General features: G+C 42.8%; 5 protein-coding genes, 1 non-coding gene and 1 pseudogene across 7 annotated transcripts in view; 3 read left to right on the top strand and 4 right to left on the bottom strand.

Annotated features, from left to right (window-relative positions):
* The window catches only part of LOC143485144 (E3 ubiquitin-protein ligase TRIM35-like), a 7,097-nt gene extending 594 nt beyond the window's left edge, over positions 1-6,503 (bottom strand). Inside the window, exons 1-8 of one of the 2 annotated variants that reach the window (XM_076984390.1) lie at positions 6,444-6,503; positions 5,819-6,295; positions 4,235-4,330; positions 3,919-4,149; positions 3,403-3,425; positions 2,958-3,076; positions 2,255-2,375; positions 1-1,414 (exon numbers count right to left, since the gene is read on the bottom strand). The exon at positions 1-1,414 is cut by the window's left edge and continues 594 nt beyond it. In XM_076984390.1, the coding sequence (XP_076840505.1) occupies positions 1,258-1,414; positions 2,255-2,375; positions 2,958-3,076; positions 3,403-3,425; positions 3,919-4,149; positions 4,235-4,330; positions 5,819-6,220 (1,149 nt within the window). In that variant the 5' untranslated portion in view covers positions 6,221-6,295; positions 6,444-6,503 and the 3' untranslated portion in view covers positions 1-1,257. Of the gene's footprint in view, positions 2,376-2,957; positions 3,077-3,402; positions 3,426-3,918; positions 4,150-4,234; positions 4,331-5,818; positions 6,296-6,443 lie in introns of both variants that reach the window. The other variant, XM_076984389.1, reaches the window with a different exon arrangement.
* A 6,076-nt stretch (positions 6,504-12,579) lies between these two features.
* Positions 12,580-30,688, bottom strand: itchb (itchy E3 ubiquitin protein ligase b). Its single transcript, XM_076983724.1, has 24 exons — positions 30,556-30,688; positions 27,557-27,647; positions 27,255-27,396; positions 26,866-26,990; positions 24,143-24,277; positions 23,631-23,676; positions 23,321-23,502; positions 22,657-22,843; positions 21,593-21,688; positions 21,331-21,505; positions 21,080-21,140; positions 20,855-20,939; positions 20,425-20,553; positions 19,677-19,749; positions 19,157-19,228; positions 18,816-18,904; positions 18,442-18,601; positions 17,701-17,834; positions 16,351-16,491; positions 15,957-16,077; positions 15,543-15,647; positions 15,120-15,216; positions 14,791-14,863; positions 12,580-13,402 (listed from the first exon to the last, which is right to left on the bottom strand). The coding sequence occupies exons 2-24, from the start codon at positions 27,624-27,626 to the stop codon at positions 13,303-13,305; spliced, it is 2,598 nt and encodes an 865-aa protein (XP_076839839.1). The 5' UTR covers positions 27,627-27,647; positions 30,556-30,688; the 3' UTR covers positions 12,580-13,302.
* A 6,594-nt stretch (positions 30,689-37,282) lies between these two features.
* LOC143485321 (U1 spliceosomal RNA) lies at positions 37,283-37,441 on the top strand. The gene has a single exon (XR_013122841.1). It is a non-coding gene; the product is annotated as a U1 spliceosomal RNA (small nuclear RNA).
* Positions 37,442-39,484: 2,043 nt separating this feature from the next.
* LOC143484705 (epidermal differentiation-specific protein pseudogene) lies at positions 39,485-40,417 on the top strand (annotated as a pseudogene).
* A 6,505-nt stretch (positions 40,418-46,922) lies between these two features.
* LOC143484916 (epidermal differentiation-specific protein-like) lies at positions 46,923-48,227 on the top strand. The gene is made up of 2 exons (XM_076983973.1): positions 46,923-47,978; positions 48,118-48,227. The coding sequence occupies exon 1, from the start codon at positions 46,969-46,971 to the stop codon at positions 47,971-47,973; it is 1,005 nt and encodes a 334-aa protein (XP_076840088.1). The 5' UTR covers positions 46,923-46,968; the 3' UTR covers positions 47,974-47,978; positions 48,118-48,227.
* Positions 48,228-54,895: 6,668 nt separating this feature from the next.
* Positions 54,896-57,411, bottom strand: LOC143485208 (uncharacterized). Its single transcript, XM_076984551.1, has 5 exons — positions 57,304-57,411; positions 56,414-56,521; positions 56,182-56,325; positions 55,662-55,766; positions 54,896-55,294 (listed from the first exon to the last, which is right to left on the bottom strand). The coding sequence occupies exons 1-5, from the start codon at positions 57,350-57,352 to the stop codon at positions 55,080-55,082; spliced, it is 621 nt and encodes a 206-aa protein (XP_076840666.1). The 5' UTR covers positions 57,353-57,411; the 3' UTR covers positions 54,896-55,079.
* Positions 57,412-69,530: 12,119 nt separating this feature from the next.
* On the bottom strand, positions 69,531-70,559 carry LOC143485128 (uncharacterized). The gene is made up of 2 exons (XM_076984367.1): positions 70,295-70,559; positions 69,531-70,148 (listed from the first exon to the last, which is right to left on the bottom strand). Exons 1-2 carry the CDS (start codon positions 70,374-70,376, stop codon positions 69,556-69,558), a joined length of 675 nt encoding a protein of 224 aa, XP_076840482.1. The 5' UTR covers positions 70,377-70,559; the 3' UTR covers positions 69,531-69,555.
* Between the last annotated feature and the right edge of the window lie 981 nt (positions 70,560-71,540).

Here is a 71,540-nt window from a genome sequence, read left to right as displayed (position 1 = left end):
CGTATGTCTGCCAAATCCCCTTTTCCCTTTCGTGCCTCTGTGTGTATCATCCCTGTTTGCGTGATCGTAAATGTTCCAGTGTGTCTGTCTAATGTGTTTTCCCCGGTCTTCCCAGGGAGGGTGTTCTAGGCTGTTCGTGGCGGACTCTCCACCGAGGGCGGTCACCTCCCAGACGCAGGACTGAGCGCTTCGGATCCGCCCATCGATGTGGGTTCGGGGCACTTGGTCCTGTTGGCACCCCAGGACGGGTAGTGCCCTTGGTGGGGGAGTCTGTCACGTTTCGGTCCCCAACCCCTCCCTTTTGGGCGTGTGTTTACGTTGTCTGCATCTACTCGTCTGCTTCTGTGTATCTCCGTGGGTGCGGTTACGTCTTGTGCTGATTCGTCTCACCTGTGGCTCGTCTCGTCATCACGTGGGGTTTATGTGGTTTGTCTATTTAATGTGCGTTCGCGCAGTGTCTTGTGCTCGTTGTTGTTTGAGTCATACACGTTTGTGTTCGTCTATGTGTTTATACGTGAGCATACTGCGCATATTTGATTTGTGCTTTAAATAAAGTGACGTTGTCAAGAACCAATGGACTTGTGCCTCGTCTGTCTCCCTGTGGCCAGCGTCACATATATATGGTCTCTGGTGTATACAGACACACATGTATACATGGTCTATGCTTCAAGTACATTTCGTTCAGTTAGCTAAACTACGAACTAGCTAGCACAATTTGCTAACCTGAGAGGATTTAAAGTTAACATCTGGCTAGCTAGTCAAATATCTAACTGAGCTACTTACCGAAAGAACTGCAAACAACTTGACCCTAATGATCTGTTACACCAATTTCCTGCAGAACAAGACATTGAGGAGTGATATAAAGACACTTTTGACATTTTACAAAATAAACAAAGTTAAGGTTTTGTTGTCAATCAACGCAGCTATTAACTGTCAATCACCTTATCGCCACACCCCTTTAAGTAACTTCTATAAAATCTGCAACACTTCTGCTGAACACTATTTACACAATGGTAAGAGATATTGTTCAAGATCCATGTTTCTCATATCTAACACATTCACATACAGACCTCATCAATCTCTCTGATGATCCATACTTAAAAAATGTCAAACAATCATGCAGTGCCACAGTGTGTTGAGCCTGTAGCCAGAGTGACACCCACTTTCTCACCCAGTGACTGACTCTCTCTCTCTCTCTCTCACACACACACACACACACACACGTGTCTGTTTTCTTTCCTTCCTCCTCTTCCCTTTTCAGGTCCTGGGGTGTTCAGCTCCAGTGCTGTGACGACTGGCCTGTGCAGCTCCTCTACCTTCATCTGGAGTGGAACTGCTCTGTGTCTGAGTGTTTACTACCAGAGTGTTTGGTTTGTTCTTTGTGTATTTGGAGCTCCCTGCTGTGTCGTTTTGTCTTTGAGATGGAAAATAAAGACATGTTTTATGTATAAAAAAAACAAACTACTTGAGGTTTACCATATGCATCCTGCATCCTCTAATCCAACTAATGTGATCTATTGTCCATTCCTCCTTCATGACTGGATCTGTTGATTTGTGACTACCAATAAAAGAAGTGGGTGTCTGTTCACTCTTCTGTGTGTTTTAACGGACGTACCATGGTGATAGCATGCCTCCCTAGATCCAGTGGTAACAGCTACAATTATGTATATATTGTTAAATCCCAACAAATATTAACATCAAAAAACAATTACACCCACATCTCCATCCTAGGACGATATGAAAGAAAATCACTTAACATAATACTTCAGCGTTTTACTGTCTAATGTATAGATGCCATAAAATAAATTATTTGAAAAAAACCTCATGTTTGAGATTAATTCAAGGCAACAATGTTACTGATATCTTTGTTGGCAAGATTTTCACTGGAGAGCTGATATTATAGAATATTGGGAAAATAGTATCAGTAAAAGTGTGTGTGATAGTGTGCAGGTGTGAACTGGTTAGAAGATCAGTGAATGTCACTTTCCCCCTGTCCCAGTCCAGCTGAACTCTGACCCTCTGCAGTTTCTCTGTAGGTGTGAGGTAGTGAAGTGCCCGTCCTGGGCAGCGTGTCCAGTATTCATCTGTCTCTCCACTGTAGCTCAGACTCCACACTGAACCCCAGAAAGACTCTCCCTTTCTCAGTGTAGATTCTCTAATTACACCCAGTGCCCAGTCATCACTGTCTCCAACATCAACATCCCAGAAGTGTGTCCCTGAGTAAAAACCCTCAGAGGCCAGGACACATGCATACTCATCAAATCTCTCTGGATTATCAGGAAGCAGTGAGTCCTGTGGTCTGTAGTCTACAGTAGTGAGATCATCAGACAGGTGGAGGTCTGGATGTGCCGTGTTGGGGTCCAGAGAAACAGGGTCTGAGGAGAGAGAACAGAATGAATCATCATGTCCTTCATGTGTTTATGTGATGAGGTCACATGTACAGTCTGCAGTATGTTGATAAGAGGGAAGTGATGGTGATGTGTGTTCACCCCACACCCCTGCATGCTTGTTGTTTTGACACTTGGAATTGTCAGTTTTATTAATTGATATATGTTCAGTTATCTTGGATTCAAAATTTGAATAATGCAAGTGACACTTAACTAGGGCAGTGCTACTGTTACACTGAGTGTCACACAGCATGTGTGTATTGTTAGCGTCTGTGTACTTAAATGTGTATGTGTCCTTGTGAATGGGTAGAAACATTACAGTGTCCCCCACTAAACGGTGCTACTCCTGGAGTGACTAACACCAATGGATTGTCCCCAGACTGAAGGACAGGGCCACAGGGCCACAGCGTCCAGTCCACACCTACGACAACTCACTGTTTATACTAATGCAGCCTTTAATACTGGAATAGTTCATTTACTAAACCCAGAATTTTTGTTTCTCTCTCTATAGAGTTCTAATTGTGAGCAGTACAGAAACTGTCTAATTAATCAAAGAAAACCAAAACTCACTGTACTGGATAATCTTCTGCATTCTCTCCCAGACTCTAAACATCAGGTTAGAAACATGTTTTGCAACATTGATCAGAGCTCCTGACACCTTCTCATGTTCCTTTGGGGTGTGGGGAACTCTGTAAATGTTTAAAGATTTTATACTATTATAATATAGAATATATTATGATATATCCTATTTAAATTATTTAAAATTTATAGTAACTATAAAAACTATAAGTAATTATTTATGAAAAATCTTTCATCAAATACATCAATGTACTGTATCTATCAAAATGTTTGCACATCAATATCAATATATTTTTATTCCTAAATACCATCTTCATATATAATGTTTCTGAAATTACAGACACCAAATACTGAAGATCTAAATGTATCAGAATTATTTCACAAACACAATGTGTGGCACAATATGGTGATTGAAACAGAAATAATAATCACTCACTGTTTCAATGTGGACGACAAGTTCTGAGAAGGAACCAGAGGGACAATTGTATACAGAAAGAGAAAAAAACATTTCATAGCATCAGTAAATATTGCAAAACTCAATAACTTGCAAAAATCAATAAATTTGTTATTTTGTTTGAGGTTAAATATACTTCTTTCTTATATGATAAGCAAATCAATGTGTCTAAACCCTTACACACGCACTCACACACATTTTTTCAACTTTATTCATCCCCGAGGGGCAACTGAGGAAATGTTAGAACATTTTACTTATGCATTTGTGTGTGTGTGTGTGTGTGTGTGTGAGTGAGTAAGACCAAGAGAGAGATGGCCAGCGAGTCATTAATTTACGTTACATCATTTACGTTACACTTACGTTCGCCACCCCCCCCCCCCCCCCCCCCATCAACAATTTGCACTCGCCACGGCCTCCAGGTTCAAATCTCACTCCAAGCGATCTTGAAAAGTTAGCAACCCTGGTTTAAGTGAGAGAGACAGACTGAGTGATTCTTACTAGTAAGAACGGGATGTCATCAGCTTCCATCTCCTTCTCTGTGTTTCTGATTTGATCTGAAAGAGATGCTATTTCTCCACTCATCTCCTCAATCTTCCTCCTCATCATGTGACTCTTCTGCTCCTCTTCCTCCTTCAGTGCAGCTATTCTTGCTGATTCTTCATCGATTAGAAACTGGTGAATCATCTCAAACTCCTCCTTTATCTGCCTCTCTGTGTGCTGGGCCTGATACTGGAATGGGAAATGAGGAAATATAAACTGTCCAAATGTGTGTTTCATTGTAAGTAGACATTTATAACTCAGAGTGATGCTTCACCTTAATGTGGGCTGCTGTTTTCTCACAGGCTTGTTTATTTTCCTCTAAGACAATCAGATGCTGCTGTAGAGACTCCAATAAGGTATTGAATTCATTCTGTAAAATAGTAGTAGGTTGGTTTATTAGAGGGCTGTATGAGTCTTACAGGATTTCATACATGTTTAGATGTACTGGTGATTACAGAGATTTTAACAACTCAACAGAATGGCATGATTCTTTTTAATTTTTTACTATAAAATGTACTAGAGATGTTTGCTATATCGTAGCAGGTTGTATGTCAATATCTTATTTATATTTAGTTTTACTGTGAATGAAGGTCTGATTTAGCACTAGGACTCCCTGCACACTTTTTTTTACCTGACCTCCACCAGGGGGCAGTTGTTCTGGGGACATTTGCATCCGATTAGGCCACCCTTTGTATGTAAATGCAGCCACTTATAGGTAGACGGGGAGTGGGTGATGGTGTGAACTATGTGGATTTATTGACTCAGATGGGAGAACAAAAAACCCTGTCCTCCCATTGGGGAGACTGAGGGAGATTGTATGTGGGTGTATAAGTGTGTAGGTGTATGTGTGGGTACATATATGAGTGTGTTGCACATATGGGATGAAGGTGTGTGGGTGTATGTGTGTGAGGGTGAATATATGGGAGGAATGTGTGTGAACACTGACCAGTGGCTGACCATGAACACTGACCCTCTTTTCTCTCCTCCTCTTTTCTCTGTATGGTCCACCTAACCCCAATTATTTTTTTCCACTATTGTACTGTATTGTACAGAATTGTTTTCTGATCATTACATAAAAATAAAGTTGTCCTCCAAAGATGGGGGGTGGGGGGTAGGCCAAAAACAAGAGAGTAGTGACTCTGAAATGTCTTCTGGTAAGATTTACTAAATGTCCCATTTTTGTGTGCCGGTTATGGCTGTAGTGTTTTTGGAAGACACACTGTAAAAAGTACCATCTTGATAAGTTAAAATTGCTCAAGAATATTATTCTATTTCAGGTAGCTGAGGGTTTTTTGCATAAATTTATGTAAAAATATCTTTACCTATTGGCGGTTTTTCAAAAGACAAAAACTACTGAAAATAAGGTGAAAATAAGGTAAAAAAAAAAAAAAAATTAGTGCCATTTTGAATAATCAGTATGCCACTTATATGCCACTATAATTCAAATATTATGTTTGTGTCAATTTTACATTATTTCAACCGTTCACTAATCAAATCTCAAACATATGGTCCTGAGATGAGCAGACTTCTTGCAAGAGAGCTTGCAGTCTCATGAGGGAGCCAAAGGTGTGTATTGAAAGGTGTGTGTCAACAGCAACCAGCCACAGCTGACACACGCCTCTTTTACATAACACTGGAGATAAGAAGGGCTTATCACACCTACCAACTCCTGTAGTTTGACATGAGTTGGGAGTGAGAGGTATTTCTGTCTAAAGCAGGGGGCTTGGTAGTTCTAGTGTAGTTGCCTGAAATCTCAATCTGACAGATTCAATCTAGATTGTCTAACATATATTTCAAGATAATCTGAAAATGGGAAAAACATTACAATAAAATCAAAACAGTAGTGTACATTTCATACCTTAAAGTCACACACTGCTTCATCTACTGGACAGCAGTCGTGATTTTTGTGTTTCTTTGAAGTCTGACACCACACACACACAGGCTGTTGGTCCTCCAGACAGAAGAGTTTGAGTTTCTCGTTGTGCAGACTGCAGACCTTAGACCCTGCTGAAGCTCTCGGACTCCTGCTCTCTAGAAAAGCTTCACACAGGTTCTTTAGTGCAAGATTACAGGGAGGATCATCTATTGAACATCTTCTCCTACAGACTGGACAGTCTCGAGATCCCTTAGTTTTCCAGAACTGCTGCAGACAGGTTTTACACACACTGTGGCTACACAACAGTACAACAGGATCCCTGAAGACATCACAGCACACAGGACATGAAAACTCTTCTTCTGACAGAGGGTTTGTAGCAGCCATTTCCTCCAACAGCTGCTGTACTGTTTCTCTGTAATGGCTCCTTCTGTCCAAACCTCACATCTACATTTAGATCTTCTGTAATAAACATAGTAGCACAGGAGTTAATCAGTCACTGTAGTACTTAATCCAGCTGAAATAATTTAGACTGTAGACTGCTTTCAGACATTAGGTAGAAAGAAGTAAATCTCAGAGTTTAAAGGTTCTCATAACATTTAGAACTCACCTGAACGCAGAAATAACAAAGTCTAGTGTGGTATTTCCATATTTACTTCCTCAAACTGGCAAGTGTGTGCAGGTAGGAGGAACTTTGTAAAGGAATAAATGAGTTGAGAAACTACGATTGCTCCACTAGATGGCGCTAGTTTACAATCAACTACCTGAATCAGAGAAACGGCCTCTAATTCAACCTCAGATTTTATATTTATTCATTAAATATATGAGTGCAGCAAAACATTTTCAAGTTTTAATTAATGAGATAATGATTTTTTATTTTCATTGTTTCATGGAATAGTTTGTAAAACAAATGGATTCATTCTACAGAGCTCCACTACTATACCACACAGATTTGAATGTTTTCTCCTTGTGTATCTTCCTTCAGTTTAGTGGCCTAAAGTGACTGTGGTGTTCTTGAAAGGATGTGTAAGCAGGAGCATCTGTGAGGGAAATCCGGAGTTGGTTTAACATGTCAGTGTAACGCTGGTCTTGGTTTTTTAGGTGGACCTTGTGCTAATTAGGATAGAGACCAATTACTGGGCCAGCTGGGATATGGCCGGGCATTTAAATGGACGCCCTGGGAGCCTTGGGCAAGTTCGGCTCATGGTGGCTTTTGTCAACTTGTGATGGGCACAGCAGCATTTTTAGATGAACTGAATCATTAGAATCAGTTCACTAAAAAGATCTGTTCAAAAGATTCGTTCACCAAATCGTTCAGTGCTTGACAGGAAGAGCCTGCGACTCCGACCCACCCAACTGATACACGGCTGAACGGTTCATGTTTCAGTTTAGTTTACGGACCCCGGACCAGGAGACGAGAGTGTTATAAAAATTTATAAATAAAAAATATGCAACTTAATGTTCTGAAACCTAAATGTTCTGAAACATAGCTCTGAAACCGAGAAACCGCCTCTGGGACCAAGCCACGCCCACCCCACCAGCTTTCCAGCGTTTTCAAACATGGCGGAACGCGGGGATTCTTTATCACAGCAGCAGGTAAACTGAGTTTTACTTTTAAAGTTTATACAAATGTTATAATTAATTGCTAAATGGTCTGTAGATATTGCATAAACTTTAATGGCAAAATTCAGTTTACCTGCTGCTACCATATTTGAAAAAGCTGGGAAGCTGGTGGGGTGGGCGTGGCTTGGTCCCAGAGGCGGTTTCAGAGCTATGTGTCAGTCCGGAATCAGTGACCAATGGAGATTGCAGAGGAACGCCTTCATCTAAGACCCTCCCACATGTGAAATGTGTTCCAAAACTCAGAAGCATAAAACGAAACAGAAGCAAAGAGATTCCAGAAGCAAAAGACCTTACTGGGAAAAAAACAAAAAAAAAAAAAACAAAAGCAATGGAACCAAAAACTGTCAAAATGCTAATGAAAATAAGTTTCAAGTAACCAATTATATTTTAAAAATATACTTTTGATATATTTTTTTCTGTTCTGCATTCATAACATATACTTTCTGCTCTTGATGCTAAGAATTTTGCTTTCAGATTTACTTTTGCTACTGTGGAACTTTTGATACAAAAATAACTCCATATGATACAATCAACCTGATGATTGATGATGCAGGGGGCACCAACCAAATTCTCGCCTAGGGCACCACATTGGTCAGGGCTGGCTCTGTTGCTACTCTACCGCTTTTTCTCTTAAGATTTGTTTAATAATTCTTTTCCTTTTTACAAATATAGCGTTCAGCAAGTCCATCTAACAAACTGTCGACAAACTAGTTTGGTATTTTCAAAATTTCATGAACAAGTTAATTCACTTCATTAAATGCATTAAAAAAGTGAAACTTGTATATTATACTCATTCATTACACACAGACGATTACATTACACACAATCTAGTGTTTTTCTTTTCATTTGATGATTATAACTGATAACTAATGAAACCTTCAACTTCAACAATTTTTAAAATACATATCTCTGACATTTTACCCATGTCATTTGTTAGGACATGTGACGTCACACTACCAGCATTAAAGACCGCTATACTTTAAAAGCACCATTTGATATTTTTCCATTATATACAGTGGGGAAAATAAGTATTTAGTCAGTCACCAATTGTGCAAGTTCTCCCACTTAAAAAGATGAGAGAGGCCTGTAATTGACATCATAGGTAGACCTCAACTATGAGACAAAATGTGAAAAAAAAATTGAGAAAATCATTTTGTCTGACTTTTAAAGAATTTATTTGCAAATAATGGTGGAAAATAAGTATTTGGTCACCTACAAACAAGCAAGATTTCTGGCTGTCAAAGACCTGTAACTTCTTTTTTAAGAGGCTCCTCTTTCCCCCACTCATTACCTGTATTAATGGCACCTATTTGAAGTCGTTAACAGACACGTTAAAAGACACCTGCCCACAACCTCAAACAGTCACATTCCAAACTCCACTATGGTGAAGATGAAAGAGCTGTCGGAGGACACCAGAAACCGAATTGTAGGCTGGGAAGACTGAATCTGCAATAGGCAAGCAGCTTGGTGTGAAGAAATCTACTGTGGGAGCAATAATCAGAAAATGGAAGACCTACAAGACCACTACTAATCTCCCTCGATCTGGGGCTCCACGCAAGATCTCAGCCCGTGGGGTCATAATGATCACAAGAACGGTGAGGAAAAATCCCAGAACCGCAAGGGGGGATCTAGTGAATGACCTGCAGAAAGCTGGGACCAACGTTACAAAGGCTACCATCAGCAATACACTACGATGCCAGGGACTCAGATCTTGCAGTGCCAGACGTGTCCCCCTGCTTAAGCCAGGCATGTCTGAAGTTTGCTAGAGAGCATTTGGATGTTCCAGAAGAGTATTGGGAGAAGGTCATATGGTCAGATGAAACCAAAGTAGAACTATTTGGTAAAAACACAACTCGTCGTGTTTGGAGGACAGTGAATGCTGAGTTGCATCCAAAGAACACCATACCAACTGTCAAGCATGGGGGTGGCAACATCATGCTTTGGGGCTGTTTCTCTGCAAAGGGACCAGGACGACTGGTCCGTGTACATGAAAGAATGAATGGGGCCATGTATTGTGAGATTTTGGGTGCAAACCTCCTTCCATCAGCAAGGGCAATGAAGATGAAACGTGAGATCTGCATGGAGGAATGGGCCAACATACCAGCAACAGTGTGTGCCAACCTTGTGAAGACTTACAGAAAACGTTTGACCTCTGTCATTGCCAACAGAGGATATACAACAAAGTATTGAGATGAACTTTTGTTATTGACCAAATACTTATTTTCCACCATTATTTGCAAATAAATTCTTTAAAAGTCAGACAAAATTATTTTCTCAATTTTTTTTTCACATTTTGTCTCTCATAGTTGAGGTCTACCTATGATGTCAATTACCGGCCTCTCATCTTTTTAAGTGGGAGAACTTGCACAATTGGTGACTGACTAAATATTTATTTTCCCCACTGTAGGCTATTTTCGTGCCATTTACCTGGTTTGGTCATGGCTTTAGAATCAGCATCAAGATGGCATTGAGTTTTGTTCCCTGAGCCATTTAGTGATCACCTTTGCTTTATGGCAAGGTGCTCCATCATGCTGGAAAAGGCATTGTTGATCACCAAACTGCTCTTGGATGGTTGGGAGAAGTTGCTCTCGGAGGACATTCTGGTACCATTCTTTATTCATGGCTGTGTTTTTAGGCAAGACTGTGAGAGCCGATTCCCTTGGCCGAGAAGCAACCCCACACATGAATGGTTTCAGGATGCTTTACAGTTGGCATGAGACAAGACTGGTGGTAGCGCTCACCTCGTATTCTCCGAACAAGCTGTTTTCCAGATGTCCCAAACAATCGAAAAGAGGATTCATCAGAGAAAATGACTTTACCCCAGTCCTCAGCAGTCCACTCCCAGTACCTTTTGCAGAATATCAGTCTGTCCCTGATGTTTGTTCTGGAGAGAAGTGGCTGCCCTTCCTTGCTGCCCTCCTTGAGACCAGGCCTTGCTCCAAGAGTCTCCGCCTCACAGTGCATGCAGATGCACTCACACCTGCCTGCTGCCATTCCTGAGCAAGCTCTGCACTGCCGGTAGCCCGATCCTGCAGCTGAAACACTTTTAAGAGACGGTCCTGGCGCTTGCTGGTCTTTCTTGGGCACCCTGGAGCTTTTTTGGCAACAATGGAACCTCTCTCCTTGAAGTTCTTGATGATGCGATAGATTGTTGACTGAGGTGCAATCTTTCTAGCTGCGATAAACTTCCGTTAGGCCATTTTTTGTGCAGTACAATGACGACTACATGTGTTTCTTTGGAGATAACTAAGGCTAACAGAAGAGAAACAATGATGCCAAGCACCTGCCTCATTTTAAAGTGTCCAGTGGTGCCATTCTTACTTAATCATGACAGATTGATCTCCAGCCCTGTCCTCATCAACACCCACACCTGTGTTAATGGAGGAATCACTGAAACAATGTTAGCTGATCCTTTTAAGGAAGGGCTGCAATGAAGTTGAAATGTGTTTTGGGGGATAAAGTTCATTTTCTAGGCAAATATTGACTTTGCAATTAATTGCTGTTAAGCTGATCACTCTTTATAACATTCTGGAGTGAATGCAAATTGCCATTATAAAAACTGAAGCAGTAGACTTTGTAAAAATTAATATTTGTATCTTTCTCAAAACTTTTGGCCTACTGTACTACTCGTTATAGCATACTGCATTGGCCTACTGTATAGGAGGGAAGTACAGCATTTCGGACGGAGCCGTAGTGTAGTGACTTACAAACGTTGCAATTTCAACAGCATCCCATTTTCTGTCCCACCATTTTCCTACACTATATACTTGGAGAAGTTGACCCCAACACCACTTCCCTGGAGAATAGCTTGGACAGTCCAGTTGCAGAAAGTCAATTATTTCAAGCACTTGGTATTAGCAGTTAGGACAGTTTGTCTTCCTTAAACGAAGTCTGCGTTTGCCTTCATCTTAGGGCGGAGTTTGAATGAAACAATTTTACCCATATACTTATTTATTAAACCTTTTAAAAACACAATTTACTATACATATCAATCAACCAAAATGGTGCTGAATCTCTGGATTGGCTTTCGAAATGAGCCGTCTCCCTTCTTAATACTAAAAGCCTCATTATCTTTTCACAGAGAATCAATATATTCACATAATGTACAAGATTAAGTTCATATACAGAGGGAGGCAGTTTTCCAGTAGATTTAATCTATGAGAGAACATTATTTTAATTAATGAAAAATACCATACCAATAACATGATTTTACTTGCACCAGATCTTCCCAGGAAATTAAACTCCATTATACATGAAAACTGTTATTTTCAATAATGCACAGAGGTTAAGAGGTTTAGTCACTTGTGATAATTCAAGATATAGTGTAAGAACTAAGAGAACCAGAATTACCTAACTGGGGAATAAAACATCATCCTACAGTTATATCCAACGGAGATACTGCTACCGATAAACCAGCATAAAAGTGTATCCCCCAAATATTTTCCAAATGCACTGATACCCCAAATGCACTGTGATATTCTGACTTCTACTGGGAAAGTTCACACATTGTAAGTTAAGGGACTAAGGCTGTGTATCAAATACTTTGGCCATTTACTAAATCAGCTGTTTCAGTGCGCTGATTTCAACCATATCCTCTCTACATATTAAGTCTCTGTGTTCAGATTAATCTCCTTTTTTCACAAGCCTTGTGAATATTGTACATTTTTTGTAGTGTAGATTCACCCCTCAGTGGTTGAGACTATGTATAACCCCAAATAAGTTGAGAGGCACTGAAAGGCAACATCTTGAATACAAAGGCTCAAAAAATATATAAAAGATGCTTAAAAAGAAGTCCCTATAAAACTAGGGTGATAGAAACAAACAGTTCTCATTTACTTGTACCTGCAATAAATACTGGGTCATGGACATATCAGGCAGGGTGCTCCCGATTGCACTGTAGATGGCAAACAGGAAACGTCACATCTGCTGTTTACATATAAAGGTAAAACCCCAGTCTTGTTTTGCTGAAACAGTAAATTGCGTATAATGCTGGTTTCACTGGGTATGTCACTTAAATGGGATGAGTTTTATTTTTTCCAGGATAAAGAAATGGCAATGTGCTTTTCGATGATGGATATATTGTTAAACCAGTGGCCCAAGGAAAAATCTGGACCCCACCTTCACTTTTCAGTCCCTGATCTCCACCACTTCAGGCCCACTGATGTTTGTTGTTTGTTTTTTTTTTTAAGGCAAACTTTGAAGTTCAGCTTTGTTAAGGAAAAGCCGTCCAAACCCAGCGACTTTCCCCAATCAACTACAATCCAGATCAGTAGTTCTAAACAGTGCATTTTGCAGAACCTTGGTGTATCATTGTTAAAATATTGTGCCCAGTGTAATAATGTCTACGATTAGAGTGAGGATTACTGAATAATTTCAGTTCTTAAAAATGAATGTCAGTTGATTAGAATATATTAATTTGATATTTGACAGTTCTAGCTTAAAAGGACTTTGTGTTGGTTATCTGCAATGGTTTTTTTTCTTTTCCAGAGACTATAAAAAAACCAACTTTGAAGGAGCATGAATTGAAAACCACTGATCTAGAATAGCGGCCTAAAAAAAAAAACAAAGTGACAAATGATTCCAGGTGTACACAAATACAGAGGATTGTTCAACAGGATTGACAGATAAGTGCAAAATCCATACTTCTGCTCAACACACACACACACACACACACACACACACACACACACACACACACACACACACACACACACACACACACACACACACACACACACACACACACACACACACACACACAAATCATTATATCCAGTGTGTGTGCATATACAGTATGCATCTCCCATAAGGCGCTCCCTGCTGTGTGTCTGTTCTGCAGTCGAGCCTCACTCCTGGCCGAAACCTTCTGTCTCCTCGATGGCAAACAGAAGCTTCTCCTTCAGCTGCTCATAGCTCTTATATGGAGGCAGGTCCAGCCGATTAAAGCTGCACGAGGGAGAGATAGTATTAGCTACAGGCTCATTAAGGGGCTTCTTGTCTCATTGCCCCCTGTAGAAGGTCTTGCTGGATTCTGTGAATGTGCTACTATACTCTGTCCGAGTTTCCTTCGTGCTTTTCACGTTATCTTTTTTATTATCACTTATGATACTTGCACTTGTTTTCCACTGTGCAACTTGATTTACCTGTGGGCTATTAAAATTTTCTATTTGCATTTTGTTAACTGCTCTAAACTAAGGTGCTAAACTAATGAACACTGAGTAATCCTGGAACAGCTCGATGTCTGTACCCTGTATGATTTCCCAACATGCTTCAGCCAGGTAACGAGTGTCTGTAGAAGACTAATCTGTTAGGTGAACTGAGAGTGGGACAAAAGTAAAACGAATGTCACCACAGACTGGCTCAGATCAGTTCCAGAGTTGGGGAATCTCCATACTGTGTAGGGCAGACCTGGGCAAACTACGACCCGCGGGCCACATCCGGTCCGTTGTGCGTCCGGCCCGCGAGAGGCCAATCATAAATGAAAAAAAATATCTACGTTGTGCGTGCAATACAACTGTGACGCTTTTATTTTGAAAGCGCTACGTTTGTGTTAATTCCGTGTGGACGTACGTGCGTGTGTGTAAGTTGTGCGAGAAACACTGTAGGTGATCAGCGACAAGTTAAGGCTGAATTTATACTTTCGCGAGTGCCGGAACATTTACGTGACAAATTTTAATTGTGCTTTGTGTTCCAGGTTTGAAAAGTGCTGGAATTTAGGCTAAAGTACTTGAAAATGCTTGAAATTGTAACTATTTCAATTCACAACAAATAGCTGACTGAACAGGGGGTTATTCCAGAAAGTGGATTCAGTGACAAAAGCGGGTAAGTAAACGAAACCTCAGGGTTTTCCGTTCCAGAAACCGAGCTTAGAGAGAACTGAGTCAGCTGGGAAATATTGAAATGGACCTTGAAAGTGCCGTAGAAGTGCTTTAAAGCTAGGTTTAAGCCTGGTTTATAGTTGACACGGCGCGAGGGTACGCGCAGCGAAAATGACGTCATCGCGGTGGCTCCGCCCGTGTTGATTCGCAAGGTCGTGCACCTCTCAAATTTTGTAACTTCGGCGCGATGAACAAAGTCATGTTTGCAGGGTTCAAACACCTTTACAAAGTGGAAGGTCCATTTCAATGGGGGGGGGGGGGGGGGGAGCCACCGCGATGACGTCGTTTTCGTTTGTGTGGCCCTCTGACACAATTCAGGTTTCTCATGTGGCCCCTTGTAAAAATGTATTGCTCCGGGCATCTCGAGCCCATGAAGGGGGGGGGGGTGGGGGTGGGGGGGGGGGGGGGGGGGGGGGGGGGGGGGTACGTGTCGGCGGTGCGGCTGAAGACGCTCACCACGTGTGGCTCCTGGGAAGCCAGTTCTCCTTCCCTGTTTTCTCAATGCAGAACTTCTGTGGCCCATTGCTCCCTGGTGGGGGAAAGGAGTTAGGAGTTCAGACCCAGGTAGGCCAAACACTGCATACACTCTATGCTTCAGGAAGCACACTATACACACATGGGTTTTGATGGGTGTGTTTAAAAGCAAAGCAATTCAAGTAAAATTGTGTGTAAATGTGTGCTGTGACGTGAAAGGTGAAGCGTCCCCTGCGAATGTGGCTACATATTTAAAGCCAAACACACTTCCGGTATGTGCTGAATAAGACCTCCCCTGCCTGACAACTTACCCATGAGGTCAGCGAACCCTCCGACTGGCAGACGGCACGTCCCAGTGACGAACTGCAGCAGACGCATGCGTTTCTCGTTGTCCATCTCCCTAACGAGCTACAACATGGGAGGCAAGGAAGGGCACTGAAGCACTGGTGTGATTAGCTGGTATTAGCAGAGATTCATTATGATTACATGTTAGGAGTGTTAATTATTGTGAAACACAGTGCACGGAACTACATAAATACCTGCCACAGTAGAGGTAGATATGAACAGTCTATAATTTTAAGGGTAGGTTTATTTTAACAGTTAGAGATAGAATATCTAAAGTAAAATCCAGAAAATTACATTGTATACAATTTATTTGCTCTGGAGTATGTGGTGCATCTAGGCTAGGGCAGGAGTGCAGGCCTTGGTAGAGTGTTGCTCCAGCGGTCACGTACCTGCCAGAACCAGATGATCTGCTTGCTGCTGCGAGCGTAGTGTCTGTAGATGGCGTGCCTCTGCCAATCAACCAGATCAATCTCCTGCATTCCACACAGCAGAACCTGCAAGATACCAACATCACATCCCCTGTTCACATACACGTGTGTGTTGGCAATGAGGTCTAAGGCTGCCAAGCCACCATATATGCTTGTATTCATAAAACAGCTGTATCTATCTTTGTAACCATAAGCAACATAACATTTAATGACCAGCTCAGAACAAAAGCTCATACACTTGTGTTCATTTTATTTCTTTTAACACAGAGCTTTGCGTGTTGACCCACTGTGGACTGAGCGCGTGCAGAAAGGTCTCATTCCCTACCCTACCTATTCCAAGCCCTAGCTGCTTCTTCCCGTGAATCACACGCATACCTCGAGTTCTTTGGCGTCGAAATACTGTAGGTATTGCTGGGGCAAGACCTCGTTGAAGCCCTCGAAGAAGGCCTGTGTCTGCTCCTCCACCCCCCGCGAGAACCTCCACTCAGCTACAAGCCTGCCCCAGAGAAAGGGTCAAAGTAACGTACTGTAAAACCATGTAATGCTTTAGAACATCAATAATAAACCCAGCTCTCTTCTCTTTGCTCTGAAACATATATTACACTTCCTAAAACTTTAAACCCATGATGTCCAAGGAGACTCCAAACTATTTTTTTTTACTTTTCTCAGCACCTACTTACCTTTAGTGTTCCTTTAATTAAGTTAATGCAGAACATTTAGAAGTTTAACACCTTTGTTTTGATCATATCCACAGTTTGTGTGTGTGTACCTGATGTACTCCTCCTTGTTCTCCTCAGTCACCTGGATGTTGCCCCCATCTGGTTTCAGATCATGAGTGGTGATCTCCCCCAGGATTTCCTTATCCACCGAGAAGAACATCTCCAGGCCACACTCCTCAATGTTGTTCTCTCTGTGCGTAGGGATGTGCACATGCACACAGAAGAACACACCCATACATGCACACAATCACATATGCACGTACAGAACTACTGAACAACACTCCTTCATGGCTCTAGACCAGGGGTGCTCATTACGTCGATCCGGTCGATCGCGAAGGAATGTGCGTAGATTGCGTGACATTAAAAAGTAGTAGATGAATCGTCCATCTGCAATGACGGTTGTATTTTAAATGACATTAATGGTAGCCAATCTGCTCAACAAATTATGTTGCCCCCCCCCCCCCCCCCCCCCCCCCCCCAACAAATTACGTTCGCCCCCCAGGCAAGGCTGCCAGAATTATGGGCGTCTGAAACACTTGATGAAAATGGTTTTATTTGGAAAATATGTAAAATAAGCAAAACAGCAAAACTGCTCTGCGCACCAAATTATAGGGAAACTGACGGGCAGATATAAGCAGAACCAATCAAAATCTACCTTTCAGTTGGGGGGGTGGGACATTGCCACAAAAAGTGAAAGCACGGCAGCTGGATGGCGAGTGGATTCCTGCAGTTCACAATACTATATGCATATCCACACTAAGTGTAGCATCAAATACTAGCTAAGATAGTATTTGATGCTAGACGTTAGCCGTCTGAGGGCAGAACAATGAAGTGGATGAGAAACAATGCTGACCTTGAGAAAAGGCTTGCTGGGACACGACACTGTTTATAGTTCTAATCTGCATGTAATGCTGACAGTGAGGTTTTGTTTGCTAATCAGTGCTACACACAATAACGATAACTACAAGATGGTTTTATTAAACATGAAAATAAATCTGTAGTGAGCCGGCTTGTTAGCTTGTTATTGTCACTTGTTAGAACCTGTAGGTTTGTGTGTTTTCTTTCAAAATTGTCCGTTACTGCTTGTGGCAGAGGTACAATGTTCAGACTAAGTAAGTCTCGAGTCACTGTCAATCTTGACATCAGTGCAAAACCAGGGAATGCAAAGGAAAACAACCGTTCCTGAAAATACGATTAATAGGCGACCTGTACCAAGAAGTAAAAGGGTGTGACCAGATCATGCAGTGGTGCAACCAACCGAAAACGTTGGTAGTGCCAGTACGACCAGTGGTAACGTTAGCAAGAGATCCGTCACTGCTCACGGATCACATTTCTGAGCTGCACCCGATATATACTGTTTGTGAGTGTTTAACCCCATGGGCACAGGTGGTGAAACTCACTTGATCCAGATGAGAGAGTTGTAGAACTCCGGGTCGATAGACTCCAGGTCTTTAAGAGCCCATGGTTTGTTTAGAATACGCTTATAGAACGGGAGTGAGAAACCTGTGTCGATGAACTTTCCATGGAACAAGGCCTGAGGAGACAGGACACAAAAGCATAATCTACAAATAGTCAGACATAACTAAAAGCATTACAACAACTTCAGGCTGAACCCAGCAAGCCTAAGAATCAATGTGTAGAACATTGTGCTCAACAACTGTTGCTACTCCAAGATACAAAGATGCATAAAAAAAGAATATCAATATTATATAGATCTTAAAAGTTGCATGGTAACTGGGATTTGAAATTTTGCCCAAATGAATCACGCCTCCTGCTGCAGTTAACAGCACCTTCATATAGCTCATTTATCATTATGAGATAAAACCACAAATAATAATGTGAGGATGTGGAACCAGGAGCTTCCTCAGGAGTAGAAATGCAGAAAGGTTCTGTACTAACAAATTGCAAATCTTGGACACAATGCTGTTTAACACCCCGGGTTTATCTGACACTGTTGTCTCTAAGACTGCTTGAACAAGTGGAAACATACCACAAATACAAAGACCTGGACACTTCCAGGACAGTGGAATTATCATGACACAAGCAGGCATTTATGGATAATGAATCATTACAATTACAATTATTGCAATGCAAAGCTTCAACACATTAAGTTACCATAATTAATTAAGTAATTAAGTTACCATAGCAATGAAGCGTCCGATGAATCTGAAGTATTTGAGATGGTCTGGGTTGATGTAGGAGGCAGGGTTGATCTGCAGACAGTAGTTCTCCTTGCCAGCGTACTCAAACAGGCAGTACATGGGGTTTAGTACCTCATGGGACAGCAGGAAGAACCACTCCCTAGAGGACACAGGTCACATGTAGTCAAACATCACAGGCTCAGCCAGGAGGTGCAGGAGACCAGCGAACACTCAGCATCTTTTAGCTAAGCTTATTCCGCTTGGTTCATAACAGAGTGCAGATGAGATGTGTGGTCTGTCCAGGACTCTTCGTCTAGGAAGTGGGTGGTAGGTTTTTTTTTTCCTTTTTGACTATTTGTGGGTGTGAATCTTGCCTGGCTACACCGCCGTAGTCTAGACCCTCCTCTCCTGGAAAGATTATCCAAAGTCTTCGGCGAAGGTCTTGGGCACTAAAGCTCATTATCTATTACAGACATAGAGATATAACAATACGTGCTGCTTCAGACAGGAAAGCAACGTATGAAACATACACAGACTCTGACAACCTTCATATCCCACTAAGATAAGTGACAGCAGAAACTAGCATATTGGTTCTGCATAACCCCAAATAACTAAATAACAATAATAAATGAGGTTCAATGCAACCTTACAATAATGTAAGTAATAATAACTCTAGACATAAGCAGATTAGGATGTTGAAGTTCCGGCCTCCCACCTGCTGGAAGGAGTCTTCAAACAGCGTTTTGCGGCTCACTGTGATCTTGATGTGCTGCGGCAAAGCTAATTGCTATAGGAAGGGGGGAAAAAAAAATAATATTTGAAAACGAACCTTGCTTTTGGACAAGGTAAGGACAGCGATAAAAATCTAGAACAACTCCAACCACACATTCTGATTATTCCCCCTGTGCTGTTGATAATGCTTCTCTGCCCCACTTGGGTTGCTTTATTCATGGTTGCTATGTAACTATGTAACTTCCATCCAAGCCACTGCTAATGGCTTTTTGGCAGAAGGAATGAGCAACATTAGATGTCTCGAGCAACATCCATGGCCTTTCTTTACTCTTTTGTTTGTTCAACCGTTGTACAATAGTAATAAAACACATACACAGCATGGCAGAAATCTATGGCACTGGTTGTAACTGGCTGTAACGAATTCTGTAAATAAGGCCATGTTTACACTAGCTGTTCCTCCTTATTGCAATATAAATCAAGCAGAATTTGAACAGACTGCGCACCTGACAGCAGAATTTGAAGTATTGCACTTTGGCTTTGAAGTCCCGCACGTATGTGATCTGAGGGCCGTTCTCACTGAGTGGGGTGGGGGGGGAGAGGGAAAACAACCACGTTAGACCCTTTGGTCTGGCCGAGACGCACGCGTGTGCACACACTTGCATACACACGTACATTCACACCCCCCGTAAACAGATGTAAACACACCCTTTCCTATTATGACACAGCTGCACTAACACATTTATTCAGGCAATGCTACGTCTTAACAGGGCTTTCCAGTGGTTTAAAAATATCAACCCACAACCCATTTCCTATTTCCTTAAAAACAAGGATTCATGTGGAGTTGACACAATGCAGACTGGTCAAGAGGAAACAGTCTAAATCAAGGGGTGACAGATATATAGTGTTGACTCATGGCACTAAGGAAAACATCTCAGCAGCTCTGAAAACTTCATGAAACAGGTTCTTCTTGCTTTGCCAACAGTGATGCTGGGGAGGCAGGATCTGCAATGTAGCAGCACCCGCATCAACGGATGTGTGTGTGTGTGTGTGTAAGAATAAATCTAGGATGGCGTTTAACCAAAGACAACAGCATCAACGGTCAATGATTTCTGATTGTAATTCATGATTCCCAAGCAAAGGCATGCTGCCTGCACACTTGTGGGAATTTCATTAATAAAATGCTTGTGTGTGTGGGCCTGCATGAAAGTTTGTTTTCCTTTTCACTGAATGCTGAATGTGTGTGTGTCTCACAGGGATGATTTGCCCGTTCTTGGGTCGATGTAGGTGGTGGCTCTCCTGTTGTGATCCACAAAATAAGGGACGCCGTCTACGGTGAAGCGCATCTCCCAGCCCTCTGGCAACGGCTTCTCATTGAGCAGCCTGCAATGCGGCAGCAGAGAGCAAAGCTTTCAGTCAACATTACGCTCCACCATGACTTCCTATGGACTGGTTAAAAAGGTTCAGTCTAGTCCTAGAAGGTTTTTTATGAAGTTATGTGCACAAGTCAAGCTAATCTCAACAATCAAATAATTGTATTATTAATAATTTATCATAATAAACTAACTGGTTACTTTTGGTCCAAAGTTAATTAGCAATCCATTACTATAAACCACATAAAATGTCAGCAACTGCAAAAGATAAAACGTGAATGAAGGAAATGCCTAAAGCTGAAGGGCCTGACCCTTGTGTGCGAGGATCCTCCCACTGGGTGGAGCGGGTGTGGTGGTGCACGAAGTAGACGCGGCCATTGCTGTCTGTTCTCTTCTCTGAGGGAGGCAAGATGGTTAGAGAAGAAGAGGTGGTCATGTTGGGATCCACATGCAACAACCATGGCATCGTAAAACAAAACTTACTAATTAGAAAGCAGATTTAACAATAAAATAGTTCAAAGTCTAAAGTTATTTACCCCATCCGTGTGGAAGCGGACCCAACGGGTCATTCTGGGAGGCTGGAGGCTGGTCCTGCACCTTTACAAACAAACACACTAATCAGCTAACCAAGACATTCATCTAAAGGCCTTGAACACAATGCATTTGTGGTCAGTCTGTGTAAAATGCAAGGCATGATGCAGTAGCAGCGTGTGAGGTAGTGTGTGAAAGGGTAGAGGAGGCGAGGAGTGTGTGAGGGAGTGTGAAAGGCTAAAGGTGAAGTGCTCACCCCAAATATGAAGCGCTGGTTGAACTGCTGCATGGCCCCCTGCAGCTGGCTACGCTGGTGCTGCCACTCCTCGTAGTTGCGCACGGTCTCCATGGTGGGGCGCTGCCAGGTCGTCGTCCTGGTGATGTGATCCACAAAGTAGACACGGCCCAGTGGGTCCACGCGCCGTTCCCAGCTACAGAAAAGGCGCGGGGTGTTCTTACAGGAACAGCATTGTGACCACAGTAAGTGCTGGGTGTTTGTGTTGAGATACAAGCTTTACCCCGGAGGTAGAGGGTTTGGCTTTTCCCACGTCGTCCGCTTCTCCACATGGTCCACAAAATAGAAACGACCACTCTGGTCCACTCGCTGCTCCCAGCTGTACATACACCCCCCATATGAAACAGAACAAAAAGGTAAATGGTCAGACCCGGGGAACACAGGAGGTAGTCTGCTCGCACTAGCTAGCTAGTTAGCTTACTTAGCAGTGAGCTACCTCCTTAGCTAACTAGTCTGTGAATGTTGCTGAAGCTAAGGCTGCCACCAGTCCTGTAAAATCCAGAATCATCTGTATTTGACAATTATTAAATGTTGCATTCCATGTTGAACCAATACGGGCCGTGATTTATTCTGTATTTCCATAATTGTCCAACACACATGTAATTTGATCTCATAAATTATAAAAAAAACCCCATGTCACATGCACACACATACCAATGCCCATGTGTGTGAGTGCACTCACACATTCTCTGCTCAACACACTATTGTTTTCCTCAATGCTGAATGCAACTGTAATTACACATCAACTTAATATTGACTTTCAACCCGCTACACATCCCACTCACACCAGACGCTACTTAATAATAGAATAATAGATTAATACGTTAATAGATATTTAGTCTGAAAACCATGACAAGATGGCTAAAAATCTATGTACAGTTAGTTGAAGTTAGCTTTTGTGGTCAGATTTTGCAGTCCACTTCAGTCAAACTCTTTTTTTCTATTTTAGTTTTCTTTTTCAGGTGAATATCTGAAAAATGTCTTCCACCTTTCCCTGACCCTGGACTTGCTTTAGAAAGTTCAGAATGTGATCTCTGAGGAATCTCACAATGGCACAAAGCTACAGCATTGGTGCTTGCTGGAGTCTGTTGGGTAAAATGTGGTCAGAGCAACAATACAGCAATCATGTATACTCGCTGCACAACACTATCTGGATCCCTTTTCTGAACTACTGTGTCATAAGATTCCTGCAGTCCCGGGAGTAAAACAGAACAATGAAGTCAATAAAAAGCAGCTTCCTGGATACTGTATGAGTAAATAACGGTGTGTGTGTGTGTGTGTGTGTACCCTGGGGGAAGAGGGCCGGCAGTAGGCATTCTGCTGGAGGCGGGGGTGACATTGGGGGTGGGCCGGCCTGGTTGCTCGGGGGCGGAGTCAGCAGACAGCCCTGCAGGAGTGACAGTGGGGTTCGGCACTAGTGTCTCTGCAGCTGCTGAACTGCCAGCATCCGGCCCAGAGTCGATCAAGGGGCAAGCTGGGTAGGGGAGTGATGATCAATTATACATGCATTATTATACAATACATACATAATTATACAATTATACATGCATTAACAAATACAGACTTATCGGAGTTACAGAAAATAAAACAGGCAACAAAAGTTCGTTATTAAGCCTCATTACACATTTACATTTTATAGATTTTATGCAAATCAGTTTGATTTCAAACTCTTTAAAATAATTGTAGCAATGTAGACTGAGATGGGCATTTAGGGAATAACATTTTTTTAGACATGTTATAAGTCTAAGGGGAAAAACATGTTACAAGTCTAAGGACATGTTATAAGTCTAAGGGGAAAAACATGTTATAAGTCTAAGGACATGTTATAAGTCTAAGGGGAAAAACATGTTATAAGTCTAAAGACATGTTATAAGTCTAAGGGGAAAAAATATCATCACCACAACCCCCACCAAAATCATCAGAACCACCAGCACCATCTTCTGAGCCTGACCTGGGGAAGAGAGGGGTCGGCGCGGTGTAGGCGGCGGGGGTCTGGACGGTCGGGGAGGTCGGGGGGGTCGTGAGCGTCTCACTGACAATGAGGGAGAGGCCGTCCCGTTCACCACACGGCCGTTTGGGGTGGAGGGGCGGTCGCTAGCATCCGGGATGCTTGGAGAGCCCTCTCTGCTCATGCTGGGACAGACGGACATGAATGAACCCCGGCACTCACACGCTCACAAGGGCTCAGGCATTTTATTTGAACTAATTATTCTAAGTTTATTCATTCTGGTTTCACAGAAGCACACAGGTTGTGCAGCTACCTCGAGCTGACGTCCTCGGGAGCCTGCAAGTCTCCGTTTGTCAAGCCTGAAAAGAGAGAGTAGGAATATGTGCAAAAACCGAAGTCAGGAGTAACAGAAAGTCCATGATTATTTAGGTGCCATACTGTTAACAGCAGAAATATTTATAATTACAGTTTCGGTTTCAGAGTTATTAAGATATGTCCTATTTCCTTATTTTCCATGAGGTTAACAAAGTGCATGTGCTATAAGTGTTTGTTATGGTTAGAAAACAGCTTAGAGTCAGTAGCAGACAGGTTACGCCAGTTATTTTTGCCGTGGGAAATATGCTGATCTTGTCATATGCACATGCACAACTTTATAATACCAGTCAGTACATCCCAAAGCATAGCAGGGTGTTGTGAAGGTGTGAGTTACAAGACAAAACTGAGAAAAGAAAAATCCTCCCAAGTAATTAACACCCTGCATTCTGCCTATAATGCAGCGGTGTGTCTGGATGCGTGTGTGTAAGACAGCAAGTGAGAGAGACTCACTCTGGTTGTTGGCTTCAGCAGAGGCAAACATGTCTGGGTCAACTTGCATCCCATCGAGACACACATACAGGTCCCCCACGATGTCCGTCTGGTCCCGGTCGCCACACAGTGGCAGGGTCTGCACCACCTCCGAGACTGCAGGAGGCATAACAGGAGAGACACCAAAAATCTAAATATGGAGCTGTGTATTTACTTGAGAAAAAAATCATGGAAAGAGGAGGACATGTAAGAGTAAGGGAGAAGCAGCAGAGAATGAGGCTGATCCACAGGGCTGAATACAGGGGCTGTAGGTTTAAGCTACAATCTGGGGACCAAGACTGTACTCCACAGTCATGTCCTATAGGACACTGCCCAGGAACAACATCTAAAAACAACCGATAAAGGTTTTAACCCCCACAAAAATTTTTCCTTCTCTGGTGCCACAGTGCGAGCGGGTGCTGGTAATGAAACAGGCACAAACACGTTCAACGTGCACATGAGTCTCGGGGCAGGGAAATGAGGTTGAACAGGTATCACCAGCTGGAAAGAGAAGCCAAGTGTGACACAGGCCACACGATGTGGGGGACATTGTGGATGTGGGTAGGGAGAACGAGGATCTTCTTACAAGCCTTCCCAAATGTTGATGCATCATCATCTACAAACAAAGACCACCCGTTTGTGTTCACAGCATTTTGGCCATTAGTCCCACATTCCAGATGATTCTCTTATACGATAAGAGATAGGGATAAGGGATAAGAGCCAGTATGTCTTCAATGATGCATGACCAACAGCGTTAATGGGCAAGCTCTACTGTAGAAATCAGGAGTCTTTGTGGAAGGCTCTCTTATTAAGGACAATCTACGCTGTCAACATGACTGCACTGCGATTCCCTTGAGCAGCCGTTTGGGTAATTGCTCTTCTGCAGAACGGGCCGTGTGTCCAAATGTTCCTCTCAGCCCCTCTGTGCGTACCAGAGCTTCTGAACAGGCTTCCGAATGGCTGCGTGAGTCCGCCCAAAGAGGCTATTTATGTGACTTGAACACAAAGGCAGGGACGATCACCAGACAGAGAACCGTTGCACATACCCGACGGTCAGAAGCCTGTAGTCAGGCGGAGGATGACTACGGTAAGGCGAAGCCAGATGAAGCCAGCCGCACGCACATGTCCGCACCTGAGAAACATGCTTTCTGGTGCGAGTTCAGTGTCTGCCAAGCTGGTCAGTTTCTTGAAAGGTTTCACAGTATAAGCCATGAGGCAAGTCATTCCAATGAGTCATAAAGGTGTTAACAGGGTCACGGAGAGAACTGTGACATGTGTGCTGCGTACAAAAGACGAGACACCTATTTTTACTTTGTGTAAACAGTTACAGCCTAAAAGAACAAATGTTTAGTGCCATAGCAACAATGGAGGAACACAAAAGGAAACATCTCAACCAGCCTCCTAAGAGCCAGGACAGTCCTCTTACTTTGTAAGTGTTTGTGTTGTAGAATTTAATTGGTGGCGTGAACTGAATTTGATAATTTGGACAGAATCATGGTATCATGGGGCAGTTCTGGGTCTGTCAGTTTCGACCCGTACCTGTTACCACAGGACAGAATGGCAAGTGGTCTGGTTCAATATGCCTGTATTACCTGTGTACCTAGTCTCCTAGCAACAACAAACCCAGGATCAGAGAAACACACCGCCTTTCAAGTAATTTTTTTCTTAAATAGGAACTCATTAAACACTCAACAAAATTCAAATGTGCACATCCACAAATACACACACTGTAAAAATGCTTAGATATGCTAGCCAGAGGCCATATTAACAATAGGAAACAAACAAACAATCCCCAGGCACCTCATAAATACATGCATGAACAAAGGCTCGTTGAGTGGACTAAACATTTGTTTACTTGTTTGCAAAAACAGACACACACACACACACACAGATGGGGTGTGTGGGGATGGCAACCCTGAGTTGATAATTTCAACAGGTTCAAAACACAAACAGCACCAAGTACGCACTCGCACAACACACAACACCAGAATAAACGTGTGCATGCTTACTTATGCTTCCTTATGCATATGGAACTAGATAATACCATACAATACCACACACACACCCACCATGGGAGCCGGACACACGCAGCCCGAGTCACAAAACAGCCCAACAACTCCGCTACAGTGCTCTTTGAATGTGGATGAAACCCCTCCCCTTTCTGCTAAACATCAGGGTTCAGGGGCATCCTTCAGATGGCAGGAGTTTTAGGATGGGCTGTATGCATGTGCCACGGTGTGAAGCTGTTTTTAGCCAATGGATAAAGGGAGCTGGGGCTGCAGGCAACTGTGATCATTTGAGACTCCTTCTCAGCTCCACGCGTGCTGTTTCACTGGCTGGGAGGAGTTTGTGGACAAGTGCACATAAGCTTATGTATGTTTGCATGATTGAAACTAACCTACAGAATTTAATGCAACAAGAAATTAAAATAAATCATTTTAAATCTGTTGGTTGCTGCTGAGGCTTTCTGCGTTTGCAAAATACTGGAAGACATTTTAAAACATTTTTTTTTACCTTACTTCTAACTATAAAATACAAAATATGAAAACATATGAGGATACCAGGGATTATTGACACCACCAAAACTGGTTTTTATACCCCCTGCAGTCTTTTGTGATATCAGTATTGCAAAAGCCAATATTGTGACGACAACTGGCAAACAAAATATTGTGCGACCCCCAGACAGGAGCCAGCGGAGCACTCACTCTTCATCTCGTTGTTCTTGAGCACGTCGCTGAGGTCCAGCATGGCCCAACCCAGCAGCATGTCCGACTTCAGCGTCTGGTGGCTCCACACGCGGAACGCCAATTTGCTGAACGGTGTGACGATCCTGTGGGGGGGGGGGGGGAGTAAAGGCGTCATTAACGACGGGCCGACAGGTTGGGAGGCTGACCTAATGCACAGCAGGATTGTGCATTAGGTCAGCACCTGAAGAAAGCTTCAGCACCACAGAGGTCACCAATTAATGGAATAATCCACAACTAGGTTGCACACCTCTTGGAAGCCCCCAATAGTCAGATAAAGACCAAGAAGGCTGCAGGCAAGAGTGTGTGTGCTACAAATGTGCAGTGTGTGTTCTGTTCTACACACTCACACTGTGACAGGCTGTTTCCACTTGGGGCTGTGAGTGTTGATGCATTTCTCTGTCTTCTTAGACTGCCCGTCTACGGCTACTTCCACGTACGGACTCGGGCCGAACCAGTTCTTCTTGTTGTCCTTGAGCTTGGCTGATATTACTGTCCATAGGGAGAAGAAGAGTTCAGCAAAGATTTCATACATTCAAAACTATAAGTTCACAGATGCACCTCTCCCAGCCAGGAACTGTCACAGCTGACAAGAACTACATGATATCCTACACATGCAGTGAAAGAGGTGTAAATGAAGATGGTGACATACTCAAGATCTGGAGCTGTGCCTTCATGGGGTGGCCATTGGAAGGGCCGGGCTGGAGAACGCTGCAGGCCATGCACAGTGCTGGGCCTGAGACCTAGGCAGAACACACACAACCAGACAGAACACCCCCCCCCCCCCCCCCCCCCCCCCCACACACACACACACACAGAGAGGTAGGAATACACACAACAATTAACCAGACATACACAATTAGTCGCACAGTAAAACCAAGTTAACGGCTGTCATAGGAAAACAAAACTAAAACAACAAAACAGGCAGTCAATGTAATTAAGTAAATGTGGAAATCGGTGAACTGTACAATTCACCTGCTCATTTTAATAAAAAACACAGGACATCTGTGTGAATCTAACGTAAACTGTGTAGTAACTGAAAGAAACTACCTTCTTCTGCTATAGAGAAAATGCCGTTGCTACAGCCTGAACACAATGTCAGAAGACCAGAGTATGAGAAAATGTAGGCTAATTCATAGTGCATAATTCATAATGAATGCCAGTTTCTCACATACAAACATGATTATGGACACACACACCATGTGTATACACTTTATCTTGGCCTGTTATCTGGGTTAATAATTAATTGATGTTCATGCAGTGTGCCACAAATAGGCCACAGCATGTATTTCCACAGGTGTTTTTCACCTAGTCCAAAGTAATGCTGAGATCACAGATCTTCTAAAATATACTTTAATCTGACCATGTGAAGTGGAAGTCTGAAGATACTATCAAGTATGCCTAACACATCTACTATCCAACAGGTCAATGGTTACTTCAGAGTCCACAACAGGCAGCAGAATCTGGGGCTATGTATAGCTCCTCTAGTCCAGGTACTATGTTTACTACAACACAAAAGAGAGAGACAGGAAAACTAGACTCACCTGAGCAATTAAAGGCCCCAACACGCCACATTACAACCATTGGTACTCTACAGGAGCTTTAAGGAACTACTATACATAACATCCACAGGTCATTTCTGTAATAATCCAAAACCTGATTAATTAGGTTCCTATTTCTTTAACATAGGCCTAAATATTATCTTACTGATAACTAATGACTCTTCAGTCATGGAAACGATGATTTGCCAAATGGCACTGCAATTACATTAGCAGCAGAACCATTACTTCACAAGCAGTGCATAATGAAGTTGGTCATCCCATCACAATTTTGTTTATAAATGTGGGACATCAAACTCCATGTGAAAGAACTGTAAAACATACTGCATGAGCAGACTATAATTTATTTAATAATGATATGTGACTACATTATAATAATGATGTGTTGTCGTGTCCTAAATATGCTATGATGTATGTCCACAGCTAGTGAATATTCCAAACTTAGGTTAGAACTGCTCTGAGCTACCATTACGAAAACTACTTTCTTCCAATATCTCAACAATAAGGCTGAAGGATTAATTGATTTCATATATAAATAATGATCTCAACTAATCTGAAGAGCTTTTAATTATGCAGTATTAGTAATGTCAAGAATCATACGATTCTTTTGCTGTATGATGTGTTTAAATTATCAAACTTCCCATCTTGAGAAGAATCACTAAGTGAAGTAGTTCTCTAAAAAAAGATAAAACTATTATAAGGACTGTCTTAATAGAACAATAGAAAGTCAACGCAGAAGGCAGAAAGGGAAACCTAAATCTTCCTAATGAAGATTCCTAAAGGTTCTTACCGAACAAGATAAGTTCATAATTATTATGCCTGGTAGACTTTAAGCAAATCATGACCACAACCAGATCCTAACCCACAAACAGCTGCTCAAACAATACATTGAAGTTTTTCCCATATCCTCCCTAAATCTGTCAGTCCTGTGGTCAGCACAAATAAATATGGAGACATTGCTGTGATGATAATTTTTCTACTTAAGAGACAAGTAGCTTATGCAGCCAACAAGGTTGTGACTCAGCTGTTGAGAATTATTCACACCCACAAGGTAGGTTAATTCACAACACATAGGTTTTTGTGCCATTTTGATCATTTAAAATAAAAATGATCAGTTGATAAAGAGTAACATGGCATTCGTTTGCCTGACCATAGTACTCGAACGTCTTTTGATTTTAACAGCTGAAACACAGTAGAGGGACATTTGTGTTGGTAGTTATGGTAAGTCATGAGATTTCGCTCTTAAAAACCTGGAAGTATAACAATCACAAAGACAACATTCATGGACTGATGGACCAAGTGTATTTAACATAACACGTATTCATTCGTTCCCAAGTAAAACACACAATTCAGATGGAGAAACTTGCTCAACACATGAACACTTTTACCAAGTGATGGTAAATAGGACCTGTGCGTTATCTGACCACCACCCTCCAGGTTAAACCTTACAAACATACGACTAAACCAAACTTTACGTCCACATTGTATAGTTGTGCAATTTTTGCGTTTTCGACTAGCTACGCTAGCAAGATTGTCGTTTCCTGTTCTCATACCAGACGAGTTATTCAAGACTCTTTCCCAAACTAGCTAGCTATCCAGCTACGAGTCTACCAAATACCAATAGTTCTCATTGGGTCTCATTAAATCACTAACAACACTGGCTAAATAATCCATCGTTTTAAACACTGTTCCCTACGGGAAACATCGTGTTACACTAATGTAATGTAACCCAGGTTGGCAGTAAGGTGCCCACTAGCTAAAGCATAGCCACCCAGCTACAACAGTATCGCACGGTAGCTCTGTTATCCAACCTAGCCAAGACAGCTAACGTTATCCGAGGCAGCCGAACAACGAAGTACCAGTTCAACCGAACAACGCTGTTTTAATTAAACGACTCTGATTGTGTGAGATATGTTCAATATCCCCGCTGGTGAAAACAGTAACATGTAAACACTCATGACAGGACAGATTAACTTGGCTAACACCAATTAGCTAGCTAGCTAGTTACCTATAAAGATGGGACACATTGACATGAGACAGAACACTTTCAGTAAAGGTGTTTTTTAAAGTGCCTTTACAATAAACTTCCTACCTTTTGAGTTGCAAATCTGGGACGTAATATTAACAGTGTTTCTTTATTTTGGGTCCTCTGCTTTACTTCAGGAAGTAAACTTCCACCATATTCCCGGTCGGCCTCGTGTAACCGAAACTAAGGCGGGGCGCGCGCTCACACGCCATCTAGTGGCGCGAGAAGGAATAATTACATACTGTAGAAGGAATAATTACATACTCTCGAAGGAATAACTACATACTCTCGAAGGAATAATTACGTACTGTAGAAGGAATAATTACATACTGTAGAAGGAATAACTACATACTCTCAAAGGAATAATTACGTACTGTAGAAGGAACAATTAAATACTGTAGAAGGAATGATTACATACTGTAGAAGGAATAATTACATACTGTAGAAGGAGCAAATACATACTGTAGAAGGAATAATTACATACTGTAGAAGGAATAATTACGAACTGTAGAAGGAACAATTACATACTGTAGAAGGAACAATTGCATACTGTAGAAGGAATGATTACATACTGTAGAAGGAATAATTACATACAGTAGAAGAAATAATTACATACTGCAGTCAGGTCCCTAATCAATAATCTCTGGAACATCGGACTCGCTTCTGAGGTTAATGTTAGTGTTGCCAATTTAGTGACTTTTCAGACCCTCTAGCAACTTTTTGTGGTGTTATTGGATACTTTTGGAGACTCTGAGATGAAGACACATGCTCTTGGTTAGTGTCCTCCTCAGCCCTGTCCCACATCACTCACAGTGCAATCTCACAGTCAGAGGAGAGCCACACTGCTCCACGTTCACACTCCAAAGGAACTGAGCATGCCCCAAGCCACCGCTGACTGAGACCGCCCATTATTTACACTGCATTTAACTCTGCACTTACACTGCCAGTCACTCACCTCATGTGCGCCTCTTTGTGAAAAGCTAAACATCAAGCCCGGATAAAGGAGGAGGGATGAACATAGAATATCAGTTCCAGTTCTCTTATGCTAACATTTAACAGCACTGCAAAAAACCCATTTATGTAATTTACGTAAAAATAATTTATACAAATCATTAAAGTCATGAAGTTATTTTGAGAAGTGACTGACTATTTCAAAGTCAACAGAAGTTGTTCATTTGTTAAGAGTTCATTTGTAGTTCTAACATATTTAGGGATTTTATTATTAGGGTTTATTATTAGGGTTTTATTAGTTTTTATTCACTTTTTTCTCTCCCACAACGTTACTCTTCAAAAACCTGTATTATGCAGTTTAGGCGATGACCAATCAATCAATCAATCAAATGTTATTTATATAGCGCTTTTTACACAAACTATACATGGTGTCACAAAGCAGCTTTACAAGTGTCCAAATCCAAGCCCCCAGTGAGCAAGCCAAAGGCGACAGTGGAAAGGAAAAACTCCTTAAGAGCATGAGGAAGAAACCTTGAGAGGAACCAAGATTCAGGGGGGGCGGACCCATCCTCATCTAGCTGACGCCGGTCACCATGACAACAACTTAAAGAGAGAAAAACAAAGAAAAGATGTGAGGGATAAATAAAGTCCATCTTTTGGTGTGTATTTATATACATGAGTTCTTTATGTAATTCCTGTTCAGTACCAACTGTCTTGATGGTTGGTATTGTTATACATGAGTTCTTTATGTAATTCCTGTTCAGTACCAAACGTCTTGATGGTTAGTAATGTTAGTCATAGCAGAGGAGAATTCAGGGCGGTGAGAGGGCCCAGAGTAGTGGGTTTATCCTTCATCCACACTGGTTAGTCAGGGCAATGGGATGATCCTTCATCTATCTGGTTAGGCAGGAGGTGGTTGGCCCAGGATGGATCTCGGGAAAGGCTCATCTCTCCTCATCTCAGTGTTCCTCGGGTAGAGGTCATATGCGGGACAGATGAAATTATAAACATTTCTGGAGTGTGGCAGCAGGGTTGCCAACTGTCACGCATTGAGCGTGAGACACACGCATGTGACTGCCTTCACACGCTCACACGCCCCACATCTGATTTCTCACTCCGAAAAAAAAAATCAAATTTATTTACCTCTGATCCATATCTATGATTCAATGAGTTACTAGTTCGCTCTGGCGCCAACCACTGGCGATCGATCAATCGCAATATAATACTTAATTCATGTCCATTTTATACTCCCCCGGTAACAATTTACGTTGTCATCAGGTTTGGCTGATATATAAAGTTGAGTGTCATCTACATAGCAGTGAAAGTTGACACCATGTTTGTTTATAACTATGCCCAATGGTAGCATATATAATGTAAATAATAGTGGTCCTAAGATGGACCCTTGCAGGACCCCATATTTCACTTTTGTATATTTGGAAGAAATAATACTGAGCTCTACAAACTGATAGCGATTAGTTAAGTAAGTAAGAGTAAAACCATGAAAGGGCTGTGCCTGAGATTCCAACCCAGCTTTCTAACCATTCTAGCAGGATCCTGTGATCTATTGTGTCGAAAGCTGCACTAAGATCAAGAAGCACTAATAGATAGCCTTGATCTGAGGCAAGGAGATCATTTGTTACTTTAACTAGGGCTGTGTTTCAGTTCTGTGGTGGGGCCTAAATTTAGATTGGAACTTTTCAAATATGTGATTCATATGCATATATAAACATAATTGCTGGGCTTCAGTTTTTTCTATGATCTTGGATATAAATTATATGTTCGAAGTGGGTCTATAATTAGATAGTACAGTCAGAGGTTTAATAACCGCTAATTTACAGGATTTGGGCATGTGACCTATTGTAATGGATGAGTTAACTACTGTTAGAAGAGGTTCAGTCACAACTGGTAATACCTCTTTTAATAATTTTGAGGGAACCGAATTTAGAGTGCAGGTAGTACAATTTAATGATGAAATTATTTTCTCTAATTCTGATTGTGGGTGTGGATGAAAAGCTTCAAAGGTTTCTCCTAAGGTAAAATTTAGATCAATATCGACCAAACTGTAACGTTGTCACGGTGGGTCAGCCAGGACGCCACCAGAGGCCACGCACACGCACTCCTTCTCTCACACGCATGCCCACAACCAGGCCCGTTGACAGTCTTGCTGGGGCCCGGGACAAGAAAGTTTCATGTTTCATTCATATTTTGAGTACAGAAATTTATAGTAATGAAATATTTCAAGATTATTTAAAACTATAGACTTTAAATAAAAATAAATTGCTGGGCTCTTTGATGGGCCCCCCTGGCGCTGGGGCCCGGGACAACAGACCCGGTTGTCCCCCCCTGTCGACGGGGCTGCCCACAACATCACAGAGCACACCCTCTCATTCCCGGACACCTCTTCCATCACAATCACCCGAATACTAACACCTGTCACTTAATCAGGTTCAGGGTGTATATCTTCCCAAAGATCACGTGCTGTCCAATGCTGCGCATTCAGCCTGCACACTCGCATCATTTCTGAGAAGAGCTGTTCTGCACTTTGGACTGCTGCATTCCGTTGACTTTGTTACTTTCATTTTCTTCTTTGATCTTATTGTGTTTGTCCTGCCAAGTATTTAAGTTCTATTATAATGGATAATAAAGTCAGTCAAGCTCAGCCTCTGCCTCTTGCTGCTTCTGTCCCGGCGTCACAAACGTGTGCGAGGGAGTCGAGTATACGAGGATGAGGGGTATTCAAATAGGCTACGTTTATTTGTCTTGACAGAACATGCTCACAGTGTGTTAAAACAACATCTAACAAAGTTTGACACTCAACAGACGTACATTTACGGAATTTTAGCAGACGCTCTTATCCAGAGCCACTTACAAAGTGCTTTGCATCTGATCACAGAATTCATCCTAAGTAACTGTATGGATAGGCCAGAAATCAAGATACCAGACTAGTCAGACTACTACTAAACTACAGGAGTCAATGTCATTACGTAGTGTTTTGCAAGTTAAACGTTTGCCAAGAAGCACAAATAACCATAGACAGACGATGGCAAGTGCTATCTGCTGAGGTAGTGCTCTGATAAGAACTCAACAAACAGGTGAGTCTTCAGTCTACGCTTGAAGATAGCAATAGACTCTGCAGTCCGAGCAGCTAAGGGAAGATCGTTCCACCATCTTGGAGCCAGGATGGAAAATAGTCTGGAGCTTTGTCTTCCATGAGATTTTAAACATGGAGCATAGCAGAGGAGTCACATGTGAGAACTTGGGAAGATTGAAGACCAGTCATGCTGCAGCATTCTGAATTAGTTGTAGAGGTCTGATGACCCGTAGAGGAAGACCTGCAAGTAGGGAATTGCAGTAGTCCAGCTTTGAGATGACTAGAGATTACACAAGCAGTTGAGTAGGTTCCTGTGAAAGAAAGAGTCGTATTCTCCGTATGTTGCAGAGGAGAAATCTGTTCAGGATCTGGTCAGTTTTGAAACATGTGTTGAGAAGGACAACTGGTTGTCCAACGTTACATCCAGGCTTCGAGCAGTTTCTGATGATGTTAACAAGGTGTTCTCAAAGGAAACTGTGAGGTTGTTGTGTGGGTTTGGGGTTCCTGGAATGTACAGAAGCTCAGTTTTGCTAGGGTTGAGCTTCAAGTGGTGAGCAGTCATCCATCAAGCAATATCTGCCAAGCATGCTGAGATACGCCTAGAAACCTGGGTGTCAGAATGAGGGAAGGAAAGAATTAGCCGGGTGTCATCAGCATAGCAATGATAAGAGAAATCATTAGACAAATTAATGTCACCAAGGGAACAAGTATATAAAGAGAAGAGAAGAGGGCCTAGGATTGAGCCTTGGGGGACTCCAGTGGAAAGGTTACATTGATAGGATGTGAATCCTCTCCATGTTACCTGATAGGAACGGTCTTCAAGATATGACTGGAACCATTTCCAAGCAGAGCCAGTCACACAGACGCTAGAAAGAACAGAGAGGAGGATGTTGTGGTTGAACGTGTCAAAGGCTGCAGAAAGATCTAGAAGAATTAAAAATGATGATAGCTTGTTAGCCTTGGCAGCATGGAGCTTTTCGGTCACTGCTTTGAGGGCAGTTTCTGTTGAGTGTGCCCGTTTGAAGCCATGGAGTTGGTTCTGGGTGAGGAAGAGAGATAATTGGTCATAGACTGCTCGCTCCAGAGCTCGCTCCAGAGTCTGTAGTTGTTCATGTCTGAGGTATCAAGTGCTTTTTTCACGATTGGTACCACCCTCGCCATCTTGAACGGTAGGTACATGACCCGAAACTAAGGAGTTGTTGATGAGATGAATGGAAGGAGATCTCTTGACATATTCTGGAAGAGAGTGAAAGGAATTGGATCCAGTGGGCATGTATTAGGATTGCTGGAAGTCAGAAGTTGATGTGTCTTGTCTGAGGAGAGAGGGGAGAAAGAAGCCAAGGAGTTGAGTGTTGGGTTAGAGGTACTAGTAGGAAGGTTGGGAATTGGGAAGAAGGACTGACGAACTGCTGCAATCTTCTCTTCAAAGAAGATGACAAAAGTTCCCCGGTCCGTGTTCCTCGGAAGTGGAATATGTAAACAACGCGCACGAGTGCATCAAAGGAATGAATCGAAACTAGCTAGCGGTGGTACGCTAATGACAGCTAGCGTCGCCACAGCGGGCGGAAAATTATCATACAGTTAAGCTCGCCCACTAAGAGGGAAGATATGATTGGTCAATTTTCTGTCATTTGAAACTGGTATTGCGCTGAATTATAACTGCCAGGCCCTCTGTAAACGAACAGCGGGCATCACAGTCCTGATAGGGGGAGACACAGGCTCACAGGCTTCCACTTAACCCCTCACCTTCCAACACAGATTGAATAGACACGGGTGAATAACTTATTTGCTTATATTTTTGTAATTGTTTAGATGTCGATTGTCAAACTGTAAGTAGATAAAATAAAATTGGATAAATTATATATATTTATGTTTTAAGAATACTTTAGGCCCTCTGAGAGAGCGTAGAGGGCCCTGACGGTTCCCCACTGGATGAACAGAGCGTAGAGAGGAAAGTATCTGTAATTGTGTCCAGTGAGAGAGAAGGCAGACAGTTCTGATGAAGGGAGGACAAAATAGTGGCAACAAAGGTTGAGGGATCGATGGAGGGCAAATTTGGTTGAAAGTAAGAAGAATGTACGGGGGAAGTGTGAGTGGAAATGGCAGGGAGGGAGAAAGAAAAGAATAGATGGTGATGGTCTGACGGGTGAAGTGGGGTAATGTCCGATGTTCCGGACTTCACATCAAGGAGGAGCACAAGATGATACAAACACAGACACTACATACACGTAGCCTAACAAATGATACACATATTAATTTTTATAAAGTCTACTGCTTCAGTTTTTATAATGGCAATTTGCATATACTCCAGAATGTTATAAAGAATGATGAGCTTAACAGCAATTAATTGCTAAGTCAATATTTGCCTAGAAAATGTACTTTATCCCCCAAAACACATTTCAACTTCACTGCAGCCCTGCCTTAAAAGGACCAGCTAACATCGTTTCAGTGATTGCTCCATTAACACAGGTGTGGGTGTTGATGAGAACAGGGCTGGAGATCAATCTGTCATGATTAAATGACACCACTGGACACTTTAAAATGAGGCAAGTGCTTGGCATTATTGTTTCTCTTCTGTTAACCATGGTTATCTCTAAAGAAACACGTGCAGGAATCATTGCATTGCACAAAAATTGCCTAACAGGGAAGAGTATCGCAGCTAGAAATATTGTACCTAGTGATGGCAAAAGTGGTGCTTTTGGGAGATTGAATCAAATGAACCAATTGATTCGGAAAATGATTAGATCTTGTGAACTTACCTGGCAGGGGTGAGACCATGATCAGGGAGGTGGTTCGCCCAAGGTGAGGCTCAGCCATTGCACTCAGGCTGTGCTGACCCTTGTGAATTCCCAAAATGCAGGAATCTCGACTGCATAATTTCTGGTAGTGGGGGACTGCGTTCACGCTCTGGGACAGTCATGCCCTGGCGGTTAGGGAACTGGTCTTGTGACCGGAGGGTCATGGGTTCGATTCCCAGACAGGCCATGACTGAGGTGCCCTCGAGCAAGGCACCTAACCCCAACTGCTCCCCGGGCGCCGCGCTAGGGCTGCCCACCGCTCTGGGCACGTGTGATCCACAGCCCCCTAGTAATCACTAGTGTGTGTGTGTGTGTGTGTGTTGACTGCACAGATGGGTTAAATGTGGAGGACAAATTTCGATTGGGGTGTAAAAATCACAATTGACAAAATATGGCACTTTTCATTTTCATTTTCATTGAAACGTTCAAATCATCACACGCCACAGTGACATCTAGTGGGCAACCAGAGCCTAAATCCACAACTTCTTAACGGAAACAGAAGTAATGTGTTTTTTAATGAAAAATGACATGAAATATTCCCCCATAGCATATTGTGTTCCTAAATAAATTTTAGTCATGAAAACAGGGTTGTTTTAATGATGTCATTAAGATGTATTTTTCATGATAGACTGTTAGTCAGTGAATTGATATAGCTGACATTATAAATTTTACTTTGCAAGGTAGGGAAATGCTTGTGTAATCCTTTATTTATTAAACATTACAAGTAATCAGTTGTAATCACAACTGATTACAAGTAATTAGTAAACATTCTGATCTCAGACCAGCTGCTTGAACTTAAGTGCAGACTAAAACGCGTGTAAAGATTTGAAACGTTTCGAAACTGCGTGACGTAACAAAACCCATTTTTGGAACAAGTCACGTGACTTTCCCCTTTTGATACAGACTTCGAAACAGTGTTTCGGAACACTGATTCAAATGAATTGATTCACTTCGATTTTGCGTTTTGAGTTTGACATCACTAATCGCACCTCAGTCAACAATCTATCGCATCATCAAGAATCTCAAGGAGAGAGGTTCCATTGTTACCAAAAAAGCTCCAGGGCGCCCATGAAAGACCAGCAAGCACCAGGACCGTCTCTTAAAAGTGTTTCAGCTGTGGGATCGGGCTACCAGCAGTGCAGAGCTTGCTCAGGAATGGCAGCAGGCAGGTGTGAGTGCATCTGCACACACTGTGAGGCGGAGACTCTTGGAGCAAGGAGGGCAGCAAAGAAGCCACTTCTCTCCAGAAAAAACATCAGGGACAGACTGATATTCTGCAAAAGGTACAGGGACTGCTGAGGACTGGGGTAAAGTCATTTTCTCTGATGAATCCTCTTTTCGATTGTTTGGGACATCTGGAAAACAGCTTGTTCGGAGAATACGAGGTGAGCGCTACCACCAGTCTTGTCTCATGCCAACTGTAAAGCATCCTGAAACCATTCATGTGTGGGGTTGCTTCTCGGCCAAGGGAATCGGGTCTCTCACAGTCTTGCCTAAAAACACAGCCATGAATAAAGAATGGTACCAGAATGTCTTCGGAGAGCAACTTCTCCCAACCATCCAAGAGCAGTTTGGTGATCAACAATGCCTTTTCCAGCATGATGGAGCACCTTGCCATAAAGCAAAGGTGATCACTAAATGGCTCAGGGAACAAAACATAGAGATTTTGGGTCCATGGCCTGGAAACTCCCCAGATCTTAATCCCATTGAGAACTTGTGGTCAATCATCAAGAGACAGGTGGACAAACAAAAACCTACACATTCTGACAAAATGCAAGCATTGATTGTGCAAGAATGGACTGCTATCATTCAGGATTTGGTCCAGAAGATGATTGAGAGCATGCCACGGAGAATTTCAGAGGTCCTGAAGAAGAAGGGTCAACACTGCAAATATTGACTTGCTGCATTAACTCATTCTAACTGTCAATAAAAGCTTTTGTTACTTATAATATGATTGCAATTATATTTCTGTATGTGATAAAAACATCTGACAAACACACATAACAACCAGAGGGCAGCAGATCATGTGAAAATATAATATTTGTGTCATTCTCAAAACTTTTGGCCATGACTGTATGTAGAATGAGTCCTGCTCTTTTTCCAGAGCCTCACTCGTCATACAACATCTTCAGGGACAGACACTGGGCTGGACACAATGAACAAGATCATTGTCCATGAGCTTATTAACTTTCAGTGTCTCAGCAAAGAATTTACCTCCAATGTTCCCAACTTAGTTGTTCACAATTTTAACATTTCCTCTTTAAATGTGATCGGTAATCCATGGGTGACGTACAAAGACATCAATTTCAGCGGCTCCCGGTGTGTCTACGAAGAAGAATACAACAGACAAATCCTCAGATCACTCTGTATGAACACGCTGAGTACAGTGGCAAGAGCATCATCCTGACCTGTGAGACAAACCTGGGCTACAGCTATTTCAACGACACAGCTTCTTCTCACAAGGTGCAGAGAGGAGTATGGGTCCTTTATCAGCATTCAGAAAGATGTGGCACTATGATTGTGGCCAGAGCCTTTTGTGATATGCCTAACTATGGCAGATTCAACGACAAGGTCTCTCACGTGCGCCCTCTTCTACCGGGAAGATCCATTATAACACCAGAGGTCCTTTGGGGCCAGAAGCAGGAAAAGGTGAAATCTGTTGTCATTGATGTCCTGTCTGGTCAGAATGATACAGATCATGAGCAAACCTTCTCCACTGAGCTGCATCGATTATATGAGGAGTCTGTCTCTGACACTGACACCTTCACAAATGATTCAAGCATCAGTGTGGGATCAAAATGTGGGTGTAATGAAGGCAGAAAGAAGCCTCTCACTGATTAATACTTTCACCGTGGAGAAGGGAATAAGCAACACTAGAAAAGAGGAGAACGGAGTCTGAGTGACGCTGCCAGCCAAGATCCCTCCCCACACCAAGCTCACAGTGAATGTGGTGAGGAAGGAGGTGGATGTGAAGGTCCCAGTCAAGCTGACCATCACCACAGGTTCCCACAGTAAGGTGGAGTATGGCGAGTACAGAAGCATGTCCGGGAGCTCCATCAATGCTGAATTCAAGCAGGAGAAGATCTAATGCATGTGAGAGACACCTACATTACAATAGAAATTATATGTATTTAATGTAAACTTATACAGTATGTAAGATATGCAGTAGTAGAGCAAGAGCTTTACTCTGTGGTCACAGAAAACTAATTTTATTTATTCCTATTTTCAGTGAACATTCCTGGTGTAGGGACGTTTTCATTCTCCAGGCTCCTGCGATGCCCAGTAGAGAATCTGTGTGATTGGCACCAACATAAGAAGAATAAAATACCTATTATTTTGATATCTTGGCATGTCTTTTCAAAATGTGGCATAACAAATCAAAAAGAAACTCCCAACTCATAGAAAATGCTGCAGCCAGAGTCCTAACTCATCAGAAAATGTGGTTAGTCCTGCTCTCCCGGTGTTGCACTGGCTCCTGGTTAAATATTGAATTGATTTTTTAATTCTTCCATTAACTTATAAAGCGTTAAATAGTCTTGCTCCACAATATCTTAGTGAACTACTACTATACTATAAAACAACTATTGTACTATAACTAGTATAAATCATCTTGCCTGCTGTGCTCTTAAAATACAGGGTTTTCTCTTAGTTCCTAAAATGAGCAACACTACAGTTGGAGCCAGAGCTTTCTCCTTTAGAGCCCCTCAGTTATGGAAAAGTCGTCCAGCTTCAATCCGAGATTCAGACATAGTTCCAATCTTTAAATCTAGACCTACTCACCTATTTAATCAAGCCTTCAGATAATGTACTACATATGAAGGTGTGGAGCTCAGGGGCCCCCAGTCATTGAATCTTCTGGTAATCTGAGATGTTGATGCTGTCATCCAGCCATGTCATGTGATCACTCTAGTTGTGATAATGACTTGGGTGGAAAGCAGTGGGTCAGTGAGCCCTCATGACTGTGGTCACCTTCAGGTCCCTCTCTTTAGTTAGATTTGCCTGCCGGAGCCACATGCTAATCACTGACGTGTGATATAAATATGGACATTTTATTTGATGTTTACATATTTAACCTGCATTTTGTATCTTGATTACATGCTTCTACAAAGACAATTCCATAAACACACCTAGAAAATGGTCCCCTTAGATCAGTTGTATCTCCTGATTTCATCACATTCCCAATAGATCATATACTTCTGACATGTTACGCCTGTAGTCAAAGTTCTGAGTGGTTACAGTTGGAGTGTATGCATTTGATTAATAGAAAATTCATAGTGATCTATGCAGAACTACTGACCAATTAATCATTATTCTCATAAATGCACAAATCTGTTTGTTTCCTTTCAAGCCAGTAATGCCTTCATTGCATCTGACACATTCAGGTATGTGACCAGGTGTCTCTCAACAGTGCAAGCATTTTCGTTGAACACACTTGTTTTAACTTGTCAGTTAACAATCAGTGTAGTGGGTCAGAATGCTATGTCCCCTCTGGGGTTCTGGGGTTTCGTCCCAGTCTGGACAGGTCCTCTGTGTTGTAACCCATCCCGATCACAGTCCATAAACGAGGTTTCAAAGGGTGGATTTGTGTGGATTACGTCAGGCATTCATATTCACAGTGATTTTCAATCATGTTACAGAATAGGCTTCTCCCTCTGGCTGGGGGGGGGGGGGGGGGCTGGTGCACCACAACTGCTATATAGATAACAATAATTAGAGTTATTGAATATTTAGATAATTCTCACTGTATTTATAGGTGAGAGCTTTGCAATATGACTACAATTGCTGAATTTACACCACCTGAACAGACACTGATGTGCTCCAAGGAAATATGGTGTTTAATAGGGTATATAATCATACACTGAAAAGGTCTCCATCTGGATATAAAAACACTGGGATTGCAGTAGCATGTACCCAACCACATACACACACTCCTCCCACCTGTCCCACACACACACATACTGCCTCTATCTGAATCACAGCTTAAGGTCTATTATCCCTGAGTTTTACAGTGCTGATTTGGCCACACCCCTTAGGTTACATATTTCCACCAATGATGAAGTAAAACTGGTGATCATCTCCATGATTTTGTCCCAAGGTAAGGAATAAGATATACATCATGGAAACTGTTTCAAATGAAGTTAAAGTGTTAATTTGTCGGTGGGGAGGCCGGGCCGCCACCAGAGGGCGTGTGTGTCCACACGCACACACACGGCACACGCCTTCGAGCGCCAAACCACTCCCCAGGTCCCAATCATGCAGTATTAACACCTGTAGCCTGTTATGTTTGCCACCTTTTTAAGCCCACAGGTCGTGCAGTCCAGTGCTGCACATTGTATGGAGACTAAGCCTCTCATCACTGGACTTGGTCTCTCCCTGTCGTCTTGCTGGCGTCAGTACCAGGACTTGGTGTCATATAAGAGCTCTGTTTTACTGCTTTGCAGCCTATACTAATTCTGGCTGTGTTCGAAATAGCCTACTACATACTACTGGCGTACTGATCGAGCCCCAAATCAGTATGTCGTATGCAGTATGTGACCAAAATGAAAATTTCCAGTACGCGAAACATACCCGGATGACCTACTACTTCCGCAAAATATTCCAGTACGTGAACAGAGCTATCTTCGTGGTGTACTGCATCCCATAATGCAACGCTACGTTCACGTGACCCCGTAGTGTGCTTTGCTTTTGTCGCATACTGGAAACTGTACTGCATACTACTATGAGGTCCAGTATGCAGTATCCAGTATATACTGAGTCCAGTATGCAGTATCCAGTATGTAGTAGTCTATTTCGAACACAGGCACTGTTTCTCTTTTGCGTTGAGTATTGATAATAAAGAGTATGATATGCAGCCTTCGTCTCCTGCCGCCTCACTTCCTCCGTTACATAATTACTGATCATTTTATCAAAGTGATCTGGCAGTACTGTTAAGATGCCTCCTACATGTCTAATTCTTATATAATGTAAATGTTAATGAATGCAGATATTGATCTAGGGTATAATGTAATACATTATAAACCAGTGGCGCATGCAGCCGGCAGTTTTTGGACGAGCCTAAGTGTAATTGGGGTGGGCAAGCACGAACGAAAGTTGTTGTTGGGGGGGGGCGTGGTTTGGCGAACGTAATTTGTTGATGGGGGTGGGCGGGGTGTATGGTCATTAAATGACTCGTGCGCTAGGCACCATCCTGCAGCAATTATAGTTTATTTTCATTAATTTTCATACGGAAAACTGTATTCTGAGCTTGTGATTAGGTGGGCCCGGCTGCCAATCAGGCCCACCCGTAGATCCGTCCCTGTTATAAACACTGGACGCTTCATAGATCTTTTCTTTATGTGTCTGGATCCTTGTTTTTCATAATATTTCTCCTTGTCATCTCACACTGACACTGAAATAGTATCAGAGTTTGAGACCTTCTTTAGTTTGTGTATAATTTTAGAATCCTGAAGCATAAATATGCATACAGTGCGAAATGCATGCATTAACTGATACATTTATCTTTGATAAATATTCAGATATTCTTATCTTTCCAATCAATGTCACCAAACAGATAAAGAACAGATCCAGGGTATATTTTGTTATGTATAATTTAAAACATGAAATATGGCTTTAAATTTAATATCTACAGCATAATAAGTTTGTGTACAGCATTGAATATTACATAATAATTAGTATGCTCTAGATCCCTGTTTTTCATACTTGACTCTCATTGTTTTCTAGAACTAACGTTGAAATGTCATCAGTGTATATCACCTGGAGCTGATGACATTATATCACATTATATACTGTAGGTGATTAACACATACCCTCATGATCTCGAGACAAGGCACAGGTGAGAACACGCTCACAGACGATCCACACCCACGGAACTACATACATGGACATAACGGCATGCAGACGACGTAGTGACACACCCACAAGGAGGGGTGCGGAGCTGTCACCGTGACACACACTCTATTTATATACATATACGAGACTATATATGAGACTGTCAACCAATACTGTAGCTACAACTTGATGCCAACTGAATCTATTTGTAGCAAACTTTGGTTCATCTGAATCAGGGATGCACAACTTGAAGGAGGAGCCGGGCCACAAATAAAGTTAAAGCTGCTTGATGGGCCACCATGGGGTAGCGATTATATTTTGTTGACGGGGGGGAGGAGGGGTGTGGGGGGGTTGGCGAGTTTAAATTTTTGACCGGGGAGGGGTGGGGGGGGGGGGGGGGGGGGGGAGTGTAAAATGGAGACAAATTAAGTATTATATCGCGATCGATTCTTAGTGTTGACTTGTAACTCCCACGGTAGCCCCACTCAAAAGTAGCCCCAAAACAACACTGTTGGTTCGTTGTTCAAATTCAGGCACGAAGCCAGAAGGCGGGCCAAATTATTTATCATTCGGCGGGCCGCAACGGAGGCGCTGGCGGGCCGCAAATGGCCCACGGGCCGTATGTTGTGCACCCCTGAACTAAATCATCATATATTGTGTACACTCAGAGTGTGAACTGGTTTTTTGTATTGCACTGCGTTACATTTAATAATTACATCATACAAACAGTATGCCTCAGAGATATAGCATTACACAAAATTATTCATACGGCAAACTTATCGCATCGTCTTTCCTCAAATTTGATGTTGAGTTCTTGTAGGACCAAATGTCCACACGTTTGGCAGACACAACTGACAGCGCATTATATAACTGTCCTTTTACATGTTTGTAATGTAAACATTGACTGTATGAGGTCAGGGATGCTCGGTCACTTTCTTGCTACCGGAGGAGAAAGTTTGCGTATGTGATCACGTGACTGACCGGCTTCATTTGATTGGTCACTCATACTCAGGTAATGAGACGTTGGTCAGTCTTCTCACTGCAAAGACGAATTATTTACAAAACTAAAGTAACGGTAGCGCGGCGCAAATCAACTGTAACAGAGTAAAAATTGCGTTTTTCTCACCACATATTTACTCAAGTAAAAGTAGAAGTCTTTCATATTAAAACTACTTTTACAAGTACATTTTTGTCCAAAAAGCTACTTTTTTGTAACAGATGTAACGGAGTAAATGTAACGCGTTCCTACCCACCTCTGGGCGGGACTGTGGGTCTTGGGCAGAAAACAGCTAATCCGCAACAACCAGGAAGAGAGAGAGTGACATGGTGGGAGGAGAGAGACATCCGGACATGTAGCGTCAGACACCAACAACGCAACGACCAACAGTGGTCGTAACACCTGTGACTGTCCAAAAAGTGAAGGCACCTCAGAATTCAAATGTGTTAACATTCATGGCATTTGGTATCAGATTATGTATGTTTCAGAAGAATACAGATGTAACTGATTTACAATAAAAAACTGAAAATACATTTCACCATATAATGAAATTGGAGTAAACAGGGGCGTGTATCTGCATCTTCTTGTACCTGTTACATACAGACCAGGACGTTTCTTTGCAGTTTTCATTTGGTGAGCAACCAATTAAAAATAAAAGAATTATGTAGATCTACATCGACACAATTAAAAGACATTTCATAGCTGAAATATGTCTAAGGTTCTCAGATATAACTGCTTTATGCATACTGAACGGATATTATGACATGGTTATCATATTAGCAAAATACTTTTTGTACATCTCAAATGCATATTTATAACACAAATGGTATGCCATTTCCCTTAGATCAGGTGTATCTCTTGATTCTATCACATTCCAATATAGCATATAGTTCTGAGGGACATTACAGTTGGAGTGCTCACATTTGATTAATAGATCATTTGCAATGATCTGTGTAGAACTGCCGATCACTAAATCATTGCTCTTGCACTATCACAAATACATTTTTGCGTCCTTTCAAACCTGTAATGCCTTAATTTTAACAGATTAACATTTTGACAGATTAACTGGAATTTTAACTGGCAAGTGACCAGGTGTTTCTAAACACTAGTGCATTGCAGATGCTTTTCTTGAACGCTCTTGTTTTAACTTGTCAATTGACAATCCATGGTTTGGGTAAGAATGCTGTGTCCCCTCTGGGGGACTGGAATTCAGTGCCTGTCTGGACAAGTGCTCTGTGCTATACCAGTAAGGGTCCCTGGCCAAGGCTCTTAACACTACATGTGCCTTCCTCTGTAACATGATAGAAAATCACTGTGAATATGAATGTCTGACACATCTCAAAAATATAAATGATCACACCCTTCAGTCAGGTGTGTTGGAGCAGATTAAACATCCTAAGTCTTTTAGAGAAATGTCAGAGTTAAGACGCACTTTGTTTAATGGGTATTGTAAACCAATGGAGTATTGTGAATCTACTGGAGTTCAGTCCCTGTCTGCTCGAGAATGATAAACCCAGTTTTTAGAAAAGAAAAGAAAATAAACAAGAAAAAAGAAACAAGGGAAAGGAACTTTTAACAAACATCTTTACTAAGAAATTAAATATTTATTACTGGGCCATAATTATGCATAGGGTGCAGAATTTGGTGCTACACCTCTACCTGTGGGGCTGAACGCTGCTTGGAAGAATCTGCAGATCCTCCTACTCCCACCTACTGCCGCTCTGCTATATATGTAGAGGGAGTCCTGCTCTTTTTCCACAGCCTCGGTCTCAACTCTTACACCGCCTTCAGGGACAGACACTCGGCTGGACACAATGAACAAGATCATTGTCTACGAGCATATTAACTTTCAGGGTCTCAGCAAAGAATTTACCGCCAATGTCCCTAACTTAGTTGTTCACAATTTTAATGATACCATTTCCTCTTTAAAGGTGATTGGTAATCCATGGGTGATGTACGCCGACATCAATTTCAGCGGCCCCCAGACTGTCTATGAAGAAGGAGAATACAGCAGAGTGGAGCCCAATGACATGATTTCATCAATGGAGATGATAACAGATGACCTGGCAAATCCTCAGATCACTCTATATGAACACTCTGAGTTCAGAGGTAAGAGCATCATCCTGACCTGTGAGACAAACCTGGGCTACGGCAATTTCAACGACACAGCTTCTTCTCACAAGGTGCAGAGAGGAGTATGGGTCCTTTATCAGCATTCAAACAGATGTGGCGCTATGATGGTGGCCAGAGCCTCTCGTGATATGCCTAACTATGGCTGGTTCAATGACAAGGTGTCTCACGTGCGCCCTCTTCTACCGGGAAGATCCATTATAACATCAGAGGTCCTTTGGGGCCAGAAGCAGGAACAGGTGAAATCTGTTGTCATTGATGTCCTGTCTGGTCAGAATGATACAGATCATGAGCAAACCTTCTCCACTGAGCTGAACCGTGTATATGAGGAGTCTGACACTGACACCTTCACCTTCACAAATGATTCAAGCATCAGTGTGGGATCAAAATTTGAGTTAAATGTGGGTGTAATGAAGGCAGAAAGCAGCCTCTCACTGACTAATACTTTCACCGTGGAGAAGGGAAAAAGCAATACTAGAAAAAAGGTGAACGGAGTACGAGTGACGCTGCCAGCCAAGATCCCGCCCCACACCAAGCTCACAGTGAATGTGGTGAGGAAGGAGGTGGACATGAAGGTCCCAGTCAAGCTGACCATCACCACAGGTTCCCACAGTAAGGTGGAGTATGGCGAGTACAGAAGCATGTCCGGGAGCTCCATCAATGCTGAATTCAAGCAGGAGAAGATCTAATGCAGGTAGGAGACACTGTCTACATTACAATAGAAATTATATGTATTTAATGTACACTTATACAGTATGTAAGATATGCAGTAGTAGAGCAAGAGCTTTACTCTGTGGTCACAGAAAACTAATTTTATTTATTCTCATTTTCAGTGAACATTCCTGGTGTAGGGACGTTTTCATTCTCCAGGCTCCTGCGATGCCCAGTAGAGAATCTGTGTGATTGGCACCAACATAAGAAGAATAAAATACCTTTTCTCTCCTGTCTTTGTTGTTATTTTGATATCTGGTGTGTCTTTTCAAAATGTTTTATAACAAATCAAAAAGAATAAAACATTTTTGATGATAACCATGGATAGATAACATGCACTGATAATCATGCTTCAGAAGTCTTGAATGGTTATTCTGACATGGTAATCATATTAGCGGTCTTTTAATAGGATGCTCTAAAAAGTCCCTAAAGAAACTTTGGCTCCTGGTTAAATATTGATTTGATTTTTAAATTCTTCTGTTAACCTATAAAGCGTTACATTGTCTTGCTCCACAATATTTTAATGAACTACTACTATACAATAACCCAACTACTATAACTACTATATACCCATCTCGCCTGCTGTGCTCTCAAAATGCAGGGTTTTCTCTTCGTTCTGAAAATTAGCAAGACTACAGCTGGAGGCAGAGCTTTCTTCTTTAGAGACCCGCATGTCATGTCATGCGTAGATTTTAGTTGTGATAATGATTTGGGTGGAAAGCAATAGGTCAGTGAGCCCTCATGACTGTGGTCACCTCCAGACCCCTCCCTTTAGTTATGCTTCTGTAGATAAGCCTGCCGGAGCTACATGCTAATCACTGGCATGTGTGCTATATGAGAACCAGGTGGTTCTCAACACTAGTGTATTGTAAGCACTTTCCTTGAACACTCTTGTTTTAACTTGTCAGTTAACAATCAGTGTAGTGGGTAAGAAAGCTGTGTCCCCTCTGGGGGACTGGGGTTCAGTCTCTGTCTGGACAGGTCCTCTGTGCTGTAACCCATCCCATAGACCAGGGGCCTCATGTACAAAGACTTGCGTGGATTTCTTACAAAAAATTGGTGTACGTACAAATCCAGAAAATGGCGTACGCATAAAAAAATCCGGATGTATAAAACCGTGCGTACGCCGGAATCCACGCACATTTCTTTTGTACATCCCAATCAACGTGGAATTGAGCGCACACGGTGACACGACCCCCTATAAAAATGCACCGGAGAAGTTTCCTCTCTGATCTATCACAAACCATGTCTAAATGGGGAAAGACGAGGACCTTCACCGAATGTGAAGTGGAGACGCTCTTGAATGAGGTAGAGGTGTGGAAAAAGTGTTTGTTTGGCACGTTGTGGCATTACGGAAAAGCGCAAAAGGTCTGAGTGGGACAGCGTGTGTGAAGCTTTAAATGTTGGGGGGTTTAGAATAATGCACACTGGCAGAATAATATAATGCACCTAAAAATATCAGTGATGCGCTCACTAGCATCAGCGACTCAATAAAAGAATTGGTTTAAATTTGCGCTGCGCATTAATTTGTCCTGGCTCTGGGTTCGCTGGGTGCTCCACCACCTCTAACAATGGCATAACATACCTGTGCGCAACATTGTGCAAGACCCCACATGCCCTCACAATACGACACACATTCTCTGGCCGATACACGAGCATCCCCCAGTCCTGTCCAGCCAGCGCCACCGGCTTGTCAGCTGCCCAATCGCCCTCTCCACGACTGACCGGGTGCGAGAATGGAGAGAATTGTATCTCCGCTCCCGGTCAGTCTGTGGATTACAAAGGGTCATCAACCACGTCTTGAGCGCGTAGCCGCTGTTTCCTAAGTAATTTAACAATTACCCATGTTTAAAATGAATTATTCTAAGCTGGAAATGTCAAAAGCTTTTATTTAAATGCTTTAAATTTGTTGCTTACCAAGAAGCCACCCATCACGCACTCTGCTAGCTTGTAATCTTATCCCACCATGCAGTTTTTAAGGATGTACGAATCATTGGGTTGATCCAGGCCAACGTGCCACTACATTAGTAAGGCACATTTTTGCATCACAGATTATTTGCACGTTTATGGAATTAAAGTGCTTTCTATTCACATAAGCAAATTCCTCCTCAGATGGTGCCTTTATAGAAATGTGTGTGCAGTCGATCGCTCCGATTATATTAGGGAAACCAGCTATCGCTGCAAATTGCGCTTTAATGTTTGCCTGGTCAACCGCTTCATATAGGAACTTTATATACCTAGCTGACATGCAGATGATCCCATCCAAAACAGCTGGCATGGCCCGGCTCAAAGATGACTGGGATATCCCCGACCGGGCTGCCAGTTCTCTTTGAAACGAGCCAGTTGCCAGGAAGCCGAGCGTTGTCAGCACCTGTAAAGGAACTGGCAATGCGCGACTCCTTGCGTTTCTCTCTCTCCAAAACTGGACCCAACTCAACACAAGAGGACAGCTCTTGGAAATCTGAAACTGCTTATAAGCCACTCATCATCATGGGCTAAAGAATCATAATGGTCACTGAAAACGCGCTCTCGGCGAATTCGGCCATTAGCAATATCTTCCAGTAATGCCAACGCTGCCATCTCCCAAGAACTCCAGCGCAACATTTAATGCATGTTTATATAATCTAGGCTAAGTGCAAACACGTTGAATGATTATTTCAGTAAGGCAGTGAAATTGTCTGATTAATTTACTGTTTAATTTTCTCATTAATTTATTTGATTTTACCCAATAAGGGCTTACTACAATATGTGCGTGAAGGATATCTTAATAGTTGTCATTTCAATGCATCACCTATAAGTGTCGCTAATTGACGAAAACACATTAAAAACATGCGTACGCCTGAGGTGAAGGTGTCGTGGGTGTACGCACTTTCTCACGTTCAAATCACATTTCGTACATCTGACCGTTTGCGTGAAACATAGTGTACGCAAAGTTTTTGTGCATACGCACCGTTCGTACATGAGGCCCCAGGTGCATAGACCAGGTTTCAAAGGTTGTATGTAACCTTTGAAAAAGTGCTCCACTGTATATTTGTAATTCTAATTCAAAGCTGTTTTTAGATCCAGGTTTTAAACTCTTTAATAAAAATGCTATTTAAACAGATAATTCTCATTGTGTGTATAGGTGAAAACGATAGAGAAGGAGGAGAAGAGGTGAGATGAGGGGTTACAGGGAGAGATTAGGAGGTACATGGAGAGAAGAAAGGAAGGAGAAGAGGAGGGTCATAGAGGGTCATAGGGGAGGAGGATCATAGAGAAAATGAGAAATAAAGAGAGGGAAGAGAGGAAGATAGAGACTCCAGACTAATTCTACATTCCTATCTGCTCTCTGGTCTCTGCACTCATTGTCGTAAATTTTCAGTGATGTTTATATTACTTCTGGTAACTACATGCTTAGCCTGTTTTGTTTTGGGAAACATTGAAGGTTTATGTTGCCAGTGGGGCTGAACACTACTGGGAAAGGATCAAATCAAATATATTTTGAAGGACAAATAAATTAAAAAAATTAAAAATAAATAAATAAAGGATCTGCAGATCCTCCTAATCCCACCAACTGCAGCACTGCAAAAAGAAAATTATGTCCCCCACAACAATGCTGTGTCCCATGTGGGACTGTACTATACCAATAAGGGTCCCTGGCCCTAAAACTACATGTGCCTTCTGTTGTACCATGATCGAAAATCACTCTGAATATGAATGTCTGACATAATCCACTATCTATCCAGGAGTCTGTGTGACGTCCGGCGACACGAGGAAGGACGAGACAGAATCCTTGCTGTCACGGACGCAACGTTTATTTTTAACACAATTAAAGCGCATACAGCGCACATAAAACACGGCACACACACAAACACTTGTGTGACTCAGACAACGACGAGCACAGGACACTGCGCAAATGCACATTAAATAGACAGACCACATAAACCCCAAGTGATGACGAGACGAGCCACAGGTGAGACGGATTATCACAAGACGTAACCACACCTACGCAGATACACAGACGCAGACGAGCAGACGCAGACGACATAAACACACGCCCAAATGGAGGGGTTGGGGAGCTCAACGTGACAGTCTGATAACTGATAGGATCAATATTTGTACGTATTTGTACTTTGCGTATTTTGCATTCATTTGTATGCATATTGAGAGCTAGATGAAAGAGAAGAAAAATCTAATCCAGGGGGATCCAAACAAAATCAAAACGTAATGGATCCAGGAGGATTCAAACAAAATCAATATATAATGGATCCAGGAGGATCCAATCACAGCTCAGTTCTACTTCTAATGGGCTCCAGTAGTCTTTTACTTTGATTTACAGCATTTGAGAGGCAGATGCATTAACTGAGAAAGGCGAGATTTATTAAGGGCAAATCCATTATCAGGGCTGTCAAAAGTTTCTAGGGTCACATGGCCAACATGAAAAGAACAAGGAAAAGGGGCAGGGTTACATGGGAAGGCGGGACAAACAGTCAGGGAAAAACACTGACACGCGGACCAGGATGACAAAGATTGACAGTTAGTGGGGGGGAGTAGACCAAGGGAAGACAGGGCACTAGAACACAGTGGGAAACCACGGGGCATGGTGAGGGATGGGGCTAGCGGACTCAGGACAGGACAAAACAGGACAAGACAGTGATACAGCACTGCGGGTCATGGGATACTAGAACTGACAGACACGGGGAAAGGGACGCAGAACTTGGTCCAGATGGAGATAAAGGAAAGGGGTCAAAGGATACTGGATTGGAAAAGACAGGCACGGGATAAGGAGAGGCAGGGAAGGGAGTAAACTGAAGGGGACAGCCATTCACAACAGGACATTGGACCATGTGAGATTGGACAGGACCAGGACAAAGTACGGACACAGGACTGGACAGGAAAGGACCGGGAACAGACACAGGAGTGGGACTGGGAACCGGGGATCATGTGGCGACAGAGGAGAGAATATTCAGGACTGCGGAGACATGCACAGGGACAAAATGGGTGATGACTTGGGGAACGAACACCGGGACAGGAACACGGAACACCACACCGGACACAGAAAAGAACGGGTCCCCAACAGAAAACCTGGAATGGAACAAGGTAAAAAAGGGAAAACAGGCACAGTTGAAGAAACACCATTAGGGGGAAACAACCACATTGTTTGTCCTAGGCCCACAGGCAGGCAGCACAATCTCTGTGGGCCCCTGAAGGGCATGTGGTGCAGGAACAGGTCCCAGGTGGGCTTCGTGGACTCTGCAAGGCTCCAGGCAGGCCGCGGGGACAGGAGAATTTCTCTGTCGGGCGATGGGGACAGGAGGAGTCCTCTGGTGGGTCATGGGGACAGGAGAAAGCCACTCACTGGCCGTGGGAACATGTTAACCCCTTCTGGGTCACAGGAACAGGAACAGCAGGTACGGGAGGTGACCACTTCCGGGTCGCAGGAACAGGAACAGTATGGGTGTAGGCCTCTCCTGGGCCCTCAGCACTCGAGCTGGCCCACAGACGACATTGTTGGGGGGTGCTGCTGCTGAGGAGACGGCATCGTCTGGGGCTGCTGCTGCTGTGGAGACATCGTCGGGGGCCTCTGCTGCCGAGGAGACAACGTTATCGGGGGCTGTTGCTGCCGAGGAGACGGTGTCTTCGGGGTTGCTGCTGCTGAGGACACGGAGTCGGCGGGGAGTACAGGAGGTGTAGCCGACGAGGAGGCGCCAGGCAGAGTAGGCACCAGTCAGAGTAGGCGCCAGGGAGCGCAGCAACCTTGGAATTAACCCTCAGGCCCCTATTCCTCCCCACATGGTGGATGTGGTCGGCCAGTCAGGTCTTGAGGGCCCAGTGCTCGTGCCTGTAGCCCCCCCCCTTCCTTGGAAGCCTCCCTTTCTGAGGCGGGCGGTGGGGGCGGAGTTAGACATGACATTGGCTTTGTTCTGGCTCTCTTAAATGACCCAAGAGTGAAATCATTGTTTTCTCTTACAAAGTGAGCATACAACTTACTTTCCCCTCCATTTTTTTATTTTCATGTGGTAATTGTTGACAATAAATTGACAAAGAATTTTGTTTTTAGTTTATGGTAGTGTTACGGTATCTCTTTTTTGTGAAACAATAAAAGAAATAATTTGTTGTCTTTTTTCATGTTTTCAGCCAATCATTTGTGGCAGGCATAGAGCCCTGATTTCTTTCTCTCATCCATCCTCATACACTGAGGTCTCTGCTGAAGCAGCTCACCCAGTGATCAGTCCAGGAAGAGTACAGAGGAATCAAACAGCCAATTCTTTTGGGGGACAACTCGTTTTAATGCTCAAGAAAATGTCTGTTGCCCAGAATAGTTTGGTAATATCAACCTTACTATAATTCCAGTTCATGCTTTATCAATTAAAAACCGTCCACAAGCCATTATACTTTACTGTGTGGTTTTTTGCACTTGCAGGTTTTGGCCACTGGGAGGCACAGTACAAGATTCTTTCCAGCCTCCACTAAACGTGTCATGCAATTATATTATACAGTGTGTACTCAGGCCTGTCCTGCAGTGGGGCGCAGTATGTATGATGAATGCATGATGCATGCAAGATGTGTACGAACATGATTCTACCCATCTACCCATCTACCCTTCTGGACTTCAGCAATCCACATATAGCTGCTTTGTTTTTCTCTCTTCAGAATGTATAATATTTATTAATTACTGCATAAATGTAAGGAGTTCACATGTAAGCTTGTCACACCTAACGTCCAAATAAGTGACAACACATTTGATTATGAAGGACCCAAAAAATATAAATTGCAATAAATTAAGATTCTGAAGTTTACTTGTACTAGATACTGTGATTGTTATAATGATCCCAGTCACATTAGCCGGAATAAGACCCATAATACAGGAGCACCATTAAATGCTATTAAACTGAATTATATTAAAGGTCCAGACAGCAGAACTGTAGATTATTTTATTTTACTACATTGTCATCCCTTCATGATGCACAAAACAGAGAAATGACAAAGTTCATTAGGAACTGCTAAAGGTGCAGTATGAATGCAGATTATGAATGTGTTATTTGCAGCTAACATGGTGATAACTGGCTGAACCCATGACTGGCTGGACCTTCCTTATTGGAGGTCACCACAAAGCTGAGATGAAGAGAGATGAAGAGAGCAAGGGCCCCAGAACGAGGAGGAGACTCTGTGTAGTGCTGCCAGCACTGTTGCACAGGTTCCCCTCACAGCACTTTGCACCATATTTTAATGGGTGCGCAGAATCCGGTAGTGTTAATTCACCACACATGTTCTTGGTTGCACATCCACTCCAAAGCATTATATAGCCAGTCTGAGTAGCTGAGTGAGAAAAAGGAAGAACAGACAGAAAAAACATGTATATTCCCTTTATGCCATACACACCCAAATCTTATTGATCAAGTTTAACGGTTTTTCTAAAATTCCAGTGGAAGATTGCTGTGTTCTGCTGCTCCAATGGCCCTGCACTATGAGTTATAGTCACATATTAGAATAACTAGTTTGTAAAAGGTGCAGCACTCCACATCTCTACTTAAGAACCTCTAGGATGTGAGAAATATTTCCCTTTTCTACACCTGGAAATTCAAAACTCAGCCATCTGTAATTACATAAGCAGAATACACTGTACTTTTGTCATGTATGAATGTTCTGACCTTATCATCTAAGCAGATAAGCAGATAATTTTTACCATATCCATTAATGCAGCGGTCTTCATCTCCGTGACACTCCACTGTTAGTAAGCAGTCAGGCTGACTGCAACACTTCATCCCATTGGGCGGCTGAGAGGGTAAAACTAACAAGGCAAAAAGAGGCAATACAAGAGAAAAAGAGGAAGTGAATCATCATCATCAGTCTTCCAAATATCTCCAATCACACTGTTGTAGTATTATAAATAACCAATTTCATATTCATATTCTAGTTCCAGTTCTTGTGATATTGTCTCTCACTGTACACCTGCTGTTTGATCCCCTGTTCCACTTATTCTGCATACTTGATCATTAGGTGCTCAGTTCTAGGTCATGATAAACTGCCACAAATCAAGGCCACTAATGGGAGATGTGTGTTAAGTATATGTGAGATGTGTGAAGTGTTAAGTATTTACGCTTACAGTGCTTGGCAAATGACCTTGTCTAAAACATTTCTAAATGTTGCCCATTGACTAGACATGGTTTAATGATTTTCCTGAAAGAAAATTATGAAGCTTTTACCTGGGACATCTTCAGTGTTGCATCTATCAGTTGCACAGCACTTGCCATTTATTTTTTGTTTTAAAGATCCGGTATCCATGCTGAAATTGTTGCATAATGAAGACTGCATGCAAGCTTTGATATTTTGCTTTTGCTGCATTAAATCTAGAGAACATAAAAAATAACAATATTTAGTGGGGGTCAGTTCAGGATCTGTTAGTGACAGTGTAATTTGTATTAAAATAATTCTTACTTGTGGTCATTTCCGTGGTTAAGCTGCCACACACATCTTTACATTGGATTGTATCAGTGCAGACACCAGGTCCCGGTGGCCAACAGTGATAGCATTCTAGTGCCAGTGCTACAAGACAACGAGAGTCCAGGGTGAACTGACTTCATGGAGAATTGTCAAAATACACTTATATGCATACAGTATGTGCTTTTGTTCTGTGTAGTTTACGGTATTGTTCCTGTAGTTACAATGAGAATTGTCTATAAAAATAAAATAAATAAATAAATTTAGTTAAATCAGTCCACAAATCCTTAATTGAGGCAACTTAATAAAATGGTTCTTGAATGAATGTTTAATTTATATAGCACCTTTCAAGATACCCAAGGTCGCTTTACAATTTTAACACAGGTACAAGTCTTACACAACCAATCACACACCAGCCAGAAGCAGCAGCCAATTGCGCACAGCGTACTCTCTACCAGACACCACAGCCCCCTGGGGGACTGAATAGGATGCATGAAGGGTTAGAAAGGACAGATCCTAGTGACAGAGCACCATCCACCACTGGGCATACAAGCACACACATGTTCATGCACAGACACTTACACGACTGTTTTTACACAGTTACACAATCAGAGAATTTGTCAGGGAATTTATCTCTGTTTTTGGACCATGGGAGGAAACCGGAGGCCCCAGAGGAAACTCATGCAGACACAGGGAGAACATGGAAACTCCACTCAGACTCAAACCCAAAACCCCAGTGCTGAGAGGCAAACATACTAACCACCAAGCCACCGTGTTGCCTTAATAATACTAGTACTATCCAGGATATTATTGATGAAACAATATTTGTCAAATGTAATTACTATGCTGCATATGCTGATTATAAATCTGAATTGCATTCTCCTTACCTTTGGTGAAAAATAAACCGATTAGGAGCAAATTAATTGGCATTTCCATGACTGCAGGAATCTAAGAAGTCATGTGAGAATGGTGCAATGAGTAAGTGTGTGTTGGTTTTATCAGGGTGCTTAGAATATTTCCAAGGGGGCTGGGCTTCCAAAGGCATTTTTATTTTTTCAGATCTGAAGAGAGAGAAAGACAAATTATTATTATTACTACTGCTAATGCTGCTACTAGTAATAGGCAGTAGTAGGGGCAGTCATGGTCCTGTGGTAGGGAACTGGTCTTGTGACTGGAGGGTTGTGGGTTTGATTCCCAGGCCTGAGGCCATGACTGAGGTGCCCTTGAGCAAGGCACCTAACCCCAACTGCTCCCTGGGCTAGGGCTAGGGCTGCCCACCGCTCTGGGCATGTGTGCACCACAGTCCCCTAGTAATCACTAGTGTGTGTGTGTTAGTGTGTGTTTCTAATTGCACAGATGGGTAAATTTGGAGGACAATTCACAATTGACAAAATATGGCACACACACACATTACTAATGATAATAACAGTAAATGAACTGGAGCTAGAGGGTGGGCGTTTGGGTGGAGGGGTCCTTCATCACACTGCCTTCTCCTTCAGGGTGTAACGATTCAGACCTAGTAGGACCACACATATGCAATAGTGGGCAGGGCTCTTCCGGAGACGGTTTGGGAATCGACATGATTGCCCTGCCAACGTGGAGAGCACGGGATTTCTTAGAACAGGTAGGGATTACCCTCAAGGGTGCAAATCCCAAAAACAATAAAACAGGAGCCAAAACCAGGACAGGATCAAACATGAAACCAAAAACCAAGAACTATGAAAGACAAAAGGTCACTGAAGGAGAAGTTCACAGACTTGTTACATAAGATGAGATGACAACCAAAGTAAGTATCAGCATGATTACAGACATATGAACAGGATCAAAACAAATCACATAACTAAAGCGGTAAAACACAACCTGGGCATAAAGACAGGAACGGAACTATACAATGGCAGAAAAATCGGGCATGAGTAGGGACTGCAGCAGGAAACATGGGCATAGATCTGGAACACATAGACCCAAGTACATCACATACATCAGGAATTTCAGAAGTCTCAAACATGGGGGCAGCGTCTGTGGGTGCAACAATTCCATCAGATCAAGGAACACCGCGTTGTGGCTCAGTCTTAGGAACTGGCTCGGTTATCTCTGGAAGCCCCAATTGGGTTTTTGGAACTAATCTCAGGCAGGCATCAGTAGTAGTCAGAGTAGTTGCTGTAGATAACTGGGTAGCCTGTGAATCTGGTGTCTCTGGAGGACCCCGACAGACCTCTGGAACAGGCTGCAGGCGGGCCTAGAGAACAGGTGCATGCCAGTTTAGGGACTCAGGAACATGAGCAGGCCTCTCTCAAGCCTCAAGAACCACTAGGCACGGTTGCAGGCCTCCTCTGGGCCTCCAGTTAAAGTGCAGGCGCTCTCCTGGGCCTCCAGCGTGGGTGCTGGATGGGTGGCAGGCAGACTACTGGTACCGGCTGGACAGCTAGCGGGTCGGCCACTGGTACCAGCTGGACATTTCGCGGGCAGCTGCTCTGGGGCAGTCTGGGACAGGAGCGGCTGTAGAGGAGAGGTCGGTAGGGGGCACCGAAGACACTGAGACAGCTGATGTCTGGAGTAAAACACAAGAGCACAGAACAAGAGCCCCACTCGCATCACGGGGTCTGCTAGATGGGCCTTGAGAATACTTGAACCCAGGCCCCCAACCAAACACTTCCAGGGGTTTGTGCTGCCCAACCATCTCTGTAAGTGGGAGAGCTGCTTGGTTTAGACTCAGACAGTACATCCCTTGTCTCACCAGAAGTAGGAAACTGTTGGATGATCAAGTTGGCGAACCTCTCTTTTAAGAGACTGATGGAGCCCTACACTGTCCATGCTTCAACATTTCATTCTGAGTCAGAATGAGGTCGGACCAGTCACACGCTTAAATGTCTTTTGTACAGAGCACCACTATCTGTATCTGTTCAAACATCTAAATGACCTGTATCTGTACCTGTACTCTGAGTGTGCAGGGTCTAAACCTGAATCAGGCATGGTTTAACTGGACATGGGTGGAGCCTAAATCAGTACATTATTTAAATCTGAAATTGTTATGGATTGATCAAAAGTTGCTATATGTAATGTTTATTTGAAAACTTTTTTGAGAACAGCCTCAAAATTGAGATTCAAGTGAATATTTTTAATCATTTTAATTACTGAACATGTTTTACACTAGACGTGGTTGTTCAGGGTCAAGCCACAGCATTGTTTCAGTTTTATACCAGTCTTGACTGCTGCACTGGATCAGTGAACCCCCAACACCAGTGCCATTCACACTGCTCTCCCAACACCAGTGCCATTCCCACCGCTCTCCCAACACCACTGCCATTCCCACCGCTCTCCCAACACCAGTGCCATTCCCACCGCTCTCCCAACACCAGTACCATTAAATTCTAAAACACTTTAATAAAAATGCTTTATAAACAACCAATAGTAGGTGTTTAGGTGAAGATGTAGGAATTTGAGTATAATAGTATAAGGAGGTACATAGAGGGAAGAAGTGAAGGAGAACAGGAGTGTCATAGAGGGTCATAGAGGGTCATAGAGGGTCATAGGGGGTCATAGGGGGTCATAGAGTGTCATAGGGGGCCATAGGGAGTCATAGAGGGTAATAGAGGGTCATAGGGGGTCATAGAGGGTCATAGGGTGTCATAGTGGGTCATAGGGGGTCATAGGGTGTCATAGAGTGTCATAGAGGGCCATAGAGGGTCATAGGGTGTCATAGAGGGTCATAGGGGGTCATAAGTTGTCATAGAGTGTCATAGAGGGCCATAGAGGGTCATATGGTGTCATAGAGGGTCATAGGGGGTCATAGAGGGTCATAGGGGGCCATAGAGGGTCATAGAGGGTCATAGAGGGTCATGGGGGGAGGAAGATCATAGAGAAAATGACAAAAAATGAGAGGGAAGCAGAGAGGGTGGGAAGAGAGGAAGATAGAGACTCCACTAATTCCACATTCTTATCCATTTCCATCTACTCTTTCGTTCAGACAATCATCAAATGCAGGACAGGAACAATTTGCCAAATTGTAAGTGACATTTAAATTGCTGCTGAGAAGTACTTGCTTAGCTTGTTTTGTTTAGGGAAACATTGAATGTTTATGTTTCCAGAGGGCTGAACACTGCTGGGAAAGGATCCTCCTAATCCCACCAACTGCAGCACTGCAACAGGGTTGTCAACTTTTCGAAGATCACTTGGAGTGAGATTTGAACCTGGAGGGGATGGCAAACGAAAGTTGTTGACGGGGGGGGGGGGGGGTGTGGCAAACATAAATTGCGGTGTTACAGTGGTTGGCGCCAGAGCGAACTAGTAACTCATTGAATCATAGATATGGATCAGAGGTAAATAAACTAGATTTTTTTTTTCGGTGTGAGAAATCGGAAGTGTGGCGTGAGAGCGTGTGAAGACGCACAAATGCGTGTGTCTCACGCTCAATGCGTGAGAGTTGGCAACCCTGCAGCAAAAAGAAAATTATGTCCTCCAAAAACAATGCTGTGTCCCCTGTGGGGGACTGGGGACAGTCCCTGTCTGGACAAGTGCTCTGAACTATACCAATAAGGGTCCCTGGCCAAGGCTCCTAACACTACATGTGTCGTCCGCTGTAACATGACTGAAAATCTGAATGAATGTCTGCAATATATCTAAAATATAAATTATCACACCCTTCAGTCAGGTGTGTTGGAGCAGGGAAAATAGCTTTTGGAGTATTTTAGAGAAAAGTTAGAAGCAATTTTGTTTAATGAGAAAATCCCGCAGTGACCGTAATTTTAAAATTAGCTTCTTCAAAGAACATGTATCATAATATCATACATCTGTTTGATCTACTTGTTGCTGACTTTTGCTCTGCCCTGTGATTTTCTCTGTGCCTCACCCTTGTGTACCTCTGCCTGGTTGTTCCTAGTCCATTCTGGATTTTTTTACTCTGTGCCTGGTTATTTTTTGACTCTGCTGATTTGTGCCTTGCTCCATTGTACTGCTGCCCTCTACCTCTCTGGATTTTCCCGTTTGTGGTCCTGTCTTCAGTGTTTACATTATTAAATACTTTTTATTTAATCTCTTTAAATAACTATTTAAATATGTTTTATCTAACTTGCACATGGATACTTCTCTGCCTTCTGAGTCATGATTGTTACACAAAAAAAATCTAAATGTGATGGATCCAGGAGGATCCAATCACAGCTCAGTCCTACTTCTACTGTTGGCTCCAGTAGTCCTTCTAGTTTGATTTACCAGATTTATTAAGGGCAAATCCATTGTAAAGGTTGTCTGTGCAGGCCAACATGAATAGAACCAGGAAAAGAATACTTGATAAATATAATGAAAAAAAGCAATGACATAAGTTTCACAAAAGGAGACCTTTGTGAAGTTTTATTGTAACACTGTGATGGGCAGTGTGAGCGAATAAAAAGGAAGCGATCACGCCAAGTCTCAGGGAAAAAGGATGGTTTAATTGAAAGTGCGCAAACCAAAAACCCGTGACAGAGTTCCAAATTAAGGATATAATGACCAGCGGTCAACTGGTACAAAGACAAGACCTATATAGGCAAACAAACGACCCTCAGGTGAGACGGATCACGGGCTCCGCCCACCTGAGGGACGCACACAACGTAACACAACAACAGCCGCTGTGGACTGAGGCGACCAGTAGGGGGCACCGTGACAGACACCCCCACCAAGCCGCACTCCCCTACACTGGGTGTGTGGCACACAACGGCTGCACACAAAACATGAAGGGGCAGGAAGGCAGGGACAAGGCAGGGACACACCTCCTGCAGTCCGGGAGCTGAAACACAAAACATAGAACATTAATTAGCTCACCTCCCTGGGCGGGCCATTAATAACACAAAACCACGCCCCGGTCGATCACAGGGCCCTCATGCCCTAACCGGCCTTCAGCCGGTGAGCCCCACAGGTGTGAGGACGAGGAGCTACGGCTCTTTTCTCGTCCCTAGTGTATGTGTGTGTATGCAGGTTACCTCCCCGAGGCGTGGCTACTTCACCTCCTGGACCTACCTCCTCCCGCAGCTGACCCCTGCCTTCTGCTAGGGGTCACCCCAGCCTCTTGGGGAGTCAACCCCTCCTGGGGCCCCTCATCGCAAGGTGGACTCCTCCACCCAACCCAGGAGCGCCAGAGACCGAGGCCCAGAGCACCCCCCGTCGCGGGCTGGGGAGCAGCCCCAAGGGCAGGAGGGAGGATCTCCATCTTCAGCAGGAGCTTCTCAGACTGGAGCCCCATGGTCCCCAAACATCCGGGGGCCCCAGCCCTCTAGGCTCCGGTCACCCCACAACATAAGGGAGCTCCTGCCAGGTGGAGACCCCCACAAGGTCCAGGAACACTACGACACCGCCAGGGGGAAGCACCTGCACAGAAAACACACACACACACACACACCCAACCACACACCAACATAAAACACAAACGCGCCCCACCGACGCCCTCCGTGCCATACCCCGTGCCATACACACATTTAAGAGGAGGAGCATGCGTGGAATTACACGCAACATGTCACACGCACGCGAGGACAAAACACACACGCAAATACTAAACAAACAGAAATTAGTGCGTCAACAGCAAAGGAACGAGACCGATACATACGTGCTCTACATGTAAACGATGGTGATGCGCCGCTCAGAGTCGCAGTCGCTCCCCACATTAAACACATGACACACGGAGAGCAAGGCGACAGTGACGAGCGGCGACCGCGTCACACACACAAAACACTTAACATAGAACAAGCGAGCACGCACACGGATCCTCGAATTCGTTCACCCGGACACACTCATAAGCAGTGATGTCAGTAAACTCTAATCTTACCACTTTTTTTTTGGTAACGAGTAATATAACGCGCTACTATTTCCAGTCCAGTAATCAGATTAAAGTTACTTATCCAAATAACTGTGCGTTACTATTTTTATTTTCCCTAGTAAAAATATATATTTTTGCTTTCTTCTTGGCTCAGTTCTACTTTTGCGTCTGACCGTAGCGCTCGTCTCCGCACGCTGCGCGTGACCTGTGAGAGCACACGTTTTACATGTCATTTTTTGCAGTGTCCTCCCGTAATGATATGTGGTAGTATAAAGAAACACCCCTCAAAAACAGGGGAAGGAACATTTACCTGAAGAACTTTAATGTTGCTTTGTTCCAGGTTTGAAAAGTGCTGGAATTTTGACTAACGTAGCCTACTTTAAAATGCTTGAAAATTTAATATTTTGTTTCACAAGCTGTCTGACTGAACAGTTCGCATGTATTACGTTTACAAATAAATTTACAAATATATATAGATACTGAAGCGATTACTACTCCTCACGGTGAGTCTTGCCCTTTAAGTGACGCTGGGCTGCCAGGGTTGCGTTATCAATAAAATTTCCCTACTCTGGATTTTTGGATTAAGCAGTTTCTGCCTCGGTTACTGAACCTGCTTCAATACATTGTTACTGTTAAAAATGCACTTCCAATAAAGTGAGTATTGGAAAAATTATTTTTACTGCTGAATGTAACTACTAAAGTAACTTGTAATCTAATGTAGTTACTTTTAAAATCAAGTAATCAGTAACGTAACTAAGTTACTTTTAAGAGGAGTAATCAGTAATCGGATTACTTTTTCAAGGTAACTTAGCCATCACTGCTCATAAGACACCACAAGAGAGTTTTCCCAGGCAGACACCCTGGTCCTTGCCGTGCCGCACACAAAACAAAAGCATGGCGTAACTCTCCCAACAAACAACGGACATGAAGAGCTCTCCCAGGGCAGACTGCCCTGGTCTTCGCCGTGCCACACACACACACACACAAAACACATAAGCACGGCGGAGCTCTCCACACAAAACACCACGCAGACAAACACTTACCACGAGACATGACCACGAACGAAGGAGAAAGTAAAGGAGACTGGCGGCTTCCGAAAGTGGCTGGTCATTCTGTGACGGGCAGGGTGTGCGAATAAAAAGGAAGCGATCACGCCAAGTCTCAGGGAAAAAGGATGGTTTAATAGAAAGTGCGCAAACCAAAAACCCGTGACATAGTTCCAAATTAAGGATATAATGACCAGCGGTCAACTGGTACAAAGACAAGACCTATATAGGCAAACAAACGACCCTCAGGTGAGACGGATCACGGGCTCCGCCCACCTGAGGGACGCACACAACGTAACAACACAACAATAACAGCCACTGTGGACGGAGGCGACCGGTAGGGGGCCGCCTCACCGTGACAAACACTATGGTTTCCCGGAAGAGAAACTGCCGCAAGGTTTTGATCTTAACGGGTGAATCCAAGAGCCTAACCACAAAGAAACAGTTAATATGATGTCATTTCTGAGCCAAAACTAGGGGGCGCAAAAACACATTTCACAAGTGTAAATATTCAACTTGTGAGCGTAAATTAGACAGTGGTGAGCACAGAAAGCCGAATTCCCTGCAAGTTTGTGTTGATGCGCGCGCTCAAACTGTCTTTTTTCACACTCGAGTTTTGACAAGGGGCGATTTTGGCACTTTGGGGCCGGGCTCATGGGAGTTTCTTTCAGTGAATGCTATTGGATCCTGGTTTTGTGACTGACAGTACACAGACTTTTCAGAATATGATGGAACAGGATGACCATAAACAGACGAGTTATCTACCTATCCAGGTTAAAAGTGAAATCTTTGGGTTGATCTAACTTATAAATATTATTTAATAGACAAACTTAACACTTTCTAATGTGCATGAATTCATGGATTCCCATTATATTTCTATAGTCATTACACTCTTAGAAAAAAGGCTGCTATATATCAAAAAAATATTATTTGATGACAAAAAGTAAGGAATCGAGAATAGGATATAACAGAACTTTACTTACACTCCACAGAAAATTACACACATTCCTACACTTATCAACACGCTTCTCCTACCGAATGTATCACTCTGTGAAGGGTGGTTATCTAGTTCTAAATAACATATAGTTCTGAACATACTATATGTACACTATATAGTACCAAAACAACAGACCAACCATCTTTGTTCCCATACTGAACCATATATGCAAAGTTATTTGAAGAACCATGTAAAATATATCCATTGTGGTAGCAGGACGAAGTCACTACCCATAAACACCCGTGGTTCACTGACAATGTTAGAAGTGTTTAAATGTCATTTTAGAAGTGTTTAAATGTTGGTTGGATATTCTGTGTGAATGATCATACATGCCATCAGTTAAACGACCATAATGTGCCACTTCATACATGTATGTCACAGTGGAATGCATTGAGAACAAAATAACAAAAAATTATCAATGTAAATCAAAATTATTATCCCATGGAGGTCTGGATTTGGAATCATACTCAAAGTCAAAGTGGAAAATCAAATGACAGGCTGATCCAACTTCAGTGTAAATTCCACACTCAAGTTAAAATGAGGCTCAGTAGTGTGTGTGGTTTCCACGTACCTCTATGACCTCCCTACAACGCCTGGGCATGCTCATTTTTTTAATATTTTGCATGGTAGAACCAGAAGCTGCTAATCATATTAGTGACAAATAAACAATAACAGTAACATCAACAACAGCTTTCATTTTCTGTTTTTTTTTTTTTTGATGGGTTGTCTTCATTTTTGCCTTCAACTTTTCATTTAAAATAGGTTTCCATTCTCTGTTGGTAGCAAAGGTTCTTCTTCTATGTATTAACACATCTGAGTTACGTACTACCGCTACTAGTGGTGTGAAAGTGTATTGCACCTTATTCAAAATCAATGCAGTCCCGCTGTCCTCTGAGGCCCAAAATTAAAAACTGTTGTTCTTTTGAGGCCCTCAAGGTGGCGGTCACGGCCCACAATAACCCATGGGTTAAGAATCTGACAAGTTGCTATTTTATCATATAAAACATATATCATATAAAACATATCATATAAAACATCATTTGTTTGTTTCCCTGTTAAGCACTACCAGATAAGGATTTCAGTGGACTAACATGTTATTCCAGCATTGATTATGACAACTGGTTGATTCTGGAAGTTTACAGGAGATCATGATCACTGCTTTGTTGTCAAAGGTGAATACTTTTTGGCCTTTTGGGTACATATGTGATCAATGACATAGACTTTTGTCTGGGGAAACGTTACCAAGTGATTAAGAATATAAACTGGAATGATGTTATTCTGCTTAAAAAAAAAAAAACTTTTGTTTTGGTTAATCTCACTTTTTAATCTTCTCTCACTCTCTTTTCTCTCTCTCTTGCTCCCTCAGATAGTGAAATAACGCTGAGAGGATGTGCCAACAACGCTTTCTGTTATTTGGCAACTGCGTCCGACCTGCCAACGAATCAAACAGCCAATTCTTTTGGGGGACAATCCCCGTTTTAATGCTCAAGAAAATGTATGTTGCCCAGAATAATCTGGGAATATCAACCTTACTATAATTCCAATGAATGCTTTATAAATTAAAAACCGTCCACAAGCCATTTTACTTTACTGTGTGGTTTGTTTCACTTGCAGGTTTTGGCTACTGGGAGGCACAGTACAGGATTCTTTGCAGCGTCCACTAAACCTGTCATGCAATTACAGCACTAAAAGGTGAAAATACCCGTCTACTGCAATAACCTGTCACGTTGAGGACCCCGGCCCCTCCCTTTTGGGCGCGTGTTAACGTTGTCCATGTGCTTTGTCTGCGTCAGTGGATCTCCGTGGTTATGGTTATGTCGTGTGATTAATCTGTCTCACCTGTAAATCGTCTCGTAATCACATGGGGCTAATGTGGTTTGTTTATTTAATGTGCGCTTGCGCAGTGTCCTGTGCTCGTCATTGTCTAAGTCTACACGTTGCTGTGTATAAGTGTGTGTTCTTCGTGCGCAACCAAGCGCAATTATTGTTAAAATAAAAGTGACGTCAGTCGTGAATCGGGATTCCGTGTCTCATCCTTTGCCACGACCCCATCGTCACAGAACGACGAGCCGTCAAGAGACACCGAAAGCATGCCAGGCTACACCACCCGGCCGAAGAAGGGCCAGCGCCCCAACAAGCGGCATCACCGGGCAGCTCCCTCCCCCCAGCGCCGCGAAGCCACGCCGACGCAGGAACAACTGGAGCAGGACCCGGTGTGCGCTGCCCAGCTGTCTTCGGCTCGTAGGTGCACAGACGAATTATATCGAATCATTTCGACTATATGTATAAATATTTTACTTTAAGTTTATAGTGATGGGAAATATTTAGTGCAATAGTGCACTTTAACAGTGTAAGGAACTGCGTGACGCAGTGCAGGGAGGCGGACACAAACGCTGAGGCAGAGTCGTAATACCGGGCAGGGGTCATAACAGGTACTGTCACGTATGGCGACGCCCCTTCTCCTAGCTGTCACTCCGGGTTCCCTCATGTCTGTGTTTTCCTCGCCCATTGATCCCGGCCTGCTCGTTTGTTTCGGTAATTCCCATTGTCTGCCACGCCCCTGTCGTCATTGTTATCACCTGTTCCCAGTTCTGTGTATATTAGTCCCTGTGTGTCTCATGTCTGTATCGGTTGTTTTGTTCAGTGTCCATGGTCCGTAAGTTTACTGCTCTGTCTTTCATGTGCTCTGTACCTGGTTGTTCTAGTTTGTATGCGTTTTCCCGTGTTTGGTTTTGAGTATTCGTTCGTAGCTTTGGTACCTTGTTTATTCCTTGTGTCGTTATGCCTGTCTACATTTCTTGTTCTGATTGCCCACCCGTTATGACCCCTGCCTGCAACTACGACTCTGCCTTTGGAATTTCCTTGATTAAATCTCGCTCTCCTCAGCGTTTGTGTCCGCCTACCTGTTCTGCCCAGCGCAGATCGTTACAGTACTCCTCATATAGGTACAACACATATGATAATATGCAAACGCTACAGGAAAAGGCAATTAAGAGAACATTGAGTCAAGTGGAAAAAATATATTTTGCTAAAGAAAAAAAAACAGTTAGAAGCTTGCTCATTCTATTTCTCAAATATTGCTCATTCTATTTCTCAAATATTGCTCATTCTATTTCTCAAATATTGCTCATTCTATTTCTCAAATATAGTTTGCACATGATTTTTGAAAAGGGGAAGAGTAAATAAGACTATTAAACAGAAGCCTGTGAAACAGGCTTCACAATTTCATGTAGGCCTACCTCTACAGCAAGCCCTATACGACCCTCTGCTGGATCTGTGATGCATCTGCTCTGTGTAGCAGGAATGGTGCTGCACCAGGCAGGCTGAAGAAACCAGCAGACTGCAGGAGCTTTCTAAACTTTATAAAGCTTCATAATCCACTACCTGCTTATTGCGTTACTTTACATTATGACAAGTGTGGTGACACAGAAACTGTAGCTGTTGGGTACTGTACTAAAACACAGTGTAGCGCTGCACTAACTATCCCGTTCAGGATTGGCTTTCAGTCTTTTTTTTCCTCCTGTTTATGAATCAATTAATTCTCTCATTGCATTGTCCTTATTGCACCATGTCACCACATTGTAGTCAAACGTTAAGGCAAACTTTTCGAATTTTCTATGTAGCAATTATTCCTCCTTTACAACTGTTACCACACGTACAATTGTCCATATGACCATCATTCCCATATTTCATTATAGTGACATAATTTAGACATCTGCATGCAAAGGCAACCTTAAGAAGCTGGACAGCATTCATCATTTTGCTATTTGATTTGTAACAAATGACCCTCTTGAACACACCATTGCTCTCTGTGTTATCTACCATCACGGCCCTCTCTGCACAGTCATCATAACATCCACTGGTTTACACTGCTATATAAAACTCATCTTGCATATCCATTACTTTCTTTAAGTCAGTTTTTGCAGCAAGTCTTGGACAAGTATGAGTTCTTCTCTTTACAAGTGTGCTCTGCACTTACAAGGCAGCCATTGTAAAAAAGAATTAGTTCTTAAATGTCTTGCATGGTTAAAATAACATTTAAATAATCATTTAGCTTGTGTTGCATCTGTGTACTCAGATTCTGAAAAAGTTGTGTACAGTCTACACATCTAAAAGACCTTTCCCCAGTAAATGCATGCCTACATACTGTAGATTTAGAGAACCTGTTTATGGTAAAGAATAACATTCTTTGTTGTTTTTTTCAGAAAAGAGGTATACAATACTCGTGTAGAACTGAATGCATCTATTTTTAATAAGGTAAGAAATGTAAAACAATCAAGAAAAAAAAAATGGAAGACTCCGATCCCAAAGGCACTCAGACACAGAAGCCCATCTCTGCAGCCAGATCCAGAATGTTTGGAATCCCCTCCAGCAGGTCTAGAATGGGCTTGGAGAAGATCACTTCTCCTGTCTTGCTAATGGCAGCATGAAATGTATCCGGCTCCTCACAGAGGACGTTCAGACGAGGCCTTTTGCTGGGAGTTTTAGCCTCATCAGCCTGAGCCCCCAACCCCAAGTTGGAGACATAGAAGACCTCCCTCTTTCTCTTCCTCATATTAGATAAGAGTTGAGTTGTCCTCTGATGCCTGACAGCTTTCTCAATGCGGATGTTGTTGAAGGCCGCACGATATTGCTCCATGTAGGACAGGTACGAAGTGTGGCTGTGTACTTTCCAGTCCCAATAGAGCGGAAGACATTGAGGATGCTGCTGGCAGAGCTGCTGCCAGTAGAGGTGCAGTCTGTTGTACTCCTTTAAGTAGGGGTCCTGCAGGTAGAGCTGCTGCAGGTACAGCTCCTGGTCTGTATGAGGATCCTCTAGGCTGCCAGACATCTGAGGACACTGGGTGACATAACCACCATTGCCAGTAAAGACGGGCACCGGCAGTGTTGTGAGCCAGGGGTTTGCACCTGTTATGGACACACATGGCATAATACCAAAGACTGGTATTTAATATTATTTTATGAATAAGCTTAAGGAAATCCATACTGACAAGCATTTACTAAATTTAGTGTCTTATATACAAGTATAAAATGATACAAATATTTTGTCTCACCATGAGTGATAAAATATGTCTCTCTGAAGTGTTCCTGCCCAGGCTTTGGCAGGTCAGTTCTCCGGAGGTAACAATTCATCATTCAGATGAAAAATGGACAAATATATAATTGGAAATCGCAAAGCAAAATCACATACAACCAGTCCTGAGCTTTTCAGCACGGAAACTGAGCTTCAAACATTACACCTTCCCTACCAAACATTTTAAACCAAACATTCTAAACCAAACATTCCGAAGTTGCTTAGTACATGTTTGCAATTTTTTAACCAAAGAAACTAAACCAGCCACTGACGCAGCCTGGCTGGTACCTGCCTGACGCAGCCTGGCTGGTACCTGCATGGTTCTTAAACATTTTCCAAGGTCAAATTCAAGCACATTTGTGGTCCATTTTTTATATTTTCCAGCATCTTACAGCTCTAGTGAATTACACCTTTATACAAATACACACATCCTCAAAATGATTAATTCACTTTTTTCACATTAAAAGAGATGGCACTGTGTTTGGTAACAGCAGAAGTCAATGTTAAAATAGATGGTAATAAATGCTAAAATAGATTTAATATTGGTAAAGATTAGCCCAAGCAAGCATATATTGGTAGTTTAATGGTAATGGTAGTAATTTTCAAAATCCACTTAATGTCTTCACATTGTCAGGTTTTGCGCTGGAATTACAATGCTTATATTTCTAACGTAATACAAGCAACTTTTAGTCAGTTATAAATTCTAGCATTTTCAAATGCTTTAGGCAGAATTCCAGCACTTTTCAACCCTGAACCCTGGGAGTCATTCTTATTTGTTTAGTTTGCCTAGTTTGAAAAAAAAAAATTTTTAATAACAAAAAAAAAAACAGATGTCATCAGCTCCAGATGTTTTGTATTCTTTTGTGAATATACATTCATGAGTCTAGTCACTGTAAGTATTCTCAATACAAACACATGCAGAATGAAAATCTCCAGACCATTTTTCAGCAGCATGTGAAGGCAGTGCAGGGCATGTGTGTATGTGAAAAGAACCATCACTTTTGTTGACTTCATAGATGCGCTGCTTTTAACACACACACACACACACACACACACACAGTGGCGGACTTAGAAATTTGGGGGCTCAAGGCGAATTTTGCTATGGGGCCCATCAATATTAATATGCGAGAAATAAGTCAGCTAATCAGGGGGCCCCTACAGTGGGCTGCAGTGGGAGGGGCCCAAGGCAGTTGCCTAGCCACGCCTCTATGCAAAGACCGCCTCTG

The sequence above is a fragment of the Brachyhypopomus gauderio genome, chromosome 21, assembly GCF_052324685.1.
Source record: "Brachyhypopomus gauderio isolate BG-103 chromosome 21, BGAUD_0.2, whole genome shotgun sequence".
Lineage (NCBI taxonomy): Eukaryota > Metazoa > Chordata > Actinopteri > Gymnotiformes > Hypopomidae > Brachyhypopomus > Brachyhypopomus gauderio.
Note: the sequence above shows the minus strand (reverse complement) of the source record. Positions and strands in the feature narration are given on the sequence as shown.

Coding starts and splice junctions, on each gene's coding strand:
- itchb (XM_076983724.1), bottom strand. CDS start 27,626: ATGGCCTGCAGCGTTCTCCAGCCCGGCCCTTCCAATGGCCACCCCATG. Junction 16,492..17,700: donor AACTCTCTCATCTGGATCAA/GTGAGTTTCACC, acceptor CCCTACGCACAG/AGAGAACAACATTGAGGAGT. Junction 13,403..14,790: donor CTTCCCAGGAGCCACACGTG/GTGAGCGTCTTC, acceptor TCCCTCGTGCAG/CTTTAATCGGCTGGACCTGC.
- LOC143484916 (XM_076983973.1), top strand. CDS start 46,969: ATGAACAAGATCATTGTCTACGAGCATATTAACTTTCAGGGTCTCAGC.
- LOC143485208 (XM_076984551.1), bottom strand. CDS start 57,352: ATGGAAATGCCAATTAATTTGCTCCTAATCGGTTTATTTTTCACCAAA. Junction 56,522..57,303: donor CGGTTTATTTTTCACCAAAG/GTAAGGAGAATG, acceptor GTTGTCTTGTAG/CACTGGCACTAGAATGCTAT. Junction 56,326..56,413: donor AACCACGGAAATGACCACAA/GTAAGAATTATT, acceptor TATGTTCTCTAG/ATTTAATGCAGCAAAAGCAA.
- LOC143485128 (XM_076984367.1), bottom strand. CDS start 70,376: ATGATGAATTGTTACCTCCGGAGAACTGACCTGCCAAAGCCTGGGCAG. Junction 70,149..70,294: donor GACATATTTTATCACTCATG/GTGAGACAAAAT, acceptor TGTCCATAACAG/GTGCAAACCCCTGGCTCACA.